Consider the following 52,001-nt stretch of genomic DNA (forward strand, 5'->3'; position numbering starts at 1 on the left):
GACATCACCCAGCCCTAGAGGTTATTGTTAATTCATTTCTAAATTGGGATTTCAAACCAGGTCTTCGCCATGTGCTCCCAGGGTGGGTTATGTACAGTGCAATGCAAGGAAACTGTGTAATGCATATTCATTTCTAGGCTGTAAGTTATGCTGCATCGGGAAGAAATGAGAACGGTGGCGAGGGTGGCTGCAACAGGAGGGAGGTTTTTAATCTCATCCTGCGCGCGCGCACACACAGACCGGATACCTGTGCAGAAAGGTGCACCTTAACCTACCATTGAAATGTGGCTGGGTTCTCTTTGGAGGGGGGTCACGCCACACCTTGAATGCCCCCCCTCCTGCGCCACCACTGACCCTCCAGATCTGCAAATAATGAGAGTAACTCGTAATAAAATAGTTGCTTTTATTTTATAGCAAAACTAGGAATTCCACATGCTATTTACAAGAGGCCAAAGGTGTTTTATTTCAAGTACAACAAAATGGATCAGGACATCGAAACAACTCTTTTTATTATTATTATTATTATTATCTTACAGGACTGGACGCCACAAAGCGAAGAAACTCGCACACTCTGGGACTGATGCCGGCGGAAGGGGGTTCTTTTTTGGACGCGTGCAGGCTGCTTCCTTCACCGCCACGCTCCCCATTCCCCCCCCCCGCCCGGCTTGCTCTCCGGAAACCCGCCCTGGTGGACCCTTTCAGGTGCAGCTTTAGATGGTCATGGACTTACACAAGTATCGACACAGCATGCTCAAAGCCTCCCCCTCCCCAACTTGTTTCTGGGTGCCTGGGGAGCTCAAGGGGCCCCACGCCTGGGGGCTGGAAGGAACGGCTCGGGGGCAGGAAGAGTTTGTGGTAAGGCAGTTTGTGGTCAGAAACCTCTCCGTCTCTCTTTCTGCTGCCCTGTCCTCCTCCGTCTCAGCCAGGGAATCTTTTCGTCCTGGACAGAACTCCGTGGGGAGAGGGGGTGGCGGAGGCAGCAGCAGCAGAGAGCCTCTGGGCCCCCAGCACTTGAGGGGGAGGAGTGTGGATTTTGTGTCAATTTTGCCTCTTCCACCTGATTTAAGGCGGTATAAACCTCAGCCAGGCTCTGGAGCCAAAAGGTCTGCCCCAAGGGGCCGGAAACACCCCCCTGGCTCCTTTTAAACATTGGTTTCAAATTTTATTTAGCTTCCAGCCTGGTTCTTTAGATTCTCATGCCTACTAAGCAGAGGAAAGTTTGGTGTGAGCGGGAGGGTTTGTAAACTGAACACAAGTGAACTGGGTTAATTTAGGTCCGTGAGAAGAAGTCCTCCTCTCCTCTCCTCTCGGAGTATTTGAGGGTAAATACTCCTCAATGTTTGGGGCTTGTCAGCAGCCCTGAATTTCCACACGCCTTTCTTTGAACGGGGTTGCAGCCAGGAAATTGGGGTGGGGGGGCACTTCTGTGTCGCATCTTTTACCCCCTCCGCTTTTGGTAGGCTAAATATTGGATGAGCAAAGAAGGGCAAGGTTTTTAACAGCTACATTAGGTTTCCAAAGCATGTGTGTGTTTTAAAGGGTGGGCTGGACTAGATGACCCTTGGGGTCCCTGCCAGCTCTGCAATTCTAGGATTCTGCTATTCTTCTTGTTGCAGATAAAAGGGGAGTTATCTCTGTATCCAGCTGTGTGAGGAGCTTTTGCAGTGCTCAGAGCCTCACTCTAGGCCAGGGATTCCCAAACATGGGTCTCCCAGCTGTTTCTGGACTACAATCCCTTCCACTAGCCTTGCTAGCTAGGAATGGTGGGAATTTTAGTCCAAAACCAGCTGGGAGACCCAAGTTTGGGAAACACCGGTCTGGGCTTTTGCTAGAGTAAACCATTCCCTGCTGCCCTGCTCAGGGTGCAGGATCCGGTCCTCTTGGATCTTCCCTTTCAGTGCCACCTGGAGACCTTCATTATCACAAATACCTGGGGAGATGTGGCCACAATTATTCATTCCCCTCTCCATTGTTTGCTGGGGCTCCTCTCTTGAGTGTGCTGTAAAACTGTGCATGTGCGTAGCCATGGGGGGGGGCAGCTGCCCTCCCTAAACTTGCCCCCCTAATAAAAATACTGGCTATGCCCATGAAATTGTGCGGTTTTGGGGGGTGGAGGGGTCTGTTTCCCAAGGGGGCAGGAGGGAGATCCAGACCCAGGTGGTGGTTTCAACTGTGAAAACTCCTTAGGATTTGCAGCGTTACACCTGGAATGCTTGTTATGAGGCTGCCCTCAAGGAAGAAGGGGGGGGGGGTCCTTGATAATTTTGCATTGACAGGGTTGCTGCCTGCTCTTTTGTACAGTTGGGACAGGCGGATAGGGGGGCGGTCCTGCCCCATGGCTGCATGGGGAGCTCTGACGTGACTCACTGCAGCGGGAAAACAGTTGTCCCTCTGTCTGAACGCTCCGCGGCAGCTGTCATTCCGCTCTGGAGGCCAGATATTTGAGATGCGCACCTGATGAGGGTGTGGGGGGGCGGCTTGGAGTCCGGGGGTGTGTGTGAGGAGGCAACCAGGTAGCTGGCTGGGAGGAGGAGGAGGAGGGTGGGGTCGGAACCGGGCGTCCTCCGCGCGGACCTTTCGCTGGGTGGGGGAGACTCTGTTCTCCTGACTCATGCAAGAACCTGAATTTCATGTCGGAAACACGGCGGATGGCAAAGTTTCTTTGGGCGGGGGGCGAGGAGAGGGGCGGAGGGGACCCCCGGGCGGCTCTCACTGGAAAGCCTTGGGGCGCTTCATCAGCATCGTCTCGATGTAGTTCTGCAGCTCCTCGTCCTCGCCGCCGTCCTCCTCCTCCTCCTCGCGGGTCTGGCCGTCGTCGTAGAACTCCTCCCGGGGCACCACGGGGCCGCGGAAGCGCGCGTAGGGCGGAGGCTGGAAAGTCCGCGGGTTGATGTAGTTGGAGATCTTGTTGCTGCCCGCGTAGTTGCTGACGCCGCCTCCTCCTCTGTGGCCGCCGCTGCCTCCGCTGGGCCGGGCCGGGTACCACTTGGGCGCCGGGTACTCGTCCCCTTTCAGCACCTCGTTCCAGGCCGCCTCGTTCTGCTTGGGGAGGCGGCGGTGGTGGTAGGACTTGTAGTCCGCCGGAGGGTAGTAGGGCTTCTGCGGGGGCCGCGGCTCCGGGCGGTAGACGGCGTAGGCGGGCGCCTTCTTGGGCTTGTTGCGCGCCGGCGGCAGCGGAGGGGCCCCGGGCCCTTTGGCCTTGCTTCCGGCGGGGGCCACTTCGGGGACCTCCTTCTTCTTCTTCTCCACGTTGTTGATGATGTCGATGACGTCGTCGGCGGGCAGGTGCAGCTTGCTGGACAGCTCGATCAGGCGGTCGATGGTGTTGGGGTCGATGTCGTCGTCGTCGTCCTCCTCCTCGACGGGCGCCTCGTTGGAGCGCTTGTCCTCGGCCACGTTGCCCTCCTCGTCCTCGAAGAGCAGCCCGCTGCCCTTGCGGCGGATCCCGCTCCGCTGCGGCTGCTCCTCGTCGTCGTCCTCGCCTTCCTCCTGCGCGTTGGCCCCCTGGCGCCCGTCCTCCTCCTCCTCCTCGCCGTCCTTCAGCAGGTACTGGAGCAGCAGGTCGGAGGCCATGTCCGCCAGGCGCTCCTCCTCGGCCGCCGCCCTCCGCGCCTCCTCCGCCTGGCGCCGGCTCTCGGCCAGCTCCTCGTAGCGCCTCTGCAGGAGCTGGTGCTCCAGGTGCTGCTGCTGGCGCAGCTTGCGCGCCCCGTCCCAGGGCTCTCCTCCCGGGGGCGCCGGGCTGCGCTTGGCGTGCGCCCTCAGCCGCTCGTACTCCTCCAGCTCCTTGAGGACGTCGTCCCGCTCCTGGGGGGCCGGCGGGCCCTGGGGGGGCTCCGCCCTCTTGGCGGCCGAGCTGTAGCGCTGCAGCTCCTCCAGCATGGACTTGAGGGCGTCCAGCTCCTGCTGCCCGAAGCTTCTCTCCCCAGCCTCGCCCTCTTCCTCCTCCCGCTCCTCTGGCTTTCGGCCTCCGTCTTCGCCCGCCTCCCAGCGCGGCCCTTGCGCCTTCTTTTCCGGCTGCTCCTGCGCGTCGGAGCTCTTGGTCTCGCTGCGCACCCGCTCCTCGTTGGCGCTGGGCTCCGGGTTCAGGCTCTGCCCGTCTCTGGGCTTGCCGGCCTCGGCCTGGAGCGCTTGCAGGAGGACCGCGGCCAAGGCCTTGGGGTCCACGTCTTGGAAGAGGTCGCCTTCGTCGGGGCCGCCCCGCTTCTGGTCTTCGGCGCCGAGGGGTCCCGGCAGGATCCCCCGTCCGGCTGGAGAGTTTTCAGGCTGGGGGGACTCGCGGTCGTTGTCGCCGCCGCCGCCGCCTGGGCGGGCCTCCTCCTCCTGCCCCCTTCCAGTGGGGAGCGCAGCAGCGCGGAGGTGGGACTGCGCCAGGAAGAGGCAGAGAGAGAGGAGCCAGGCAGCTCTGCGAAGGTGGTGAAGGCACGGCATCCTGCCCCGCGGAGAGAGGTGCTGTGCAGGGGAGACAGAGAAAGGCGAGGTCAGAGCGGCATGAAGTCGAGGAGACCCCCCCTCCCCATTCTCTCTCTCTCTTTTCTACACAGCAGGAGACTCTTAATCTCAGGGTTCGAGCCATAGGGCGAAAGAGCGCTGCATTGCAGCGGGTTGGACTGAATGACCCTCAGGTCTATGATTCACGCGCACAGATTGAGTGGTCTTGTGGAAGAGCAAAAACCCCACGTGCCATGGAATCCTAGGGTTGGAAGGGACCCTGAGGATCATCTAGTCCAACCCCCTGCAGTGCAGGAATAGGCAGCCGTCCCCTGCAGGGATCGAACCTGCCACCTTGACGTTTTCAGCACCAGGCTCTGACCAGCTGAGCTGTTCTGTGTTATGTTGCTAACACTGTTGCATCTTGCAAGTTTGCCACGGCCTTTGGCGAGACCCACAAACTTAACGAACTTCGAAGACGAAACGTCATCCCCTTGGCGGGAGGGGGGGTGCCTCGACCCACAAGCTTTGGAGGGGCTGGCCGGGCTAGGTGACACAGCCCTGTCACCAGGAGGGGGTGGCGGGGTCCTCTGGCGAGCCGCTCTCAATTCCCCGAAGGAACAAGCCTCTTCCTTATTAGGACTTCCCCTTCTGTGGGGCTGAGCCCCCGCTTTTCCCTCGGAAAATGGTTTCTGCCCAGCCCCGCACCAGGCGCAGCGCTCCAGCCCTCGTGTTAACGTGGTCCTCTCTCGTCCCCACATCTCTCCCACTCCCATTTTCTTAAGACCCGGCTGCATCGCGGGGTTTTGTTCCCCCCCGAAGCGTCTCGCTGCCTGAGCGGCGGAGAGGCACGTCGTGTACTGTACGCTCCTAATGGGTCTCTCATTGACAATTCCGTGCATCGCCGCCGGATTCCGGGATCCTGCTCGCCTCGTAGGGTTGCCTGCCTGCCTGCCCGCCTGCCTGCCTGCAAGCGGTGCGCGCGCGCACACACACACCCGGGCAGCTCCTTTCGACAAAACGTCTCTCTCTGCGCGCACGTACAAAACACTACGCCATGCATCTCTCTCTCTCCTCCGCCCCCCCCCCCGCGCACTTTCCCAACTCCGCCGGGGTTGCCAAGGGACGCCACGAGACGGAAGAGCCCGCTCATCGTGCTCAGCAGAGGGAGGGGGGCAGGAGGGTGACGCCACCCCCACTCCTCCGTCGCCAGGACCATCTTCTTGGCACCCGGCTACATCCCTGCATTCTCAGTCTAGGTGTGTTCAGTGGGGGGGGGGGTCTGCTGTTTATCGGAAGTGCATTTTGAACTGGCAGTTTTATTGCCCTCGTTTTTGCCTTTTCCACCAAGCCTAGATTTTCCCCGTACTGTGAGGGGAACGAGGAGGCTCTTCCGTCTGAATCGTGCCGTGGAAGAGGGGAGTCTGCGGGGGTCCGCTTGCAGCTAGATCTGGGGTCCCCATAATTCTTTCCCTGCCTCCCACCCACCACCCACTTTCCTGGAACTGCTCCTAACATCCTCATTTCATCGATTGGGGTGTTCTTTCCTACACCCCGCTATTCGGCTTTATATGGGACCGATGGGATCTTCGTTTCCCCCCACCCCGCATATAAGAGTTATTATAGAACAAAGAAGTCCCCTGCTCGCGCCCCCCCCCACGCCCACCTTTTCTTCCTCAGTTATCTCTGAGCTGTGGGTCACCGGGCTGACTGGTTCTGGGGAAGCGAAAGCGTCGCCCGGCGCCTCCCCACATCAGAGAGCGCGCGCGAAAGACCTGCTGGCTCGTCTCTCGCTCGCTCGCTCCCCCCCCTCTCTGCAGTCCCCACACCCACCGCCCACACATGCAGGGGAGGAGATGACTAGCGTCCTCAGCGCTGCTGCCGCCGCCTCCCTCTGCCGGCTGAGACCCTCCGCTGCCCCCCTCTTTCCCAACACCCATTCACCTTTAGAAAGCTGACCCCCGCTCCAATGCCGTTGTAGCAGCCCCCGCCCCCCATTTTCAGCCCCTCTGCATAACTTAGCCCCACCCCAGTTTCAAGAGATCCTTCCCAACAACACCCCCGGATTCCTCGCCATCTCCAGCCTTCGCACAATTCCTTTCCAGGTCCCGATTCTTTTCCCCACAAGCGTTTTTCCTCCCCCTCCCCCATCCTCAAGTGATAGAATCCCCTGCCCCACATCTGCGTCCGTCTACCTGCCATATCTCGAAGCGGCCGAGCCCGCACCTCCATTTCTCTCTCCCCCTCTACGACCGGCTTCCCCCTGTCGCTAGCGAATGGCGCCCGCCCCTCTTCGGGAACCGCTCCAAGGGGACCACGCTGAGCCCCGCATCTCGGGGCAACCCTTCTGCAAAGCCGCGGAGGGGGGGGAGCAGACGCCCTACTCGCCAACCGGCGGTTCCCATCTTGGAGACGCGCAGCCGCCGCCTCGCCTTAAAGCACCGCTACCGGGCAGCGCTTCCTTCAGCGCCCCCCACCCTCTCTGACCAGCCTTCCAGGGATGGGCGAGGCGGGCCGGGGGTTGTCCTCTAGGACCCCCACCCCTCTCTCCGCCTGTGTAATGACTCTGCAAGGGAGGGGGACGCGTTACCGGCTCCGTGGCAGCTGCGCCGGCCGGGGGTCTCGGGTCCGCCCCACCCCTCTGGAGTCGCTGGTCCGCCCGCCTGGCTCGGCCTTTTCCGCTCGCTGGCTCGCCGGGGCTGCGCTGCCGCCGTTCAGCACCTTGGAGAGCGGCTGGGCTGGGCGGCCGCTTTTGTACTTCCAGCCGGGCCCACGTGGGGGGCCCCATTGACGTCAATGTTCATTCATAAAATTCGAGCACGATTGGAGGGGAGCCCCGCGCCTGCGCAGAACCGGGGGGGTGGAGGAAAGAAAGGGAAAAAAGTCCAGCGAGCGAGCGAGCGAATGGAATGAATGAAGGGGATGAATGGGAAGAGAGAGTGGAGTGTTGGGTGAATGAATGACTGAAGAAGAATCGGGAGGAGGAGAGAGGGATTCGTGAATGGGCCGGCGGGCTGGGAGACGGGGCCTGGGGGAGACACGGAGGAAGCCTCGGCTCAGGGGCCTGGGGGAGGCTTCTCCGCCGCCGCCGCCTCTGGCCGGTGTGGGCGCTCGGGAGCGCGCTGGCGGGCGAAGACCCCTTTGTTCCCAGGCGCCGCTCCGAGAGAACCTCTCTCTCTCCCGCGCCCTTTACCTCGGGGCCGGGGCGCGCAGGGCGCCCTTTGCGGGAGGCGCCTGTGGACGCGCACGCAGGTAACCAGACGAGGTGGGGCGCGCTAGGAGGACTTCAGACGGGCGCTCGCCCGGAGAGTCCACGTCGCCTTCCTGCCCCCGCGCGCGCGCGCCAGTGCGGACCCGGGGCGCGCCTCCTCCTCCTCTTCCTCCGCGCTTTAACCGGCGGGTCTCCTTCTGCGCCCTCGCCTCTTGCGAGCGATTCGATGGCGAGATGCGCTCTGGCTGGCTGGCTCTCGGTCTCCCGACGGCCCGGGCACTTCACTCCCGGCTCCCTCCCACCTGCGCGCTCTCGCGCCTCTCTCCTTCCAGCCCCCTCTCACCGCGGTGCTCGCCCATTCATACAAAGAGCGTCCCCCCCCCCCAGCGCCGCATTTTAATCCTGCCCTCCATCCCTGGACGGCGCTCCTCCTCTTAGTTCCCAGGTTGATCAGCTCCCGCCCCACACTTTTGGGTGGGGGTACGTGCCACCGGGTGCTTCCAGCCTCGGGGGTGGCAGGTGGGGAGAAGGGCAGGGGCGATGAGTCACCCTCCGCACGCTCTGCAGTCCTCTGCGTCCTTCACGCCCCCTTCACGGTCCTGGGAGTGGGGGTTGGGGTGGGCGTTGCGGTGGCTGCTGCTCCGGCTGCTGCTGCAACAGCCCCATATGTGGGGGGAGGGGAGCTTAGGGCAGGGAGAGATGCTTACAGGTGGAACCCCCCCCCCAACACACACCTCTCCCTTTCTGACGTTCCCCCAAAGATGCTGGTTCCCTCTCTGCCCCTCCCCCAACACTGTCATTCCTGTTTTGCTGCAATGAATGAGGGGATTCATTTTGCGCCCCCCCCCGTGCTGCAGTGGAGGGATCTACGCTGCACAATGCTGGGGGTGGGCAAGCATCCACGGGAAGGTCATTGACACCCCCCCCCTCCTTAGCTGCAGTTGAGCAAGGTGGCTCCGTCCCTGAAGCCCTCCATGTATGCACACAACACTAAAAGGGTCTCTGGGGGGTCTTCCTGCCCCATTTCAGTGAACTCTGCCCCCTCATCCCCCAACCCAGATGCAGGGGCTCCTCAGCAGCCCAGATTTAAAGCTGAAAGGGACATTCACAAATCCTTGGGACTCAACAACATCTCATTGCCTGAATGAAATCCCACCTTCTTGCCCCCCCCCCCCAAGTGAAAGGTGTCTGCTTCTAGATTTTTGAGCAACCTTCTAGACCCTTTTTGGGTTGGGTAGGTTTCAGCCATGATAAACCCTCAAAGCAGAGCAACCGTCTGCATGCCAGCTGTCGAATAACATCAAATATTGGAACCCGCTCAAGGTGTATGAAATATTCTGGATGCTAAACACAGACCAAATTGTTGGTAGACGTGGCTGTCGAGCATTCAGCTCTAAGGAGAAGGTTTGCCAGCAGATTTCTCTCTCCTGAAATGTAGGATTGAAACAACAGCTGTGTACATCTTGCCGTCGCCTCTGTCCTCCCTGCTCCCACTGCTGGTTTCTGAAGACGTATAGACATGACGTTAGCCACAATTCATACTCGCCCTGTAACTATTTGTGTATTTTCATGCACTCTCCCCTCAAGCCAGCTCCAATCTGAACTGGAAACTGAAGACACACCAGCATCCCCTTTTCAGCTCAGCTGAGAGGTGGGCATTTGAGCCGGCCATTGAACATGTGCAGAGGGCGGCTTTACAAACAGGAGTTCCAGGTGGGGGTGGATTGCAGGTGTGTGGGGAAGCAGACAGGTAATGCACGTCAGGTGACGATATTGCCCGCTCCCCTTACACCCCCTGGGGCAGACAAGCAGTGAGTCACTCAGTTGTACAGCACTGTGAAAATGCGATTTGAAACTTGGGGAGGCGGAAGAACCTCAGTGCAGGCAGAAAAGCTCAGTTGGTGGAGTTTAGTTTTAGATTTGATATCCCGCTTTATCACTACCCTAAGGAGTCTCAAAGTGGCTAACAATTTCCTTTCCCTTCCTCCCCCACAACAAACTCTCTGTGAGGTGAGTGGGGCTGAGAGACTTCAGAGAAGTGTGACTGGCCCAAGGTCACCCAGCAGCTGCATGTGCAAGAGAGGGGAAGTGAACCCGGTTCACCAGATTACGAGTCCACTGCTCTTCACCACTACACCACACTGGCTCTTGACTCTTAATCTCAGGGTCATAGGTTTGAGCCTCACGTCGGGCAAGAGAGTCCTGCACTGCAGGGGGTTGGACTAGATGACCCCTGAGGTCCCTTCTAACTCTATAATAGAGTGATTTTTGTCTTAAGCTGCTATAGTACCCATAGGCTCCTTCCTGCAGAGCGAAGGCTTCCTTGGAGAGAGACGCTAGTAGTCCACCATGTGGCTAGATTTATGAAACCAGAGTCCATACATGCATCAGGACCATACGTTGCCATCCTGTAAGAACGTAAGAACATATGACAAACTTGCAGCTGGATCAGGCCACAGCCCATTTCCTGTGGTTTCCAGCAACTGAGATTCAAAAGGAATTCTGCTGCCTCCTCCATGAATCCGTCCCACTCTCTTCTAAAGCCATCTAGGTTGTTGGCTGTGGAAGGGAGTTCCGCACCTAAACTCTTTATTTTATCTATTCTGAAGCTTCCAGCATTCAGTGTCATCAGATGTCCACAAATCCTGGTGTCATGGGAGAGAGAGGGAAACTTTTATTCCTCCATGCCACGCATAATTGCATAAACTCCTGCATAAACTCTAAACTGCCTGAAAAGCCCCCCAATGCTGCAACCCCTCCTCACAGGAACAGCCCTTTATCTGGAGTGGAACAAAAACCCATCGAGCTCAACTCCTTCCCTCTCTGGTATCCATACTCTCCAGGCAGCCTTTCTGTGAGGTCAGAGAGCAGCACAAGAACCTCACACCCCAAAATGCAGTCCTGGGTCCCTTCCCTTATTGCATCACTTCCTGTGTGCAAGACTGGACCTCCCTGCGTTGCGCAAAGTTAAATGCAGTTACTTCCTGTGTGGCCCCGTTTAAATTCGACAGCTCCACCACAAACAACAGGAATGGAAGAAGTTCGCTGCAGTTGGATACAGCCCAGCACCCTGTTCTCTGTCAGGTGCACCAAAGTGGAGAGGCTCACCTGCAGGGCCTCTCTCTCCCCGCCCTATGTGGAAATGTGTGGATTTGAGACCTTCTGCACAGTGGCGTAGCGTGGGTTGTCAGCACCCGGGGCAAGGCAAGTAATTTGCGCCCCCTAACCCGTGGATTTGCGCCCCCTAACCCTAACCCCCAGATGTTGCGCCCGGTGCGGCCCCCTGCACCCCCACGCTACGCCACTGCTTCTGCATGCTAAGCAGGTGTTCTGCCACTGAGATCTGACTCCTCTGCTTCTTCTAGGAGGACCTGCCGCCCAATCACAGACAGGAGACTCCAGGATATCATATCCTCTGAACTTTTGTGGCGGGAAGGGGAATAATCAAAACTTTCTCTCTGTTTCCTCCTTCCACTACTTCACACTCTTTTTCTTACCTGTGATGGAGGGAGACATTTCTTTGCTCTCCTCCAGAGAGCAGTCCCCCTTTTGAACAGGACTGTGGATATTAATAATAATAATAATAATAATAATAATAATAATAATAATAATAATATTTTATTTATATCCCGCCCTCCCTAGCTGAAGCCGGGCTCAGAGTGGCTAACAACAGTATCAAATTACAGTGGTACCTCGGGTTAAGTACTTAATTCGTTCTGGAGGTCCGTTCTTAACCTGAAACTGTTCTTAACCTGAAGCACAACTTTAGCTAATGGGGCCTCCCGCTGCTGCCGCACAATTTCTGTTCTCATCCTGAAACAAAGTTCTTAACCCGAGGTAATATTTCTGCGTTAGCGGAGTCTGTAACCTGAAGCATATGTAACCTGAAGTGTATGTAACCTGAGGTACCACTGTAATGGCAACCATTGGGCTAGAGTTCTGTGAGGATTACCAAAGGTAAAGGTAAAGGGACCCCTGAGCATGAGGTCCAGTCATGGGCGACTCTGGGGTTGCAGCGCTCATCTCGCTTTATTGGCCGAGGAAGCCGGTGTACAGCTTCTGGGTCATGTGGCCAGCATGACTAAGCCACTTCTGGCGAACCACAGCAGCACACGGAAATGCCGTTTACCTTCCTGCCGGAGTGGTACCTATTTATCTACTTGCACTTTGACGTGCTTTCGAACTGCTAGGTGGGCAGGAGCAGGGACTGAGCAACGGGAGCTCACCCCTTCACGGGGATTCGAACCGCCAACCTTCTGATCAGCAAGTCCTAGGCTCAGTGGTTTAACCCACAGCGCCCCTTTGAGGATTACCAAAGGAGGTAATCAAAATTTTATTTATTATTTACCCCCCTCCTTTGGTAAACATTTAAGGATGATTGCCTGCCTGGTTTTCATCACTGTGTCTCTCCCCCACCTCTTCCACCCACCACAGGCCAATGGAGACCCCCTTGCTGGCACAAGCCACAACTCCTCATTCTGCCCCTCCACATAGAAGAGAATTAGAAGAGTCTTCTGGATCAGGCCAAAGGGGGCCCATCCAGCCCAACACTCTGTTCTCACAGTGGCCCACCAGATGCCCTGTTGCAACGCCAGCAAACAGGACCCAAACACAAGAGTCCTTTTCCCTCCTGGGGGTTCCAGCGACGGGTTCAGAAGCATCGCTGCCCCAGACCACAGAGGCAGAGCAGGGCCACTGTGGCTATTAGCCATCGATAGCCCCCTCCTCCATGAAACAGGGTTCTTAAGACCGCAGAGACCAGAGGAGGGGTTCCTTGTTGGATGAGTTGCCCAGATGGTACTGTGGTCTAAACCACAGAGCCTAGGGCTTGCCGATCGGAGGATTGGCGGTTCGAATCCCCGCGACGGGGTGAGCTCCCATTGCTCGGTCCCTGCTCCTGCCAACCTAGCAGTTCAAAAGCACGTCAAAGTGCAAGTAGATAAATAGGTACCGCTCCGGCGGGAAGGTAAACGGCGTTTCCCTGCGCTGCTCTGGTTCGCCAGAAGCGGCTTAGTCCTGCTGGCCACATGACCCGGTAGCTGTACGCCGGCTCCCTTGGCCAATAAAGCGAGATGAGCACCGTAACCCCAGAGTCTGTCACGACTGGACCTAATGGTCAGGGGTCCCTTTACCTTACTCCATAAAGGGTGAGGTGAGAAGCAATGGGTTTGGGGTGAGCAGTGTGGTCTAGAAGCTGTGAGCCTGCAGGGGGCAATAGGGAAGGGAGCCTGAGCTCCGAGGGTGGGGGTGTGTGAGCAGCCTCCCCACATGTGACCCCTGGCCCCTTTTCATGCCATGGGCTACCTGACGCCCTCCTCCAACGCCCACATTGACTCACTCACACAATCACTCCTACCTCCTCCTCCTCCTCGGCCATTTCCCATCCTTTCTCCTGGAAAATTAGCTGCTCCCTCCCAGGGCTAATGCCGGATTTCCGGGCTGTCAGAGCTTAGATTGATGCCTGGTGAGTGAGTCACTCTTGCAGCAGGAGCCTCTGATTGTGTGAATGAATCAACGGGGCTGGATCCCTGCCTGGCTGGTGTAAAGCAGGGCTGCTCTCCCTGGATCTCTGCCTCTCTTCCTCGACTGCAGCAGGAGGGGGCTGGCCCAGAATGAGGAGCCGCAGGTGGAGGAATTGTGGGGTGGGGGTGCTGGACCTGCGGAGCAGAGGGGCAGCCCAATTCAACAGAGGCTCCCGGATTCAATTTCATGCTTGGCCAGATCCAGTGGGTGGGTGGACAGATGGGAGAGGAGGCGGAGGGAAGGAGTGGTCTGCTAAGGACCACTTCGCTCACTTTCCGGCAGGCCTTCTGGCTGCGCTGTCAGCTACACCCCCTTCCTCCTATGCGGCCCACTACTCTGCAATACCTCAGTGCCCGCCCGCCCCCCCAAAAAATCCACACAAAGTGAAAATCCAGTGCAAAGCGGGGGTAGCACCAGCCATTCACCAGGGAATAAAATCTGGAAGGTTTGCAAAGGCAAACTCCAGGCCGTGGCCCCCCAATCCCTTACAGAGGTTGCAAGGGCCACACCCAGACAATCTTCCTGAGAAGTTTGGCCGAGGGGCTTGGAGGTAAGGCTTGAGGGGGAAATGCTCCCTCCCCAGGGCCTCACTCCTTCCCTTCAAGGCTCCCCTGTGGGTGAGCCCCTTCCCTGCTTGGGCTAAATTAGGTTTTGCTGGATCAGGCCAATGGCCTATCTAGTCCAGCGTCCTGTTCTCACAGTGGCCAAACAGATGCCTCCTCTGGGAAACTCTCAAGGGGGACTTGAGCGCAAGAGCAAAATTATTCCCTCCAGCACCTGACTCCAGCTGTGAGGCAGAGCAGAACCTTCACAGCTGGTAGTCACTGGCAGCCCTCTCCTCTGTGAATTTGTCCAGGTCTCCTGTGGCAGGGAGTTCCACATGTTAACCCTGCACTGCATGAAGAAGGACTTTCTTCTAGCTGCCCTGAATCTTCCAGTGTTCAGATCCACTGGGTGCCCACGAGTCTTTGTGATAGGAGAGGGGGAGCAATTTTTTCTCTTCCCACTTTCTTTGTGCCATCCATAATTTTACAAACTTCCGTCACTTTGCCTCTTACTCAACTTTTCTCTAAGCTGGAAAGTCCAAAATGCTGCAGCCTTTATGATGGAGATGGACTGAGCTTTAAAGCTGTCAATTAAAATTTAAACCTCTTGTCCCATGTGTGTGGGAGAATTGTGAGAGTGAACAGGCTGTGAAACCTCTTTGGCAACTTACTAGAAGCTAGGAATTTTTATCCCTGTTTGTGGTCTGCTGACCTGCCCCTCTTTGTCCCCGTTGCTAAGAATGAACCACTCCTTTCCTTTCAGCAAAAACAAAAAAGTTTACTTACAATTCAATGCAGACAGCAAATACATCAAAATAGTAAGTACTTCTTAGCTACAAAATTCAAAATAAATTCCCAAAAGGTGTGACCTAGAACAATTAAAATATCCAAACATGTGCTATGCAGACTTCTCTCTTCTGTTTCCCTCTCAGACTGTTTAAGTAAACAACAAAAATATAAGGCTTACTCACCTACAAGTCTTGCCAGGATTCAACAGCTCCAGGGATGAAAATCAGACAGGCCATAATACTGAACAATTACCAAAGTGCATAGTCCAAAAATGGTGTGTTCTCTTGAGGAGAGCTCACAGGTATCTTTTCCCCCCATTACAGGTAAGGAGAAGAGTGTGAGAGGAAGAAGAAGTTTTCTATCTTCCCCCTTCCTGCCGCAAAAGTTTAGAGGATATGACATCATACAGTGACTCGCTAGCGGATCAATCCTCCAACAGGCACGATATGCCGTGGGGGCTGCCTCCCCCCAGCCCCAGATGAAGAACACCTGCCTCCTCATCACACCTGTCTCCTTTTCTTCTCCATTATTCTGCTCTGGGGACTTTCTTGCCTGCCTCCACATAGGCCCTTCCTCTTGCTGCCCATTCATTCATCCATTCACCCCCTTTCTCTTCCACCCCTTTCTTTCAGTTTGCAATTCCTGCAATGGGCAAAATGACCTTTGGGTTCCCTTCCAATTCTACGATTCTGAGAAACAGCTCTCCCTTTCTCAGAGGCCCTGCTTGCCCTCCCCTCACATCCCTCCATGTCTCATCCACTCCCCCCACCCCCCCATTCTGCCCTTCAACACAACCAGCTGCCCTGAATCCCCCCCATGCACATCTTGACCTCTGCCTGCCTGCCTTCCTCCCTCTGAACCTTTGACTTCTTCTGCCCTTCCCCAAAGTGGACAGACCTGTGCGATGGGGGTGGCAGCAGATTTCCAGCCTCCCCACAGCCCAGGAATATTTTTCCTTTTTTTTTTTTTGGTAAACAAATAAGCTGTGATTTTTTGCACCCATCAAGAATAACAGACTCCTGCGAAGATTATTTATGGCACTAAACACTCTCTGCGAGAAATCAGAAGTCATGAGTCAGAGGCCTGGGGCGCTCCTCTGTTCGTTGAGCGGAGAGGAATGAGAAGGCAGAGGCACAACCAGGGATTCGGTTTGCTGGTCCCCCAGCCCCCCAAACCCAGTTTATAGCAGGGGAGATGCTGGGGCTTCTGCCCCGCTTGCCCCGATCCCAGGTTTGGGGGTGATTCTCTGTTGCTGGGCAGCATAAGCGGAGGTTGGAGGGCAAGAGAGAGGCTGCAGGTCCTTGCCGCACTGATTCGAAGTAGGTTGCAGAGCCGAGTCCTGGGTACAAGTGACGCCCCACTGACTCAATCCTGAGGCAATATTTTGGTCTGGTAATTTACATGTGGGCAGCTGCTTCAGATCCATCCCTACAAAGAGGCTCCATTCGGACTTGGAGCCTCGCCAGGTTGCCAGGGAGGGGGGAAGAGAGGCGTGTGGGTCAGCTGCCGATCTGGGAACACTTCTCCCACCCACAGATGACTGAGGGGGCAGGTCTGCATCAGGACTCCCTGCCCCACTGCAGCCTGCCATGTGGTGAGGTGGGGATGCCCTCTTGATGTGTGGAGTGGCCATGGGTTCAGGGCAAGCCCCACTACGCTTTCTCAGGCGCAACTAATGGAGCTGCCTTGCCAGGGCAAAGACTGTCCGTCCACCTGACCCTCTTGTGTTCCTGAATCTGGCCGGCAGCATCACTCCGGCTTCTCGAGGCCCAGAGGTCTCTTTCGCACTGCTGGGTGGATTTTGATGAGCAGGAGAGGATATTTTATTCATTTCTTACCCCCCTCTTTCTCACTTTGTGTGAGAATGCAAATACCTATTTCAGCAGAGTGATATCACCATCTGTGCACAGCTCATCTCTAGAAGCTTTTAGGAGAAGGTTGTACAAGCTTCTGGAACAAATGATGACACCCAAGGATACATTAGGCCGGCCTGGATTACGTTCTCCCTTTATGTTTCCATCTTAACAAAGAAACCACTCTCAGACTGTTAAAGTAAACAAGAAAAATAGGTGGTTTACTCACATTAAAAGTCTTGCCATGTTTCAACAGTGATGAAAAGCAGGCAGGCGATAATCCTGAAAAGTTAAAAAAAGTCCATAGTTCAGTTCAAAATGGAACTTGCAGAGATGCTACCCCACTGTAGCTCAGAATCAGAGTGTGCAGTGGCAGAAAGAATATTAAGTTTTCTATTGTTCCCCTTCCCGCCACAAACGTTAAGAGGACATGACCTCACAGAGTCCCGTTCGTGATTTGGCCGCAGACCCTCCCACACCCACCATGTATAGAATCCTAGAATTGTGGCTTTGGAAGGGCCCCACAAGGGTCATCTAGCCCAACCCCTGCAATGTATGTCGGGAACTGGCTTATGCACAGTGCTCCACCCAGTTCAGTACTGCCTGCACTGACTGGCAGCAGACATCATGGTGAGAGGAGCCGTCTCTCGCATGTGGAGCAAGTGGGCTCAGGAGGCTGGCTGCAGGTCTGGGCTGGCTCCTGAGATAGGCATTGCTGGGCCAGGAGGCTCCAATTTAGCCCAGTGTGAGGCTTTTAGTGCTCTTGCTTTAACAACGTGTGTGTGTGCCCCTGCTGCCTGTTAGTGCTGTGTGTGTTGGAGGGGTGATATCAGGGTCAGCTGGAGCGGGGGCTGGTATGGGGCTGCTGCCGCTTTTTCTACTTCTTCATGCAGCGCAGAGTTGAACTGAGGAACTCTCTGCTACTGGAGGCAGGACGGCCACAGCCTGGATGGCTTTAAAAGACGATGGGAGCAACTCCATGCAGCAGGAGGAGACTATCAGTGGCCACTAGGCCTGCTTTCCCTTTGGGGCACCGGACTGACCACTGTAAAGACAGGACGCTGGCCTCGATGGGCCCCCTTCGGCCTCATCCAGCAGCCAGGCCCTCCTGGTGTTCTTGCCTTGCTGCTGCTTCTGGAGCCGCCCCCCCCCTCTCTCTCTCGGCGGGGCGGGAGGCTGAGCGTGTGAGTCACAGGCGGGCAGCAGCCGAGCCAAGCCATTCAGGAGGAGATGATGATGGCGGTGATGATGATGATGAGACATCCTTTCTGGTTAATTAGGCACAGTTTATAGCTCTGGGGTGGGAGGGGCAGGAGGGAGGCGGCCCCCCTCCCACTGCCTCGACTGGGGGGGGGGATTTGTAGGGAGGAGGAGGAGGAAAGGAGCCGCCGGAGCTAGTTGTGTGTCTGCGTGTGTTGCGCGTGTTGTGAGTGCCTGCTGCTGCCGCTGCCAACAGCGAAAAGAGCAAGGCGGGCGGGGGGGGGGAGGCTGAAAGGGAGACTCATCCTCGGCTGGCGCTTCCCTCTCGCGTCGGGGGAGCTCCGTGGCGCGGGGGGGGGGGCTTCGCCCTTGGCCCCAGCTCAGGAGAGAGAGGATGGGCCAGGAAAGGGGAGACCGGACTCCTGGGACCTCTGCCAGGAGAGGAATGGAAGGGATGTGAGGGCGTGGGCGTTGGGGGGTTGGTGAAAAGAAATTGGGGGGAATCAGTGGAGCTTCTCCCCGGGTTGGACCAAAGCATGGGTAGGCAAACTAAGGCTCGGGGGCCGGATCCGGCCCAATCGCCTTCTCAATCCGGCCCGCGGATGGTCCGGGAATCACCGTGTTTTTACATGAGTGGAAGGTGTCCTTTTATTTAAAATGCAACTCTGGGTTATTTGTGGGGCATAGGAATTCGTTCGGTTTTCTTTTCTTTTCTTTTCAAAATATAGTCCGGCCCCCCACAAGGTTTCAGGGACAGTGGACCGGCCCCCTGCTGAAAACGTTTGCTGACCCCTGGACTAGAACGACCCTGGGGACCCCTTCTAAGGGCGAGGGAGAGGGAAAGGCCGGATCGGAGCTCCGGGAAACTTCCTGTAAGAGGCAAATGACTTGCCTGAGGAGGAGGCGGGGGTGGGGGTGGGGGGTTTTATATATTAAGAAGCAGGGATGTTGTGGAGAGGGAGTTTCTCCCCACTTTCTTCCTTAGAGCCCCCAGACCACACAGGCTGCGATTCCGCTGTGGTTCCTGCACTGCAGAGGGGCTGGACTAGATGATCCCTGAGGATCCCTCCCAACTCTACCATTCTGGGAATCTGCAGGCTTCCCACTGGGACGGAGTGGGATCGGATTCAGGGTGGGGCAAAGGAGGCGCCTGCTTCTTGCGGGCCAGGGTTTGGCTCACTGCCACCGGGCGGCTTTAAAGGGGACAGATCCATGGGCCGGTGGGGGGGGAGCTGTGTCCGGGGCTCAAGAGAACCTCCATGTTGACACGCGTTCGGGAGAGAGTGGCGCTCTTGCCCCCCCCCCCGCCCCCCGCCCTGCATCATGCCTTCTGAGTTTCACCAAAGTGCTGGCTGGGTCGTGTGAAAGGCTGATGCGCACGGAAAGGGCAGCTCTTGCCAACTTGCCTCTCCCGTGGCAGAAATTCCAGGAGGAGGAGGAGGCCTCGAAATAAAGCGGCGAAGCACCTCCCTCCCCCCCCTCTATCCTTGTCAAGGTGAGAGGCAAAAAGACCTCCCCCCCACACACACAAACACACACACACACACTCTGCAGAAGAGTCATCCTGGCTGTATCTCCTCCCCGTCACTCTCCTTCCAGCTGGTGGGGCACGTGATGGCAAAATAGGGAGCTGGAAATAGCCCGAGATGGGGGGCCCAGCGCGGGCCTTGTGTGTGTGTGTCCCGGTGGGCGAGTGGGCGGCTGTGGCACAGCACGTGCCAGCGGAGAGAGAGAGACGTGTCACGCTACACCGGCGCTGCTGCAGCCCACCAGGCGAAGCTGTTTCTCCGCCGCCTCTCGACGCTGCTACTCCTGGGGTGCTTCGCTCCCCGTCCCCCCAAAGCTCTCCCCTACAATGCAGGACCCCTGCTCTTTGCAACGGACCCACCCCGCTCCCACTTCAAGCGCAAGAGCCATTTCTTCCCTACAAAATCTCACACTTCGTTCAGAGCCTGTTGCTGCAATATTTGCGCGCGCTCTGTGCTTCAAATATTTTTGAAAGCGCAGAACCAAAGGGTTGGAGAGGGGACCCCCAAAGGTCATCGAGCCCAACCTCCCTGCAATGCGGGAGTCACGGAGTCCCTGACAGGTGCCCCGCCCCGCCAACCTCTGTTTATAAAACTCCGAGGAAGGAGACCCACCACTTTCCGAGGTCATCCGCCCCATTATCCAACAGCTCCGATGTGCCCCCCACCCCGCTTAAAAATCTGTCAGGATCTGAGCGCAGGTGGAAGAGCCGGTTGTCCAAATTCAAGGGGAGGGGTGTTGATCTATCAGCACTTTTTAACGGCTGAGTTAGTGCCAAGCGCCTGCACGGGAGAGGGGCCAGTTTTGTCCTCTCCCGCAGGATCCGGCCTGTTTAGGATCAGGTTTTCTTTGCACCTGGGAACCACGGAGAGGTCCGGATCCTTTGAGCAGGGCTCTTTCCTCGATCCCATGACCGGCCGCCCATAAAGTGTTTCTCAGGGGTGTAAATGAACTTTGCGTTTTGTGCCCGGGACTTGAAGGAGCCTGCCTGGGTTTTGCGCATTCCGGCGTGGCGAGGGAACCTGCCGACGCGCTCTCTCTGCAGCTGCCCTTTGTAAATCTCTCTCTCGCCGCGTGGCCGACAGGGAACGAACCCGCGAGAAGCAGGCAGGGCGTGGGGCTCGGTGGGCTTGGCCTCTCGGTCAGGCGGGCTGCGTTTACGAGGGAATCGGGGCCTAGGAAAACGGGGTCACCCGGCGCCTTTGCCGGTTTCTTGCTCCAGGGAGCGGCTTCCTTCAGCACCTCGGACAGCTGTCCCTGGCGGTTCTCCCTGGCCATTCCCGGCTTCCTCCCAGGCGCTGGCGGGGCTCAGGAGAGGTGCTGCGGGGGCTCAGACATGACTTGGAACCTGCCCCCCCCTTTGGAAGCCCCAGCTGCTACAGTCAGCAGTGGAGGGGCTGGTTGCAGTTCAATCAATCAATCAATCAATCAGCCTTTATTGGCATGCAAAGAAGTCAGAATAAGGTTGTTTGCAGTTGTTCCGGAAAAGTACTTTGCAGCTGCTCAGGGGCACTCACGAAAGCGTGAAACGAACCTCTGAATGGGTGGTGTGAATGAAACGAAGCGTGCCGGCGGTGGCGTTGCGTGGACGCGTGTATAGTGGATGGGGCGGGGGGGGGGAGTTTGCGTGTGATCTGGAGAGCCGCGCTCTCTCCCTCGCTGTTACGCTCCGATCTCCGTTTTGGGCTTTAGGAAGCGATGAATCACGCGGCCGCGCGCGCTCCGAAGTGTTATCAGCTGCTTGCCACTTCGCTTTCGTCCTGAGGCGGGGAGCGCGGGGGGGGGGGCAGGCAGGAGAAATGAATGCCATTACAGGATGGGGCGGGGGGTGGGGGGTGGGGGGCGGGCGGAAGGCGCACGCGAGCGAGCTCCAATCCCTGCAGAAGAGCATTGGCCTCTTTCCACTCTCTCTCTCTCGTCCCCCCTCCCTCCCCACAAATATCCACATGCAAACAGGCTCACTGCAGGTATCTCGGGTGGGGTGGGGGCGAAGGTGGGGGCGAAGACGGACGGATGAGTCACAGTTAATGAAGGTTTGCGAAGGATGAACCGCTTTTCCGGTGTCGCCTCGGCCTTTCGCTGCCACCTTGGAGTGCGGGGCGGGGCGGGCGGGCGGGCGGGGGGGAAAGGAAGCGATTAATTTCTCAGAAGAGGTGCCGGGGGCCATTTCAGGAGCGCGAGAAGCAAACACCCCCCCCCCCCGCCGCCGTCAAAGGTTGAAAGAGCCGCGTTCCGATGTGGTCAGGATTAAATGGGGGAAAACGATCCCTCCGCACAAACCTCGCCAGCATCGCTGTCGCTGTTTGGCGGAACCGGCGCGGACCAATCGACCCTTACCTCGCTGGGATGCGGGGGGTGGGGTGTACCGAGGGCCGGGTCCTGGTTCTTAGCAAAGGGCACGTGGTTTTTAGGCCCCGCGACAACCCCCTGCACTTAGTGGGGGCGAGGGAAAGGGACTCTGCACATGCTCTAAGGAAAGGTGGAGGAGGCAACTCGCTCCTCCATGAATGGAGTAGGGGGGCAAAAGGAGGCAACTGGCTCCCTCCCCACTTCACAGAAAGAGGCGTGCAGCGCCCGGCACTGGATTGTATTGGGAACTGGGCTCAGTGAGGCTGTGAGCCCCGGAAAAGGTTTTCGACCGGGGACAGCAGAGGCTTCGGGGCTGCTCTCCGCATTCGGGCCTGGGGTGCACTCCTGGGGTGAGGGGTTTGCATCTGAAAGCTGCTCCCACCCGCCGGTCAGCACAGCCCCCCCCCAGCCTCCCCCTCTTCCTCCTCCCGCTCCGGTGACGCAGGAAGCGGCTGCAGAGAGTGAGTCACGCCGCTCCGAGAGCGCTTCAGAGACCAGCGGCAGCTAAATATAGGGCGAGGGAGAGGAGGAAGACTAGGGGGCCACGAAAGCTTTTCCCCCACCACCACCAGAGGCGCCCCATAGGGAAGGACAGCTAGGAGGGGTGAGATCTGGCCAGGGTGGGAGAGGTCAGTAGTGGACCTCCCTCCCGTCTCCCAGCTGAGTCTCTGGATCACTTGTGGGGAGGTGGGAGGGTCTTCGGAGCCCCCTGCCCCCTCCGCACAGAACTTTAGAGAATCATCCAGGGCTTCCCTGGAAGGGGACGACGTGGTGGGAGCCTAACAGAGCTCTACCTCTGAGAATGTGCAGGGAAAAGAATCCTTTCCATCTTTCTCAGTAGCTACAGGCAGCCCCTCACAGCGTTTGGGGGTGGGGGGAGCCAAAGTGGAGAAATTGTGAATGCAAGCTCTTTACCTTTCCTCCCAACAGTCCTGCGGGCTAGACCAGGAAGTGCAGCAGGCCTCAGTAACTAGCAAACTGCGCTCTGCTTTGCAACTTGATCTCCTGGTAGTTTTCACAAAAACCCTGCGAGGAGGGATGGTGCTGTTCCCTGAAAGAAAGGGCTGGGTGGCTGAGGCTGGGAGAGGGAGAGCTAACCACAACTTACTGGAATAGGCCCCAGGGGTGCCTCCTAGCCCAGCATCCTGTCCCCCCCCCCCGGGGGCCAGCCAAATCACAGAATCTGGTTCCCTCCCTGCAAGAAGCAAAGTTACAGGGAACGAGGCAGAGGGCCTTCTCGGTGTTGGCGCCTGCCCTGTGGAACACCCTCCCACAACTATCAGACTTTTAGAAGACATCTGAGGGCAGCCCTGTTTCAGGAAGTTTTTGATGTTTGATATTTTAATATATGCTGTAAGCCACCCAGAATGGCTGGGGAAACCCAGCCAGATGGGCGGGGTATTAGTCATGGAATGGTAGAGTTGGAAGGGACCCCCTGGGGTCATCTAGTCCAACCGCCTGTGATGCAGGAATCTCAGCTAAAGCATCCCTGATGGGTGGCCATCAAACGTATGCTGAAAAGCCCCCAAGGTAGGAAAGCCCATCACCTCCCAATGTCAAATTGCTCTTACTATCAGAAAGTTCTTGCTGATGTTGAGCCGGAATCTCCTTTCTTGTTACATGAACCCCCTGCTGAAAAAGTTTGCTGCCCCGCCCTGCCCCAAAGGGAAGAAGCCTACAAGCAGAACCTGGGTGCAAGAGCAACTCTCCCCTTCTGTGCCCACTCCCCAGCAGTTGGGAGACTTGCACCCAGCTCCCCCAGTCGGGCAGGGCGGGTGTGGAGGGAGCAGACAGGCACACGGGCCACGAGCCATCTCGGCAGGCTGCCAGCAACCCATTGGGCAGGTGCCTGGAGCTGACGCACTCCAGCCTCCTTTAATGGATGGGCGGTTCTCGTCAGCAAGCAGGGCTGGCCTTCTGGGAAATGGGTTCCCCTGATGGCGCTCAGGGGAAGATGAGGCAGGCGGGCAGAGGGCCATGAAGCCGCTGGGCAGGGGCAGACTTTGGGCTTTGAAATTTCAGCGGTGCCAAAAATCGGCACACACACACACACCCCTTCCATTTGTCAGGGTCTGGCTGAGTGAGGAGGAGAGGCTAAGAGGCCTCTGGAGAAAGGGCAGGAGATGACCGTTTGGACCCAGGTTCATGGTGGTGGGAGACTGGATATGCCCCAGAGGAGAAGGAGAGCTGGGAAATACTGAAGTCTGGGAGGCTAGAGGGAGAGGAATGGGGGCAGATAAGCAAATGTCCCAGCCCTGAGCAAAGACTGGAGTCAGACTTAATAGAGGGAACACCAGCCAACAGTGTGGCTGTTGAAAACCTGCCAGCTCCAGCTTCCATCCCTAAAAGAAGGGATGGCTATTCAACAGAACAGAACAGAAAACCAGGCAGAAACAGAGAGGGTTCTTTGGGACTCACCATAGGCAGAGGGAAGGACCTGAGACTTAGAAAATAGACTGTGGGGATGTTCAGGGATGCAGGAGAGGATATACTGTCTGATTATAGCCTTTCCAACTTGTGTAAACAAGTTCACAATTTAGCAGAGTAACATTCCCCCTTTTAAACTCACAGTGGATGCGTTTACTCAGGCTCGCTAAAGCCTCTATAATAACTGTTCTGGTATTTCCCCCTTGTTCCCTCATAAAAGATAAGACACAACACAGTCTTCTGTACAAGTATAAAAAGGTTTACTCGCACAACATTCTGTTCACAATAGGATCCCAGAAGGCAGACTTAGCTTAAAAAAGTAACATATACCTAGAAACTATCTCATAAGGAGACAGTCCCTCTGTCCAAGAGAGCATCTTTGGCTAAGCAGATGTTGCTGCTTTGATGCATGTAGTCAGAGAGAGAGAGATGGCTGCCCTGCCCTGTTCTTTTGTCATTACCTGCACAGGTGAGGCCAAGCCCACCTCTAGTCACATGCAGAGGAAGTCTGTCTCAGCCCAGAAGGAAACAGGAAGTTTACCTGCTGGCGGGACAAACTTTCCTCCCCATGTGTAAACATGTTCACTCTAGGAATGTTGTACTTGACTGCTCTTGTGTTTCACATCCCACATAGACTAGATGCGAGGAGTAAGACACTCTGGGCAACAGTTCATGCTGAGGGTGTATATTTGATGAATCTCTGTTGACGCTGCTGGCTTCTCGCTTCTTGTGGTTGCAATGCCTTCTTGGCTCAGCGCCCAGTGCAGGAGAACTGGCCGCACTCCCCTAAATCCGCCTCTGCTCTGGGCTCCACAGGGTTGTGGTTTGCCCTCTCAGCCTTTCAGGGTCGGACACTGACAGTAAGTTCTGCGGTGAAGGGGGTGGCAGTGTGGCAGGAACCCCACTCCCCTGCAGCCTCCTTGCACACCCACAACCCAAATAGCCACATGGAGCATGCACTAGGCTGGTGTCAAGCTTCCAAACAAATGCAACTGTCTGCTGGGATGGCTCTGTCAGTACAGCATTAATCTCAGGGTTGTGGGTTCAAGCCCCACGTTGGGCAAAAGATTCCTGAATTGCAGGGGGTTGGACTAGATGACCCACATCGTCCCTTCCATATTTCGTCTACAGTCAGAGGCAGCGATACTTTTGAATGCCACAGGTGGGGAGAGTTGCTCTGGTGCTCTGGTTTCGCATTTGGACATATGTTTGGCCCCTGTTCTGTGGGAGATTAGACGCCAAACCTAACAAATGCATATTTTTGCAAGTTAGCATGAGAAAGGGCTAAGTCCACAGAGTTGTGCTGCAGATGGGCAGATACTCAGACCATAGAAATACAATTGGTAGAGAGGGCTCCTTGTGATGTCATTTCCCCTCCTCTCCTAGAGAGGAAGGAGCATGTTGCACTTCCTGTTCCTCTCTCTCTTCCTTCGTTTGACCAGCATTGCTCCAGCTTTAAGTACAGTCATACCTCGGGTTACAGACACTTCAGGTTTCATTTTTTTGGGTTACAGATGCACTGAAACCTGGAAGTACCGGAATGGGTTACTTCCAGGTTTTGGCGGTTGCGCATGCACAGAGGCGCTAAATCATGCTTTGCGCATGCGCAAAAGCACCGAATTGCAACCCGTGTGTGCACAGACATGCCACTGTGGGTTGTGAATGCTGCGGGTTGCAAACGTGCACCCCGCACTGATCATGTTCAAAACCTGAGCATCCACTGCACATGCCTGAAGCTGTTTATGTTGTAAATGTATTTTGCCTGCATAGTTTTTTCAGCTACTGTTGCTGTGAACCAGAGCCTGATTATGAAGGAAGTCAACCTTACTTTTAAACTTACTTTATAAATTGTTACCTGATTCTTTGTTAAGTGGGGTAAAATGGGGGAAACTTCATAGCTGGACTTGCTCAAAAGTAGTCTTTGCAGCCCAATTCCCATGCTTTTAATTTTTACTGACAAGGGTGGGATTTTGAAACTCTGTTCAATCCACACAATTGCAGTTAGTCCTACCCATTAAAACCTGACCCACAGAATCCTCCAGCATTCAGTTGTGCTGGATGTCCATGGGTTTTGTGTTATGTGAGGCGGAGAAAAACTTCTCTCTAAAAAGGGATTCCTTGCACAGTTTTGCCCCCTTGGCAATTGCCCAGCTACAGTACACCTCTTAGTTAAATTTGAACTTCCTGTCCCTCAGTTGTGAGAGAAATATGAGAGCAGAATCATCGATTCTTAAGAGTTGAAAGGCACCCAGCGGTCATCTAGTCCAACCCCCTGCAGTGCAGGAATTACAGCTAAAGTTTCCATGACAGATGACCATCCAACCTCTGCATAAAAACTTCCAAGGAAGGAGAGTAAACAGACTATGAAGCCCTTGTAGCAGAGTAAGAACATTTACGGGAAGCTAGAAATTAGACATTTTATCCCCATTCATTTGTGGTCCTCTCTGCCCTTGTTGCTAAGAATGAAGGACACATTTTTGTAAGTTAAGCCACGGTTTTACTTACATTTCAGTGCAGGCAGCAAATGCATGAAAGCAGTATGTTGGTGAAAATAGTTACAAAAGACAAAATTAGTTTCCAAAATGGAGTCTGGGCTCTGAGTAGAACCCAGGCAGGTGCGTCTGCTCACATCGCTGGCTTGAAAGAAGAGAGAGAGAGAGTTCAGGCAGGAAGGAAGTACATAAAATCATCTCCTTTGTTCGACATCCCCGCCAAAGCATTAAGGAGGTGGCCTCACACAGTCCTTTCTATATTGATTCAGGAACTCTATGAGCTCTTCATGTGCCTGTCTGGCAATCGTGCGTTTGTGAGTTTGATGGGAAATCCCACAGAACAAGCGCATGACAGGGCTTGACTGGCAACTCCCAAGATGAGAAAGCATCGCTGTCTCTAATGGCTTTGTGGCAGGGGAAGCATTGATGCTGCTTTGGCCGTGTGGGGAGACGGCATACAACCCCTCTCCTTCCATGGGGGTGAGAGAATTGCAAGAGAAATGGGGAGTCTGGTGGATTTGGCAAAGCCCCTCAGCCCTTGTGGCCTATTTAATTTTCTTATTGCATTCATATCTCACCTGTTCCTCCAAGGAGCTCAAGGTAGCCCACATGGTCTCCCGCTCCATCTCATTTAACCCCCACAACCACCCTGTGAGGTAGGTGGGGCCGAGAGGCAGTGACTGACCCAAGGTGAGCTTCATGGCTGAACGGAGATTCGAACCCTGGTCCTAGTCCAACACTCTAACCACAGAGCCACACTGTCTCTCATGAGCAGCCGAATGAGCAGGCAAGCAAAAGACTCACCTGTGGCACTTCCTTCTCTGGGACGGGGCCCCCAGGGCTTAACCCCAAGAGTGACAGGTGCTGGGAAACAGGACGTTTCCGGGCACAATTCAAAGGGTTGGTGTTGACCTAGAAAGCCCTAAACGGCCTCAAAGGCCCAGTAGACCTGAAGGAGCGTCTCCACCCCCATCCTTCTGCCCGGACACTGAGGTCCGAGGGCCTTCTGGCAGTTCCCTCCCTGCGAGGAGTGAGGTTACAGGGAACCAGACAGAGGGCCTTCTCGGTGGTGGCACCCGCCCTGTGGAATGCCCTCCCATTTAGAAGACATCTGAAGGCAGCCCTGTTCAGGGAAGTTTTTAAGGTGTGACATTTTAATGTATTTTTAAATCTTTGTTGGAAGCTGCCCAGAGTGGCTGGGGAAACCCAGCCAGATGGGTGGGGTACAAATAATAAATTATATTATTGTTGTTGTTGTTGGGTCAGATTAGCCATGTTAACTGCATGCTGTTGAGGGGGGCGGACAGGTCACTGTCCTGTTGTGCTGTGTATGCGATAAAGGGGAACCATGCAAATAGCCTCCATTGATAGAGCATGAGACGCTTAATCCCAGGGTCATGGGTTCGAGCACTGCAGGGGGTTGGACTAGATGACCCTCGTGACCCCTTCCAGCTCTACAGTTCTATAGTTCCTTTGCTGGTTCCTGTGAGGTTGGTCAACCTTTCTGGCAGGGCAGTTTCCCTGCACATTTGGGTACCAGTTGGCTGTGTCCACTCCTGATAGCTCCTTCCGGTGTCTAGTTTTCATGCTCCCGGCTGCTGAGAGCAGCTGGCTTGTCAGCTCCTACTGTGCGCTGCTGTCATTAAAAACAAATGACCGTATAAATGAGGACCTGCCCACAAGTCGCCGACACAAAAACCCTGCACAAACACCATGTGACAGAGTGAAAAGATCATTACCCCTCCCCCCTCTCTCCCCCTCTCTTCCGCACCAATGTCTATGACAATAGTGTCTTGTTAACTGAAAGTGGAGGTGCTACATGCACTTTTTCTTATTTATTTGTTTGGCTTGTGTTCTGGGATAGCTCAGTTGGTAGAGCATGAGGTTCCTAATCTCGGGGCTGTGGGTTCAAGCCTCACACTGGGCAAAAGGTTGGGCATTGCAGGAGGTTGGACTACACTAGATGACCCTTGTGGTCCCTCTATGATTCTATGATCACCAAAAAAAATCTTCAATGAAACCTAATTTGTTAAGAAAGAAAAGAGACCGTGGCTTTCAAAGCCTGCTCCCAGCAACACCAGCCAGAGGCCTCCCAGAAGGAGGTTCTGAGCCCACCAGTCTTCCTCCTGCTCCTTGTATGAGACATCGCCATCAATGGCTCTTGTTTAGTCGTTGAGTCATGTCCGCCTCTTCGTGACCCCCTGGACCAGAGCACGCCAGGCACCTCTGTCTTCCACTGCCTCCCGCAGTTTGGTCAAACTCATGCTGGCAGCTTCGAGAACACTGTCCAACCATGCAATTCTGGGCTGCATCAATAGGAGTATAGCATCTAGATGAAGGGAAGTAATAGTGCCACTGTATTCTGCTCTGGTCAGACCTCACCTGGAGTACTGTGTCCAGTTCTGGGCACCACAGTTCAAGAAGGACACTGACAAACTGGAACGTGTCCAGAGGAGGGCAACCCAAATGGTCAAAGGCCTGGAAACGATGCCTTATGAGGAACGGCTAAGGGAGCTGGGCATGTTTAGCCTGGAGAAGAGGAGGTTAAGGGGTGATATGATAGCCATGTTCAAATATATAAAAGGATGTCACATAGAGGAGGGAGAAAGGTTGTTTTCTGCTGCTCCAGAGAAGTGGAAACGGAGCAATGGATCCAAACTACAAGAAAGAAGATTCCACCTAAACATTAGGAAGAACTTCCTGACAGTAAGAGCTGTTTGACGGTGGAATTTGCTGCCAAGGAGTGTGGTGGAGTCTCCTTCTTTGGAGGTCTTTAAGCAGAGACTTGACAACCATATGTCAGGAGTGCTCTGATGGTGTTTCCTGCTTGGCAGGGGGTTGGACTCGATGGCCCTTGTGGTCTCTTCCAACTCTATGATTCTATGATTCTATGATCTCGTCCTCTGTCGTCCCCTTCTCCTTGTGCCCTCCGTCTTTCCCAACATCAGGGTCTTTTCCAGGGAGTCTTCTCTTCTCATGAGGTGGCCAAAGTCTTGGAACCTCAGCTTCAGGATCTGTCCTTCCAGTGAGTGCTCAGGGCTGATTCCTTCAGAATGGAGAGGTTGGATCTTCTTGCAGTCCATGGGACTCTCAAGAGTCTCCTCCAGCACCAGAATTCAAAAGCATCCATTCTTCGGCGATCAGCCTTCTTCATGGTACAGCTCTCACTTCCGTACATCATGACTTGGAAAGCCATAGCTTTATACGGCCCTTTGTCAATGGCTAGCAACCATTAATTGCCCATTCATAGCCCTCCCCTGCTCCCTGCATTTCTCTGACCCCCTTGCAAAGCCACCAGGGGCGGGTTGCCCACCTGCCTGCTGTGGAAGGGAGTTCCAGAGATTAACTTTGCACTTTCTCTCTTGCCTGTCCTGAATCCAGGCAACCCTAGCTGGGTCCAGCCTGCTGCATCAGCCCCCCCCCCCCAGGGGGAACACCCACCCACCTAGTCCAGTATCCTGTAGATTAAGGTTACCAGATTTTTGTCAATGAATCCGGGAACACTCTTCAACTTCAATGGATTTTGTGTGGGGACTGATTTGCAAATCTGGTGACTGTCCCTGGGAAACCGGAACGTCTGGCAACCTTACTGTAGATGCCACAAATGGGGAAACCCTGGGGCAGGATCCGAGCCCAAGAGTCCTTTCTCCCCTCCTGCGGCTTCCAGCAACTGGTACCTAGAAGCATCACTGCAGAGACATCTTGTCTCCTCCTCCTTTAGTCAGGAGACTTTGCTGGGGTCCTGCTGCTGTCCTCTGATTGTCCCCTGCTCTCAGCAGCAGAGGCAACGACGGGTCTTTCTCTCTCCCCCCCCCCTTCTTTCTCTCTGCCTCCCTCTGGGCTGCCACGCTGAGCTCATCCCGGGGCTTTGATTGGCAATTAATCTCCCTGCCCTCTATGACGCCATCGCAGGCACCTTACGCGAAAGCCTCTCCGCGCGTCCCCCCCTCCGACTCGGAGGAGTCTCTTCAAAGCGGCGGGGGGGGGGCAGCGCGGTGCCCCGTTGCTCCTGCGCAGATGCCGCCCGCCCCCCCGGCCCTCGCTTCACCCTCTCGCCTCCCGGCGCCTCGTTCAAAGGGACACACCGTCAGACGCGGCGGTTTTCGCTCCGTGACGAATAACTTCTTATCACTCCCGAACTGCCTGTGCAGGATCCTTCTTCGTGCGAGGCGGGGGCGGGGGCGCCCTTTGCAGGGGCCTGTTGTGCTCGGACCATGTTTGCTTGTTTATTTTAAAAGCGCGGGGGTTTGGGGAGGAAAATAAGCTGAGAAGAGACAGCAGGACGGAAGCAGCCCCGGTAGGGCAGGCGGGCTGGGCTCCAGCGTGGGTCACTCAGGTCAAAGAATGTGGAGAGTTTGAAGGGACACCTCCAAGGATCATCTAATCCAACCCCACCCCCCAAGAAATGCAGGAATCGCAGCTAAATAAAAATAAAAATAATATTTATATCCTGCCTTCCCCAGCCAAAGCCGGGCTCATAGCGGCTAACAACAATAAAAGCAACACAGCATTCTAAAATCAATTCATTCTAAAATCAATTCTGAATCAAATTAATGGCAACCATTGGGCTGGAGTTCTGTGGGGATCTTACCTGGCAGGTGGCTTGGAAATCTCCAGTCAAGGCGCGCCCTCCGCCTTCCCAGGGCTTGGAATCGTAGACTTGGGTTTGCAGAGTGGAAAAGGTTCCCTCAGGGGTCCTGCAGCCCAAAGGCAGTGCAGAAATCAAGGCCGTTTTAGACACTGGGCTTGATGGTTAAATGAGAGCTCCCCCCTCCCACTTTAAGATGGGGAGGACGTCACTTTTCTTCCAAATGGGGGAGGCCGGTGCTGCCTCGAATCCCAGGAGGGGAAGGTTTTCAACCATGGCTCCCTTCCGACCTCGTTTCCTTCCTGTGCCCCCCCATGGGAGTGGGCAGGGGGGCAGCTGTCCCCCCAAAATAAGTAAAAATCAATACAGATATGAGGTTTCCCCCCTAGTAACAAAAACCTGCTCCCTAACCAGACGACCCCAGTCAGCTAGGCCCTGCACCCCTTGACAACATCCAAAAGCCCTGATCCACTAGGCATTGGGGTGGGTTGCAGAGTCAGACCCAGGCTGCCACCGGGCCCAGCACTGGCGGCAGCAACAAGCAGCTCCAGCTCTACCCATTGCCACCCACCACCACACTTACCTGACCTGGGGGTCCTGGATCAGGGGCTCCACTGGTCGAAACAGGAGCCTCAGCGATCACCCTCTCCCACGGGACACAAACCAGGACTGCTCCAGGAAAACACATGTGCCAAAAAGGAGCGTTCGGCCCCTTATCCACTTGGGATTGGCCAAGCGGAGAGACAGCCATTCAGGGTTTTGTGGTGTAGTGGTTGAGAGCGATAGACTCGTAATCTGGTGAACTGGGTTCGCTTCCCCTCTCTTGCACATGCAGCTGCTGGGTGACCTTGGGCCAGTCACCCTTCTCTGAAGTCTCTCAGCCCCACTCACCTCACAGAGTGTTTGTTGTGGGGGAGGAAGGGAAAGGAGAATGTCAGCCGCTTTGAGACTCCTTTGGGTAGTGATAAAGCAGGATATCAAATCCAAACTCTTCTTCTTCTCCTCCTCTTCTTCTTCACTTCTCACTTCCCTCGCCTCGTTCTGTGGTCCCCCATTTACACAATTTTCACATTGTGGTCCCCTTGGAATATCCTGTGGCCCCAGTTTGGGAAACCCTGGTCTAGATGACCTGAGGGTCCTCTCGCCCAACCATCTCCAACGCAAGAATCTCAGCTAAACAGATGCCCACCCAACCTCTGCTCAAAAACCTCCAAGGAAGAAGAATCCTGCACCTCCCAAGGGTCCTTTCCACTGTCAAACAACAACTCTTAGCGTCAGAAAGTTCTTCCTGTCTCCTGGTTCCTCCTCATTTAATCCCCACAAGACCCCTGTGGTGTAGAAGTTAGGCTGCGATGCAGGGGGCCAGCCCCCAAAGTCACCCAGTCATGGCTCAGTGGGGATTCGAACCCTCCTCCCTCCCAGGTCCTAGTCCTCATTTTACTCCCGCAACAGCCCTGTGAGGTAGACCAGGCTGACTGACCAGAGCTCAGCCAGTGAGCTTCATGGCTCACTGGAGATTCGAACCCTGGTCCTTCCCAGGTCGTAGTCCGGAGTTCTAATCGCTGCACCACCATTGGTCCAGCCACACAGCTTGCTGAGAAGGGTTTGTTGTTGTGGTTGAGTCGTTTAGTCGTGTCCGACTCTTCGTGACCCCCTGGACCAGAGCAGGCCAGGCCCTCCTGTCTTCCACTGCCTCCCGCAGTTTGCTCAAACTCATGCTGGTGTCTTCTAGAACACTGTCCCACCATCTCGTCCTACATCGTCCCCTTCTCCTTGCGCCCTCCATCTTTCCCAACATCAGGGTCTTTTCCAGGGAGTCTCCTCTCCTCATGAGGTGGCCAAAGTATTGGAGCCTCAGCTTCACGATCTGTCCTTCCAGCGAACACTCAGGGCTGATTTCCTTCAGAATGGAGAGGTTGGATCTTCTTGCAGTCCATGGGACTCTCAAGAGTCTCCTCCAGCACCAGAATTCAAAAGCATCAATTCTTCGGCGATCAGCTCTCACTTCCATACATCACTACTGGGAAAACCAGAGCTTTAACATGGGGTTATTTCCCCCTGTTTTGGTGAGAGAATCAGAGAACTGTAGAGTTGGAAGGGGTCCCATGGGGTCATCTAGTCCAGCCCCCTGCAGTGCGGGAATCTTTTGCCCAAATCGGGGCTCAAACCCACAACCCTGAAATTAGGAGTCTCCTGCTGTACCAACCTGTTGTCATTGTTGATATTATTATTTTCATGTTCTCTTTTTTTATAGCTGATTCATTTGCAACTGGAAAGTAACAAAACAACAGCAACAACCAGGCAGAGAAGTGAACATCCAATCTCTCCCACCGCCCCCCACCGCCTTTTTCCTGTGCTGCTATTTGATCACTTCCGCACACACACACCCCAAACTTTGCATATCAGTCAACAGGTTCTGGAGCTGCGAACACGAGATTGGAAAAGGCTTTGCACAAAAAGGCAGAGATTAGGGAAGTCAGAGCCCAGGAAACAATGGCAGCGAACGGCTGAGACGATGACTCAGCTACCGGGAGTTGAATTATCCTTTCTGGCTGGCCCAGATGCCAGCTTCCCTGCGCAAAAGGAGGAATCTTCCTGAGATAATTTCCCAAGACGAAGAGATTATCCTCCACATTGCAGTAACCTTTAAACTGCTCTCCTGTGACTCAGGACCAGTGAAGTGGGAGCAGTTTGTAGGAGGAATCCAGTGGTGCCTGTGAAAATGTCTATTTCTCAAGAACTGTCAGCCTTAAAAATGAAATAGATACATCCCCTACTAGAAGATCTGATTGTTGTTGTAAGTCGCCTTGCCTGTGGTAATGCAGAAAGACAGTATGCAAATGTTATAGGGGAAAACCTGCTCCTTTGTCCCTTATGGGGTACCCAAGAACCCATATAGAGTCCTTAAGTGGGTCCTCCATTGGTGGGAGAAAAGAACAGAGGCCAACCTGAGAATACTGAGAAAAAAAGCAGCTAGTAAGCCCAGTGGCGTAGCGTGGGTTGTCAGCACCCGGGGCAAGGCAAGTAATTTGCGCCCCCTAACCCGTGGATTTGCGCCCCCTAACCCCCAGATGTTGCGGCCAGCCCCCCCTGCACCCCCCACGCTACGCCACTGGCGGAGGGTGGGGTAGGAGCCTTGGATTTTTATAGTACTAAAATCAGCCTCGCCCTTTGGGCATTGGGGAGGCTTCGCCTGCAGTCTCCAGATTCTGGCCCCCTTGAAGGAGCGGCCAAGCTCTTCGCTGCTATACCCGCCCTAGACATAGGTTTCAAAAATCGAATATTGGGAAGGGGACGAAGCCGGGAAGAGACTTTCTTCCTCCACTTTGCTTTGGGTTGGGCAAGCGCCATCTCCCCTCCAGAAGGAAGCGGGGAGCCCGGGCGACTCTTGCCCCCCCCGGCTGCCCGTTGGCTCTCTCTCGCAGTCCCGGCGGGCAGGCGGGCGCTCTGCACATGCTCGCGGAGCCTCTTTCTCAGCTGCGCGGGGCTTCCTTCCCTGGATCTGGTTTTCGTTGGAGGAGTGAGGCCGCGGCGCCCTCAAGCATGTGCAGAGCAGAGGGCCGCGGAGAGCGCGGGCGGCCTTTCCCCTGCGCGACTCCGCCTCCGCCCGGGGTGGCTCCCCGTCCTGGGTCCCTCCCCCGATGGCCGGGAGGAGGCGGGCAGGCGCGCTCGGCCGCGCCTGGCACGGAGGACCAGCCTCCCTCGACGGGGCGCTCGCGGGGAGGAAGGAGCGCAGCGCCGGCGCTGTCGCCGACTGGACTGCCGGCCGGGATCGCCTAGGGGGAATCGGCGCTCTGCACGTGCTCCGGGGCCGGCTGGCCGCTGCAGGGAAACTTCACGCACCGCTTTCTGAAGTACGGGCGACGCAGCCTCCGCAAAGGGCTCGGCGCCGTCGGAAGAGCCCTGCGTGGCCCGAAGCTTGCTGCACTGTCCCTCCCCCAGATAGTCCCTCCCTCGCTCTCTCTCCGCTCCGCACAGTGGGCGGCGACCTGGCAGCTCGGATTCGCACAGCCGGCACTGTGAGAGAGAGTGTGTGAACCAGGTAGGGGCAGAGAGCTGCGAGTGCGCCCCTCAAAATGTTGCGCCCGGTGCGGCTGGCACCCCCTGCACCCCCCACGCTACGCCACTGAGTAAGCCTGATCTTTATTAAACTGTTGCAACAGGGTGCTCCCCTCACATGCAGGGGGACGGAGGAGGACCCAGAAGAATGGTGCACAAGCCCCTATATAGGCTTTTGAGATTGCCCACCCTGTAGCCCAAGACCACCTCCCCAAACACCATACATACATCACAGAAGGAGGCGCTCTACAGCAGAAATTCTGTCTGCCAGGATACCTGACAATGGTCACTGATTGCTTTACCTGGGCAGCCCAGCCATTCTTTTGTGATGGTAAATTCTTTAGTTCCGGAATCCAGGTCACAGGCTCACCCTATTCATACACAAATAAGCCCTCAGGACACGTAAGTCAATGGAGAAGCTTTTCCCAGTTCCTTCCTCCTTGCAGAGAAATATTTGAGGTCAATTTGGGAGAGTCAAAATTGCTCTCCTGCACCATTTCAGACATGTGGTTTATATACTTACATACGAGTTTGCCTTGTACCTTTATGAGCATTTGATTTATATTTGAGACCTTAGAATTCTTATAACACAAATTAAAAGTGAAATGAAACGAAGATCATTTGAGTAAGTTTCTGAGTCTGGCCCAAGCAGGAAAGAAGACATCTCAGAAGGTGGTGGGACTCTCCTACTTTGAAGCTTTTTAAGTGGAGGCTAGATGGCCATCTGTCCAGAATTATTTAGCTGTTGCAGAGGGCTGGCCTAGATGATCTCTAGGGGTCCCTCCAGACTCTAGAATTCTATGGAACTGGATAGCCACATTATATGGGAGACAGATTGAGGGTTAAATCTGTAGAGTAACATTTAAACCTCCTACCGCATGTGTGTGGGAGAAATACAAAAATTAGCAGGCTGTGAAGCCTTTTTCTAGCAGAGTAAAAACACATACAGTGGTACCTCAGTTTACAAACTTAATCTGAACCGGAGGTCCGTTCTTAAACTAAAACCGTTCTTAAACTGAGGCGTGCTTTCCCTAATGAGGCCTCCCGCCGCCAGTGCTCTTCCACCATTCGGATTCCATTCTTAGACCGAGGTAATGTTCTCAAACCGGGACACTACTTGCAGTTTTGCAGAGTTCGTAAACCGAATCGTTCGTAAACAAGACTGTTGTTAAACCGAGCTACCACTGTATACGGTTTGCAGGAGTTCAGCCTACATTTGAGTAGGACCCTGGCAGAGGGAACATGCCGGTCGGGCAACACAGATCATGACTTGGAGGAGGATGTTAGAATTCCTGCTCTGTGATTGCAGTCATGGGATTGTTGTCTATCACATGATAGTGTATGTTTTGACTCCACCAAGTGGGAAGTGACGGAGACAGGATGTTTGTGTTCCTGTGTTCCGTGAAGTGGGACTATTGTCCTTTGTTCTTTCTCTCTTTGCTCTCTGATGCTAGAGAGAGAGGGAGCCATGTTGCAGTGCTTCGTGTGTCTTTATATGTAAATAAAGTAGATTAGCCAAAATGCTGAGTTGCTGAGGTCTGTCACGAAAAGCTGCGAAGACTCTGCGGATCCCTAAGTGTGCCGATGTCTGTTGGCATCAGTCGCCGTGATGTTCAGGCAGAAGAAAGCTTCTGAAGATCCCGAACGATTGACCAGGAGGGAAAGAACATGCCAGTTGGGCATGTGTCTCTGCCAGGGTCCTACTCGAGTGTAGGCTGAACTCCTGACACCATCGACAGCCTTCTCCTCCTCCATGAATTTGTCCAGTCCTCTTTTAAAGCCATCCAAGTTGATGGCCATCACTGCCTCCTCCTGTGGCGGGGAGTTCCACAGATTAACTGGCTGTTGAGTGAGGAAGCCCTTCCTTTTATCTATCCCAAAGCTTCAATCATTCAGCCCACGAGTTCCAGTGCTATCAGAGAGGGAGGAAAACTTTCCTCTCTCCACTTTCTCCATGACAGTAATAATTTTAGATACTTCTGTCATCGTGCCTCTCACTCGCCTTTTTTCTAAACTAACAATGCCCAAACGCTGCAACCTTTCCTCCCAGGGAAGTCTCTCCCTCCCCTTGGTCGTTTTGGTGGCTCTTCCATGGACCTTTTCCAACTCTATGATATCCTTTTTGAAGTGAGGCGACCAGAACAGGACACAGTATTCCAAATGAGGCCACAATATATATTTGTGGCATTCTGATACAGGCACTTTTATTTTCAATTCCTTTCCTGAGGAAGCAAGTAATTTAAGGAGGATGGTCCAGAGGTACTTTTATTCTTGACTCTGGTGCCAACTCACGCATGTCCCACCCAGCAAAGAATTATTTATAGTTTTAAGGCTGATTCCGTGATTTTAGCAGAAAGGTCTCAAGTTGAAGAGGATCTGGAATTGTGGCTTGTGCGACACCTAGTGGCGATGGAAGGGTAATGCCGCACATGATTGTTTAGTCGTTTAGTCGTATCCGCCTCTTCATGACCCCCTGGACCAGAGCACGCCAGGCCCTCCTGTCTTCCACTGCCTCCCGCAGTTGGTCAAACTCATGCTGGTAGCTTCAAGAACACTGTCCCACCATCTCGTCCTCTGTCGTCCCCTTCTCCTTGTGCCCTCCATCTTTCCCAACATCAGGGTCTTTTCCAGGGCGTTTTCTCTTCTCATGAGGTGGCCAAAGTCTTGGAGCCTCAGCTTCAGGATCTGTCCTTCCAGTGAGCACTCAGGGCTGATTTCCTTCAGAATGGAGAGGTTGGATCTTCTTGCAGTCCATGGGACTCTCCAGAGTCTCCTCCAGCACCAGAATTCAAAAGCATCCATTCCTCGGCGATCAGCCTTCTTGATAGTCCAGCTCTCACTTCCATACATCACTACTGGGAAAACCAGAGCTTGAACTATACGGACCTTTGTTGGCAAGGCGATGTCTCTGTTGTTTAAGATGCTGTCTAGGTTTGTCATTGCTTTTCTCCCAAGAAGCTGTGATCCTTCATGTATCACTCCCCTGCCGTGGCGAAGGGGCTTGAATAACTCGGAGAAGCTATGAGCTATGCTGTGCAGGGCCACCCAAGATGGACAGGTCATAGTGGAGAGTTTTGACCAAACGTGATCCACCTGGAGCAGGAACCTGCAAGCCACTCCAGTCCCTGCCAAGAAAACTCCATGGACAAAAACAATAGCACATGATACAGTACACATTTGCCCCGACTCACAAATGACCTTTTGTCCGTCCCCGCAGCGACTGGAGAAGGATGGGGAGTTAGTTTTAAGGGGGGCGTAGGGGTAGGAAGGCTTCCTGGTCACGAAAAATAATGTGGTGCTGGATTGCAAGGATGAAGCAGCTGACGTTGTGAAGAGTTTTTCCTCTCCTCAAACACACAGCTTCTCAGCCGTCCCTCCATATTAAACACTAGCAAGTCTTTCCATCTTTGTCTGCGCAAGAGTCTCTCCGCTGTGACTGTATGTTGAGAAATTACCCCATAGTTCCTTTCTTGTTATGTATTCATTAATTTGCACCCCAGTTCCGTATCGTCCGATCCAATTTCCTGTTGTATTTACCGTGGTTTCTCACCCTAATTTTAAAAAAAGAATTTCTCCTTCCGTTTACGCTTCTTCCATTCTTTTTGTGAGAAAAGCGCCAGAGGTGGGGTGGCTTTTCCCCTTTGGATTCTCCCCAAATTGTACACACAGTCCTTTCTCTCTCACCTCTATTCCTTCACTTCCCCATCCATGGCTTCATTCCACTCCTCCAACATCACAGCTCTGCCACTTGGCTGTTTCATTCCTCTAAACATCTGTATGCAGGATTTATCCTATGTGTAGGCAAACTAAGGCCCGGGGGCCAGATCCAGCCCAATCGCCTTCTAAATCCGGCCTGCAGACGGTCCGGGAATCAGTGTGTTTTTACATGAGCAGAATGTGTGCTTTTATTTAAAAAGCATCTCTGGGTTATTTGTGGGGCATAGGAATTCGTTCATTATTTTCTTCAAAATATAGTCCGGCCCCCCACAAGGTCTGAGGGATGGTGGACAAGTGGACAAGCCCACAGCTGAAAAAGTTTGCTGACCCCTGATTTGTCCATTTCACCCTCTGTTGCTTCCAACTCTTATCATGTCACCCTCCTCTTCTGGCAATCCTTCACCCATATTGTTCTCCAAAGTCTCTTGTGTCCTCTCTAGTTCCACTTTCCACCCTTCTCTGGTCTCCTTTCATTCCCCATTTCATCAAATCTTAAATCTAATCCACTGCATTTGCTCATCAAACATCTGCTGAAGAATGCCAACAGTGAGTGGAATGTCCAATGATATATTTGCCATACCTTAAGATCTTCACAGCTTTACCTCTTATCAAAACACATTCCTTTCCCACACTTTTGTCGAGAAAACTTTTTGGGTTTTTTAAGGAAACAAAAATTCTTAGCACTCAGAACTCCCTTGATAATTTAAAACTTTCTTGACTCAAGCAATTCCGGCACGCTTCCAGGTGAGGAACGCAGTGGACTGAAAGGACTTTTGCTTGCAGGTGCCGACTGAGGCAATGATCATAGAAACAGAATTGCAGAGGTGGGAGGGATCCTGAGGATCATCTAGACCAACCCCCTGCAATGTAGGAATATGCAGCTGCCCCATACAGGGATTTAACCTGCAACCTTGGCATTATCAGCACCACACTCTAACCAACTGAGCTAACCAGTATTCTTGGTGATTGGTGATAGCTAGGCATAAATCTCGGCTACCAGATTTACTCTGGAGATATGGAGTTAACCTCTCATGCTCTGAAAAAGCCACTTTCTACATCTGGAGACTGAGAAGCTGTCAGCTCCTGGGAACCCAGATGGGGGTGAGAGACTTATGAGGGGGGGACACTTTGCCCAAAAGCCACGTAAGAGCCCTGAAGGGCACAGGGTCTGCAAAAGCCGCCTTTTCTTAATTATCTCTGAGACGGTTGTAATCTATGACTGAGAGAAGTTTCTCTGTCTGCCAGTGTAAATTTACATCTGGTGTGTCACCTGCTTTCTGGATTTAAGAAGAGTTGGTCGTTAAAGGGCTGAAGGCAGCGATTCCTGCGTTGTCTCTCCAGAGTGGTGCATGCTCTGGTTATCTCCCGCTTGGACTACTGCCATGCGCTCTACGTGGTGCTCCCTTTGAAGGTAACCCAGAAACTACAACTAATCCAGAATGCGGCAGCCAGACTGGTGACTGGGAGCGGCCGTCGAGACCACATAGCAACAGTATTGAAAGACCTACACTGGCTCCCAGTACGTTTCCGAGCACAATTCAAAGTGTTGGTGCTGACCTTGAAAGCCCTACATGGCCTCAGTCCAGTATCCCTGAAGGAGCGTCTCCACCCCTATCGTTCAACCTGGACACTGAGGTCCAGCTCCGAGGGCCTTCTGGCAGTTCCCTCCCTGCAAGAAGTGAGGTTGCAGGAACCAGGCAGAGGGCCTTCTCGATAGTGGTGCCCGCCCTGTGGAACGCCCTACCAACAGATGTCAAGGAAATAAACAACTATCTGACTTTTAGAAGACATCTGAAGGCAGCCCTGTTCAGGGAAGCTTTTAATGTTTTATCGTGTTTTTAATATTCTGGTGGGAGCCGCCCAGAGTGGCTGGGGAAACCCGGCCAGATGGACGGGGTATAAATAACGAATTATTATTATAGTATTATTATTACCCTTGGGGTCCCCTTCAACTCTACACCTCTGCAATTCTCCATGCAGCAGAAGGTCCCAGGTTCAGCCCCAAGGTGGCCTCTCCAGGCAGGACTGCGAAATGTCATGTCCCTGAAACCTTGGAAGGTCACTGCTGCCAGCCAGTGCGGGCAATACTGAGCTATAGGTGGACCCCCAAAAGTTCCCAAGCCAGGTGTGTCTCTCATGCTCTTCCACCACTTCAGAGTATCTTCCCCCACCCTAGTCAGGGCTGGAGTCAGCAATAAAGGAAGCAGCTCTCTGTTTTCAGTGAAGTGACCATATTTTTCACTCCATAAGACGCACCTTGTTTTTAGAGGAGGAAAACAAGGAAAAATATATTCTGAACGAATTTTGGCAGTTGTGCCAGAGGACAATTATTTGAGGCCCTAAAATTTAATAGACAGATTTTTACACAACCAACTGTTCAGGACCTGCTGGTGGACAGCGATGACCAAATTACTTTAATAGTGGCTGAATTTTTAAATGCTGTCCATGAAGAAAGAATGGGCCATGATAAAGAGACTTAGTGGTTTTTATTGGTAGGTGATGTTGCTATGTTGTATTATATTATCTATGTTCATCGATTTATTTCTTGGAGTTAAGAATAAGACTGGCATAAACTGTGTTTGCTGAGCCCGTATTTTATACAGTCTGTATATGATGCTTGTTAGTTAATGTGTGGTGTGTTATGCCTAATAAAGGATTTTTAATTGAATATTCTGAACGAAACAGTGGATGTATGATTTTTGTGGTTCAGGCTGTGGCCACAGACTTGTGATTTGACGGTGACCCAATGCAAAAATCCTGAGGATCCATGTGGATCCGTGCTTTGTAACCACGTTTTTGTGCCATTGCGGCCCCACGAAACAGTGGGTGCGTGGTTTTTTTTGGTGCAGACTGTAGCCATGGACATGCTATGTGATCTGGTGGTGAATTTGGGGTGACCCAATGCAAAAATCCTGAGGGGCTTTTACCTCCCCCCTCCCAGGCAGCCTCCTTTATCGCTAGCCTCCCTTATCTCTCTCTTCAGATCCCACCGATCAGCTGTTTCTTTTCAACACTCCTTTCCCTCTTGTTTGCCTTAGTGTCTTTTCCTTAGCTGGAGCAGTTTTTTGCTCCTCCCTTTCTTCTAATTTCTCTCCTTATTGCTTTGGTCTTCCTGTTTCCCCCCTTTGCAACTTTGCTGTCTTTACCTCCCCCCTCCCAGGCAGCCTCCTTTATCTCTAGCCTCCCTTATCTCCCTCCCCGATTGGCAAACAATCAGGGGCTTTATTTCAACACCCACTTCCCTCTTTCTCAAAAAAAAAAAGCAGCATGATCTGCTTTTTCCCCTGGGCAATTTGGCTCCAGGGACCACACATTCGCTCCATAAGACACACAGACATTTCCCCTTACTTTTTAGGAAGAAAAAAGTTTGTCTTATGGAGTGAAAAATACGGTAACTCTTTATTCAGGGAAGCCAACATACATCCCGGCCTGGTGGTCTTGCCAACCCTTCCCAGCAGGTCTTGCCCCCAATGGAGCAGTTGCCAGGACTGAAGTTCCCTGCCTTCCACTCCTCCTAAGGATCCTTCTCTCCCAGATGTTTGAGACAAGAAGTCCCTTTCTCGCTAAATGCAAGGCGGTTCTTTTAATGAGATTCAGAAATACAGTGGTACCTTGGGTTAAGAGCTTAATTCATTCTGGAGGTCTGTTCTTAACCTGAAACTGTTCTTAACCTGAAGCACCACGTTAGCTAATGGGGCCTCCTGCTGCTGCCGGAGCACGATTTCTGTTCTCATCCTGAAGCAAAGTTCTTAACCGAAGTAATATTTCTGGGTTAGCGGAGTCTGTAACCTGAAGCGTCTGTAACCTGAAGAGTGTGTAACCCGAGGTACCACTGTAATACAAAACACAAGTGGGTGAGAAGATTAAAGATTCCGTTCTAAACAGCAAGCATTACATACATCACCAAGCAAGCACTTTGATCTGCCACTGGGAAGCCCTCAAAAAGTGGCAAAGTGACACCCCCCCCCGGACCCTGTGGCCAACAGTTTGTGCAGGAGCTTCTCCCAAAACTATGCCCAACACCATCCGATTCATAGATAGCTAACCTGTGTGGTTTGCTTGACTGTCAATGCGCTACTAGCTGCGTACAGATTATTCATTAGCTACCCACAACTCCCAATGTCTCACTTCAAAGGGGAAGGTACGCAGCCCTACCACTTCCTTCCACAGATTAGGACATTAAAAGGTTGTTCTCACCCATCAAAGAGCAGAACAAGAGATAGACCATGCTAGATCACATCACTCCTCGAAATGCAATTATCTTTCGGATAGATTGCCCATACATTCCCAAACTGCGTCTGCACACCTCTGCCTTCTGTTCTGCCCTCATTACTCTGCACATTCTTGGAGACAGGGGGAGGAGGAGGAGGGAGAGGGAGACTCCTGGGATTCTCCAGCAGCTTCTTGAGCCCCCTCCTCTGCTTCATCCTTGGAGTCTGAACAGCTCCCTGCCACAAGCTCTTCCTGCTCACTAAACCCTGTTGCCCCTTCAGCACCCATCACCTCCTCCCAATCTTCTCCCTCTGGCCTCAGTGTTGTTAACGGAGAAATCTGAGAGCTCCCTTGGACAAGAAACAAGGACCCCAGCCAGGAATCCCAGAGCAAAACAGCAGCCAGTAGGCTTGGTCTTGATTGAAGACTGTCGTGACAGGACTCCCACCTGCCACCAGGTGGAACAAGATGGAAGCCCCAAACAAAAGAGAACCCAAACTTTTATTAGCTGCTCATCCCCATGTTACACCCCCCAAACTACATCATGATTACATCACAGTTACATCATGAAAGGGGAGATCTGGTGGCCGTAATCTGAGCATCCTGGACCCTGCCCCATGGTCCCCCTTGCCCTCCACCAAACACCCATCAAGTGGAACAAAAGAGACATTTACATTTCTCTGTTTCCCAGCCAAGTTCATCCCACCCTTTTGTCTTCATCTGGGTTTGTTATTTCTGGAATGGCTACCTGTCTGGCACTCAGGTATCAGGATGCCAGGGATTATCCCTCAGGCAGAGGGGCTGCTGAGGAGCTGAGCTCACATGTCTATAGGGATTTATGGAGTACATAGATCCATTGATCAGTGAATTGTGACATTTGGTATCGTGCAGCAAAGGCCCTTTGAATAGACAGGAAGAAACTGTGATGAAGTCACAAAAGTCACAAAAGCGATTGTGCTGGTTTTGGTAGTGGGCTGCATGTGCATGATATCTGCTAGAGGGGCAACCCCCCCCCCCAATCTATACATAAATTCCTGCAACAGTGTCCCACCACCAATCCCGGAACTCTGAGCCTTCCTCCTCCTCTTCTTCATCCAGCCAGGCCCTGACAGCTATCATATTTCCTCTCGTTCTCATCTCATCCAGGCTAAACACCCCAACTCCCTCAACTGTTCCTCATAAGGCCTCATTTCCAGACTGTTTATCATCTTGCAGACCCACAATGTGTCCCGATTTTCCAGGGAGAGTCCCGGAATTACAGAAGCCGTTCTGTTTTCTGAGTTGATCTTGGAAGGTGCTGCTTTTGGATGTTTCTATTTTCACTGGAGAAATATTGGGGGGGCATGGTAATGGGACACCCCTCTTTTCACTGGAGAAATGTTGGAGGAGATTGTAATGGGATGTCCCTATTTTCACCTGAGAAGCGTTGGGGGAGTATGATCTTGGTCGCCTACCTCTGCACGCCTTCCAGCTTGTCAATACCCATCTTGAACACAGGTGCCCCAAACTGGTGATATAAGTAAAAAAACTGCTCCGTTTCCCTTATGGGGTACCCAAGAGCCCATATAGAGTCCTTTTGTAGGTTCTCTATCAATAGGAGAAAATAACAGAGGCCAACCAGAGAATATTGAGAAGCAAAGCAGCTCGTAAGCCTGATCTTTATTAACTGTTGCAACAAGGTGCCCCCTTCACACGCAGGAAAGGAGTGTTGGAAAACTGGCCTCCTCGGGAGAGGCTGGCCTCTCTCCCAGGCTCCAGGGGCCTGTTTGCCAGTGATCTACCCTGGCTGGCATCCCGGCAGTCCAGGGAGATCTTGATAGGCGACACCTCCTTGATGAAAGGTGCACACCCCCTTCCCTCTTGCATACCAGCAGGAGAAAGAAGATAGTCAGAAATTTCATCTCTAGTTTATTTCTGACTGTACGCTATACAAAGAACATGTCCGTTCACTCAGACTTCTCCGAGCGACTGCATCAGACTTCCTTCACACAAGCAGCAGGAAGGTCTCATATAACACTGAGAAGAAATCCCTGAGAAATCCCTGGAACATCCTGTCCCACGGTCAGGGCCATCATGTGATGTAAACATCGAACTGCTTGTTCGCAGCTGCGTAGTACTCATATCCCAACATCGAGAAGGACCCAGAACCCAGGTGTGCCCGCCCTTATATAGACATTTTAAATTGCCCGCCCTGGAGTCCAAGACCAGCCCCAGAAACATCACACCTACATCACAGAAAAGGCAGTCTACAACAGAAATCTGAGTGCGTTGTTTACCTTCTGTCTGGAAGGTTATGTGTTAATGGTCACTTGACTGGATTACCTGGGGAGCCTGGCCATTCTTTTGTAATGATAATACTTAATTCCTGAGCCAGGTCACAGGCTCACCCTATTCACACCTTAAATGTACCCTTAAGGCAGGATTTGTGAGGACAGAGACAATGGGGAGGTTTCCTTCGACCTCGTAGAGAAGTATTTGAGGCAACTGAAAAGGTCAAAATGGCTTTAGGCCTTTTCCTGTGGGTTTTGGACATGTGGGTTATTACATTTATATATGTGTTTGCTTGGTACATTTATGAACATTTATTATATACATATATATATGACCTACAAATTCTTATAACAATTGACACCTTATTTGGGGTGGGGTCTGACCAGGGCATAAGTCCTGTGTGCAGTTCTGGACTCTGTAGTTGGAGACCAGCTCCCATCGGTCCCATTTGGGGGGAGGCTATGGGCTTTGTTTTTAAGAAACGGGAGGTGCCAGGCCTGTGCCCTGCCAGGAAAGCCCACTTTCTGAAAAGTCTTTCTCCCACATGCTCAGAGGCACTCTAACCCATCTCACTAGAAAGGCAGGGCCTTTTTGATGCTGGGCCCGACCAACTGGAATGCCCAGGGAAGTGTTGTCTGCCCTGACTGGCAGGCTGCCAGCAGAAGCAGAGAAATGTCTTTCCTTACGTGAGATCCCTCCCTCTCAGGGGGTTGTGCTAGATGACCCCTGGAGGTCCCTTCCCAATCTTCAGTTCTGTGCCTCTATCCACTTCCCAGCATATACACAAAGTATCAAATGTGGTGACAGTATTAATAATGCCCAATTGCTTTGTGTTTCCAACTCAAGACCTATTGAAGAACATCTCATCCCGTTCAATCTTTGAAAAACAGCTTTGGAAAACTTTTTCATATTCTCCAGTGTGCTACCCTTTCCATTGTGGCGGCACGGGGTTGCCGTTCGGTGGCTGGACTTGTTGAACGGTTCACTCATCCAGTCTGTATAGCGTTTATTGCACATGTATCTTGTTAAGATACAGTTGTGCATTTATCCACTCCATGTTTACAGTATCTCCAGGCTTTGTTGTGCATGTGGCACCATAGTATGTTTGTTGCTTGAATGGTTACAAGTCTATCTCTATTCTAGTTATTTTTCTAGTAAATTTGGCTTATAAGCCAGTTTGTGGTGGTGTTGTTTTGTTGCTCTAGCCACTTCCCACCCAGCCCTCACTTTGTCTGGGGGTTCTGCCAGGGATCGATTCTGGCACTGCCTCCCTGTGTGGAAACCCAATGCCCTCCTCTGCTGCTCAACTGTGGTTTCCTCCCCTGGCAGGCTCTGGGCTAAACCAGATGGAAAGGTGCCCAGGTTTCTGTTGCACAGCCTTCCTTTCTTACACAGGTGGGACGGAGCTCAGGTTGAATCTCCAGGTGCAACAGGACGCAAGGGGGTGAGTCGCCCAGGACACATCGGAGGAGAGGGCAGCGATTCTGCCGGCATCTGGGTTCTGAGCAGATTCCCAGAGATCCATGTGAAACAAGGGCTATCCTCCCCACCCACCAGGCGAGGAGGATTTCAGGGAACTCAGCACTTTGAAGCCTGGTTTGTTTCCCAGAGGGTGAAGATCAAGGAACAGCCCTGTGGGGATGCTTGAATAACCTGGAGGGTATAAATCTTAAGAATGGCTGGAATGGTTCTGTGGGAGAGGAATCACACACACACACACACACACACACACACAGACACGCCTGAAGTCTGAGCACCCCTGGATGCTTTAGGCCAGGGGGCAGCAACCTTTTTCAGCAGGGGGCCGGTCCACCGTCCCTCAGACCATGTGGGGGGCCGGACTATATTTTGAAAAAAGAATATGAACGAATTCCTGGTCCCCACAAATAACCCAGAGATGCATTTTAAATAAAAGGACACATTCTACTCATGTAAAAACACGCTGATTCCCGGACCGTCCGTGGGCCAGATTGAGAAGGCGATTGGGCCAGATTTGGCCCCCGGGGTTTAGGTTGCCTACCCGTGCTTTAGAGAGAAACTTCTGCGAAATGCAAGCCCTGAGCTGCTGCTGTTTCAGACCAGGCTGTTATTACAGGGGTAAGAGGAGGGAAAGAGGAGTGAGAGTTTGTGTTAAATTAATTGCTAATAGCTGGAGGTTCGGTGCTGCTTTATTTTCTTTTTAAGTATGATGGTGCAGTGAAATTATACCTTAACATCCTATGTCCTTTTAAAACGTGTTCGTGGGAGCAAGGGGGTCATTGGTTTCTGTTGCTCATATTTTCATTACTTATTTTGTGTTCTTATCCTGTTTTCTGCCTTGGGAACCACCTCAAGAAGAGCATGATGCAAATTTAATAAGCAACAACAACAATATACTTTTCGTAATGCATAGATATAGAGCTTCTATTTTTAGGATGTTGTATTTTTTTATGCTAACCGCCCCATGCACTTGCGGAAAATGCAATGTATAAATAAATTTGCCCCATGATGGAGAGCTCAGTCGATAGAGCACGAGACTCTTCATCTCTGGGTTGATGGTTTGAGCCCCACTTTGGCCAAAAGATTCCTGCATTGTACGGGGTTGGACTAGATGACCCTGGGGATCCCTTTCCAGTTCTATGAATGTGTGTGAGAGAGCGAGTGAGAATTCCCTCCTAAAGAACCTGCTAATCATTATTGCTAATGGGGCATTTAGTAGGGGCAGGTGGTTAGAGGACGGTCTCCCACCAGAATAAGGTTAAAAATCTGGGAACGTCTTATACACGGATAGTGCATTTGCCCATTTCCTAAATTTGGGGTCCCCAAAAGTAGGGGCCGTCATATACATGGGGGCATTTTATACACGGAAAAATACAGTAATTTTATTATTTATACCAGGGTTCAGCAAACATTCATCAGGGGGCCGGTCCACTGTCCCTCAAACCTTGTGGAGGGCCGGACAATATTTTGAAAATTCCTATGCCTCACAAATAATCTAGAGATGTATTTATTTTAAAAAGGACACATTCTACTCATGTGAAAACACGGTGATTCCTGGACCATCCGCGGGCCAGATTGAGAAGGCGATTGAGCTGGATCCAGGCCCCGGGCCTTAGTTTGCCTACCCATTATTTATACCCTGCACATCTGGCTGGGTTTTCACAGCTGCTATGTGTGGCTTAAAGTACATCAAAGTGCAGCTAAGCCCCCCTGCAAGGCAGAATAGTAGCCACCCTATATCTCACACACAGAGAAAGCAGGATACCATTTTCCCACAAACCAGAGGAAATGCAGGCAGATGTGTATTTTTTTGGAGACGGGGTGTTGTGTGTGTTCTGTGATCACCTGTCGGCTCTGACTCCCAAGGGATCCGGCAGGCAGGCCTCCACGCGCAGCTCAAGAAAGCTCCCCACACATTTTGCACACCTTAGATTTACAAATATATCTCCATTTACAAGAATCTAATATTGCACGTTAGTCAGTCTGAAAGCGGCGCTAGGGGGAAAGGGGTGGGGGGCTGGGGGAGTGCAAGGCAAGATCACGGGGAGGGGGCAGTGGGGGGGGTTCGCCATGCCCCACAAGGTCCCTTCTGCAGGGGCCGGGGAGGTCGCGGCGACCTTGGTGCCTTCCGCCATCAGTCATCACATCACCGGCCTCCATCGCCACGTCAACCGTTGCCAGGCGCCGCCCCGTGCGTCAGCCTCGTTGCTAGGCTCCCTCAGCCGCTGCCATGTCAACCGTTGCAAGGGGGGGCACCTCCTCCGTCACCATGTCAGCTGTTGCTAAGCGCCTGGCTGGGGGGGGGAGGAAGGGGGCGGAGGGGGGCTGCACAAGTGAAAGGGGCTATTGCTGTGCGACTATCGCTGCCCCCCACCCGAAAACACACACTAAAGTCTGGGAGGAGCCAGTGGCTCTCTAGAGGTCCCTGCCCCCCAGGATCTCATATGGGCTTCCCCTAAAAGTGTCTTTTGCACCACAATGTCCAGGAGAACTGATTCCAGTGTACTGGAAGAAGCAAAAATCACCCGTGTCAAAGCAACTATTCTTCAACATCAACTTCGTTGGACTGGTCATGTTGTGTGGATGCCTGATGATCGTCTTCCAAAGCAACTACTCTATTACAAACTTAAAAATGGAAAGCATAATGTTGGTGGTCAACAAAAGAGGTTCAAAGACTCTCTTAAGGCAAATCTTTAAAAATGTAGTATAAACACTGATAATTGGGAAACACTGGCCTGCGAGGGCTCCAGTTGGAGAACAGCCTTTACCAAAGGTGTCTTGGGCTTTGAAGACACTCGAACTCAGGACGCAAGGGAGAAACGTGCTAAGAGGAAGGCATGCTTGGCAAATCCACACCGGGATCAATTCCTGCCTGGAAACCTATGTCCCCACTGTGGAAGGACGTGTGGATCCAGAATTGGCCTCCACAGTCACTTACGGACACACTGTTAAAACCGTAGTCACTTGACTAGGAGTGATCACCAAATAAGCTGTCATGGACCTAGAGATGAGCTTGCAAAGATGGGATCCATTACAGGTGAAATCTCAAAATCCAAACCTTGTGGCTCAGCAGCAGCAGAGCCGAGGGCTTTCACAATAGGCACAGTTGAATATGCTAGAAATTAACAATTAGGTCCAAAGTACCTGTGTATCTGAAGAAGTGTGCATGCACACAAAAGCTTATACCAAGAACAAACGTAGTTGGTCTCTAAGGTGCTACTGGACAATTTATCTGACCCTCGCCTTAGGTTGCCTTTGTTGTTGTTTAGTCGTGTCCGACTCTTCGTGTCCCCCTGGACCAGAGCACGCCAGGCCCTCCTGTCTCCCACTGCCTCCCGCAGTTTGCTCAAACTCATGCTGGCAGCTTCCAGAACACTGTCCCACCATCTCGTCCTCTGTCATCCATTCTCCTTGTGCCCTCCATCTTTCCCAACATCAGGGTCTTTTCCAGGGAGTCTTCTCTTCTCATGAGGTGGCCAAAGTCTTGGAGCCTCGGCTTCAGGATCTGTCCTTCCAGGGAGCACTCAGGGCTGATTTCCTTCAGAATGGAGAGGTTGGATCTTCTTGCAGTCCATGGGACTCTCCAGAGTCTCCTCCAGCACCAGAATTCAAAAGCATCCATTCTTCGGCCATCAGCCTTCTTGATGGTCCAGCTCTCACTTCCATACATCACTACTGGGAAAACCATAGCTTGAATTACACGGACCTTTGTCGGCAAGGTGGTGTCTCTGCTTTTAAGGTTGCCTACCCCTGTCCTATTCCTCCATCATCATCATCATCATCATCATCATCATCATCATCATCAGTGTACTCCTTCCATCTATCTGGGTTCCCCCAGCCACTCTGGGCCCCTTCCAACATATATCAAAACCATCAAACATCTTAAAACTTCCCTATACAGAGCTTTAAAGGTGTCTTCTAAATGCATGATGGTTGAAAAGAAATGCAATATGAAGATGCAAGCAGTGTGGTGATCAAAGGAGCAAAGTTTGGGGGGGGGCAATGGGGTGCCATTTGCGCTTCAGCCATTCCCTCCACTTCCCCCAATCCCCGACCCCCAGCAATTTCTTTGCTGGTTCTTCAGTCTGCTAAGATTTCAGGACAAAGAAACACAGAGATGAAGAGGGGTTTACCCCCTGACCTTCCATGAGAGCTGTGTATTTTCACTTACATGCAAGAATTGTGTTTAGAGGTACCCAGCGCTCAGGTACAAACACTCTACAAATCGTGAGCAGAGTCCCTAAGGTAGTTGGACGGCGCGTCGTCTGCCTTCTTCCAGGAACTCTGGCAGCCAAACTGGATTGCTCTGCTTTCCTTTGGGTGAGGGGGGTTGTCTTGTCATGTGGCCAGCCCAGGACCTCCAGGCATAGCCCAGGCTTGCACCCCCAGAGACACGTCATCATCTCTGGAGACACACGGATGCCCACAACAGCTCAAAAGCGCCAGGACATTAAGAAGAGCTTGCAGAACCAGGCCAAGGGCCCACCAAGCACAGCCTTCCATTCTCGCAGGGGCCTCCCATACCATAACAACAATACCATAGTCTCTAATTTCTTCTCTTGCTCATAATTCAGTTCCTGGGCCAAGCAGATGCCCACTATGGGTAACTCACAAGCAGGATCGGGGCCCAAGAGCAACTCTCCCCTCCTGTGGCCACCAGAGCTGAACACAATATTCCAAAGGCGGTTGCAAGATATACTGTCCTGTATCTTCCAAGGACGTTTCAAATGAAACTGCCAATCTTAAGCAGTTTGTAATGTGTAGATATAGAGCGTCTGTCTTTAGGCTGTTGTATTTCTTTTATGTGAACCGCCCCACGCGCAAGGACGCGTTTGCGGAAAATGCAGTGTATAAATAAATATGTCTCGTTATGGAGAGCTCAGTTGACAGACAAGGTGACCCTTGAATTCTGGGTCGTGGGTTCGAATTCCACGTTTGGCGAAAGATTCCTGCATTGCAGAGGGTTGGGCTAGATTACCCCGGGGATCCCTTTCCAGTTCTATGATTCTGTAAATGTGTGTGTGAGAAAGAGTGAAAATTCCCTCCTAAAGAACCTGCTAATGGGGCAGAGCAGCAAAGCAAAGGCGTTTAGTAGGGGCAGGTGGTTAGAGGACGGCCTCCCACCAGGAGTGACTGGCTGGCTAATAATAATAGCAATAATTTTATATTTTATACCGTGTGCATCTGGCTGGGTTTCCTCAGCCACTATGAGCAGCTTAAAGTACATCTAAGTGCAGCTACGCCCCCCTGCAAGGCAGAATATCAGCCCCCCATCTCTCTCTCACACAGACCAGGATACCAGATTCCCACAAACCAGAGGAAAGGCAGGCA

General features: G+C 53.2%; 1 protein-coding gene across 3 annotated transcripts; it reads right to left on the reverse strand.

Annotated features, from left to right (window-relative positions):
- Positions 1-2,589: 2,589 nt before the first annotated feature.
- Positions 2,590-14,804, reverse strand: VGF (VGF nerve growth factor inducible). Of its 3 annotated transcripts, none has more exons than XM_081886574.1 (2): positions 14,679-14,804; positions 2,590-4,449 (listed from the first exon to the last, which is right to left on the reverse strand). In XM_081886574.1, the coding sequence occupies exon 2, from the start codon at positions 4,426-4,428 to the stop codon at positions 2,710-2,712; it is 1,719 nt and encodes a 572-aa protein (XP_081742700.1). In that variant the 5' UTR covers positions 4,429-4,449; positions 14,679-14,804; the 3' UTR covers positions 2,590-2,709. The 3 variants fall into 3 exon arrangements, with proteins under 3 accessions (XP_081742700.1, XP_081742698.1, XP_081742699.1); XM_081886572.1 differs by lacking the exon at positions 14,679-14,804 and adding an exon at positions 7,019-7,231; XM_081886573.1 differs by lacking the exon at positions 14,679-14,804 and adding an exon at positions 6,095-6,195.
- Between the last annotated feature and the right edge of the window lie 37,197 nt (positions 14,805-52,001).

Source organism: Podarcis melisellensis (genome assembly GCF_964234715.1).
Source record: "Podarcis melisellensis genome assembly, chromosome: 13".
NCBI classification, from domain to species: Eukaryota; Metazoa; Chordata; class Lepidosauria; order Squamata; family Lacertidae; genus Podarcis; species Podarcis melisellensis.

Excerpts from the sequence above, each read along its gene's own strand:
- VGF (XM_081886572.1), bottom strand. The coding sequence starts at position 7,216 with ATGGGGCCCCCCACGTGGGCCCGGCTGGAAGTACAAAAGCGGCCGCCC. Across the intron at positions 4,450-7,018 it reads GCGCAGCTGCCACGGAGCCG|CACCTCTCTCCGCGGGGCAG; the intron begins GTAACGCGTCCC and ends TCCCCTGCACAG.